The sequence below is a fragment of the Pogoniulus pusillus genome, chromosome 31 (assembly GCF_015220805.1).
Source record: "Pogoniulus pusillus isolate bPogPus1 chromosome 31, bPogPus1.pri, whole genome shotgun sequence".
NCBI lineage: Eukaryota > Metazoa > Chordata > Aves > Piciformes > Lybiidae > Pogoniulus > Pogoniulus pusillus.
In genome coordinates, this window is record NC_087294.1 from 15,971,557 (window position 1) to 16,042,295 (window position 70,739).

Consider the following 70,739-nt stretch of genomic DNA (forward strand, 5'->3'; position numbering starts at 1 on the left):
CAGCGCTATCTAAGGCGTCCAGTGAGGGAAGTAATGGGCTGGGAAAACCTTCAGCTTTCCCATTTCTTGCTCTTCTTGTGCTCAGCTTTCTCATGCTGTCTCCTAAGCTGATGTTGAGAGTCAGTGCTGGACATAACTCACATATGTTGATGTGTGAGAACAAGCAACATTTACAGAGCACATGGCTTTAATTAGCAAACTTATCTGGGTCCTAAGAAGCAAACTGAAACAAACAAAGAAAGGCTCCAAAGACAGCAGAAGGTCTGGGGTGGGGTAGAGAAGGTGGGAGGAGGAGGAAGGGCCACAAGTATTGCTTGGCTGATGTGCCCACATTGACACTTTGTTTTCCATCAGATGTGCCCAGCTACTCCTTCAAGCTCTGGATGCTCAAATGGGCTTTGTGCAATGCTGTGGCTTGCCAGAACATGAACCTAGGGCCAGGGAAGGGATCCTGCCCCTCTGCTCCACACTGCTGAGACTCCACCTGCAGCACTGCATCCAGTGATGGAGCCCCTGGGGCAAGGGGGATGTGGAGGTGCTGGAAGGTGTCCAGAGAACAGCCACGAGGAGGAGCAGAGGGCTGGAGCTGCTCTGCTGTGAGGAGAGACTGAGGCAGTTGGGGCTGTGCAGTCTGCAGAGGAGAAGGCTCCCAGGTGACCTTCTTGTGACCTTGCAGGATCTGAAGGGGGCTACAAGAAAGTTGTGGAGGGACTTTTTAGGCTCTCAGGGAGTGATAGGACTGGGGGGGATGGAATAAAGCTGGAAATGGGGAGATTCAGCCTGGATGCTAGGAAGAAGTTTTTCAGCATGAGGGTGGTGAGAGCCTGGCAGGGGTTGCACAGGGAGGTGTTGGAAGCCTCATCCCTGGAGGTGTTTAAGGCCAGGCTGGCTGAGGCTGTGGGCAGCCTGTTGTAGTGTGAGGTGTCCCTGGGCATGGCAGGGGGGTTGGAACTGGCTGATCCTTGTGGTCCCTTCCAGCCCTGACTGGTTCTATGATTCTGGAGAGGCTCCAGTGGAGAGCTACGAGGATGATGAGGGGACTGAAGCAGTGCCTGGTGAGGAGAGGCTGAGGGCCCTGGGGCTGCTTAGTCTGGAGAAGAGGAGACTGAGAGGGGATTGAATCAATGTTTATAACTATCTGAGGGCTGGGGGTCAGGAGGGGGGGACAGGCTCTGCTCACTGCTCCCTGGCATAGGACAAGCAGCAGTGGATGGAAGCTGCAGCACAGCAGGTTCCAGCTCAGCACAAGGGGGAACTTCTTGCCTGGAAGGGTCCCAGAGCCCTGGCACAGGCTGCCCAGAGAGGTTGTGGAGTCTCCTTCTGTGGAGCCTTTCCAGGCCTGTCTGGATGTGTTCCTGTGTGCCCTGAGCTGGATTGTCTGGTCCTGCTCTGGCAGGGGTTGAACTGGGTGAGCTCTTTGGGTCCCTTCCAACCCCTGACTTCCTGTGGGCCTGGGATCCTGTGATCCTATGACCACATTTGTGATTTCTCAGATCGAATACAGATGATCTAACTCTGAAAACTTTCATTGTCTCACAAACCACAGAACAGAACTGGTGGGAAGAGACCTCTGAGATCCTCCAGTCCAACCTTCGTAGTCAGAAGAGTCCAGAACTCAGCATGTGATGAAAAAGACACAGAGAGGTGAGGAAAGTGCTGCTCTTCAGGCAGGGCTCTGAAGGGTACCAGTTGTTAGCAGATGTTTTGATGTCAGTTACCAAAACAGCCCAATGGGACCCCCTGCCTGGCCCGCAGGTGTCTGCTGCTGGAGATCAGAAAGGGGCTGTCTGCACGGGCAGTGCTGCCGCCTCTGCGACAGAACAAAGACCTACCAGCTGCCCTGGGAAGGAATGTGGATTTACAGCCCTCATCTCCTGCTCATTTGCTCTGGGGCTGGCTTGCTTGCTTTCTTTCTTCCTTCCTTTCTTTCTTCCTTCCTTCCTTTCCCTAAGCAAATCAAAATTCCCTCCCACTTCTAGCAGTGACTCTGGGACAAAGTCTTCCCCGGGAAGCTGTCTGACAGCAGCTCTGGCTGGAGCCACTCTCTGTGGCTTTGCTGTCAGGTCGCTGCCTCTGCTGGCTGCTCCTGCGCCGAGAGCTGCTCCTATGTGTTTAAGTGCTCTTCTCTGCAGCCTCCCTCTCAGGGACTGCAGCCTGCATGCAGAGTATGGAAACTATTTCCCCAGATGGAGCCAATGAATGTTCTTAGGCCTAATAATATATGGATCCTGCTGCAACTCCCAGCAGATTCCAGTAAGCACTGGCTTGCATCTGAGCGTTTGAGTGCACCACTTTCCAGACCTCTTGGCAAGAGCCAGATGGGTGTGAGGGGACCATCTCCATATCTTGCCATTTAGCCATACAGGAGGCATCTCTGCCGATTTACTGAACCTTCCTTGCAACAGGCAGGTTTGCACTGAGCCCTGCCAGAGAGCTACAGAGATTAAATCTTCTTTCCTACCTTTTCCACATCTCTTTCTTTTCTTCCTTTCTTTTTTTTTTCCTTTCTCTTCACAAGCAGGATCCAAAATCAGGCTGAGGACCTGAGACTTTTGCTGCTGGAAAAGTACACAATTTCTGCTCTTAGTCAAGAGCCTTTGATTTATGCCTAAATGCTTGGTTGTGGCTGACCCTGCAGATCAGTGATCAATGATCATCATAGAATAAAGCAGGTTGGAAAAGAGCTCCAAGCTCACCTAGCCCAACGTAACACCCAGCCCTGGACAATCACCCAAACCATGGCACTAAGTGCCCCAGCCAGGCTTGGCTTCAACACCTCCACAGATGGCGACTCCACCATGTCCCTGGGCAGCCCATTCCAGTGCCAATCACTCTCTGCCAACAACTTCCTCCTAAGGAACTTGGTCTCCTCCTTTCCTGAGCAGCTTGCTGCTGGCAGAAAGCCATCCAGGCAATGTCTGCTCCCTGCCTGCAGCCTCCTGCACACCTCGGTGACAGCTCTCACTGCTTGTCTTACTCCCAGGTGCAGTGACTTTGAGTGTAAGTGCTGGCAGAGCGGGCGGTGCGAGTCACCTCGCACTGTGACATGGGAAAGTGCCTCGTGGTTTAAGATGCTATACATTAGCAAAACAACCCAGTGGGAATTAACTACCTCCAATGTGTGGCTGGTAGGTTGAGAGAGGTTCACCTGCCCCTCTACTCTGCCCTAGTGAGGCCACATCTGGGGTGCTGTGTCCAGTTGTGGGCCCCCCAGTTCAAGAGGGACATAGAACTGCTTGAGAGAGTCCAGCACAGCCACAGAGATGATGCTGAAGGGAATGGAACAGCTCTGTTAGGAGGAGAGCCTGAGGAAGCTGGGGCTGGGAGCTTGGACAGGAGGAGACTTGAGAGGTGACCTCAGCAATGGTTCTAAAGATGCAAAGGTGAGTGCAGGAGGCTGGAGCCAGGCTCTGCTGGGTGATGCCAGTGCCAGCACAAGGGACAGTGATGGAAGCTGAGACATAGGAAGTTCCATGGAAACATGAGGAGGAATTTTTTCCCTGTGAGGGTGACAGAGCCCTGGAACAGGCTGCCCAGGGGGGCTGTGGAGTCTTCTTCTCTCGAGATATTCCGAAGCTGCCTGTTCCTGTGTGATCTGCTCCAGGTGATGCTGCTCTGGCAGGGTTGGACTGGATGAGCTTTGGAGGTCCCTTCCAGCCCCTGACACTCTGTGAGCCTGTGATTCTTTTGCATCAGAGAGGAAAGTGAAAGCAGCAGGTGAAAGTTTTCCATGAGAAGACTTTCCCTTGTTACCACATGCTTGTTTCCTGGTGTGCCCTTTTTGCCATGGCTCTTTGTCACCATCTTAACATTAAATAGTTGAGTGCAGTACAAAAGAATCAGTAGCCTCAGTGTCACCAGCAGAAATGTCTCTTCAGTTCAGTTTAGGTAGACCTGGGTTGCCTTTACCTGTGCTATCATGAGGGCAGTGTTAGCTCCTTGTTTGTCTTGCTCTGGGCTCCAGTGGAAGGAGTTCCTGTGCTTAATGGCTTTGCAGGCTTGTGCTATTTGTTCAGCCTGTTTGCTAAGCACTGAGCACTTAGCGTTTGTCATCTGGCATCTTCCATTTGCTTTCCCCAGAGCACTTCAAAAAGGCTGCACTTTGTTTGGGGAAAAAAAACCAAAATAATAAACTAAACTGACCTGTACCTTGTTGTGTGCTTCCAGAGGGGCTTTGCATTCAGCCAGACACGTCTGTGGGAAGCTCTTCTAAATCCAGCCTCTGCTTTCTGCAGCCACCACCCTGAGGAGCAACGTTGCTGAATCAGATCAGAGTCAAAGGTGAAAGAAGCAAAAGCACCAATCCTGCTGTCCCCCACCCTTCAGAGCAGCGCAGAGCTGCTTTTAAAGCAGTTCCTGGTGCCTGCACTGGGAAAGCTAAGTGGATTCGGAAGGGACATCTGTTCCTCTGTATCAATTAGCCATGATAATTAGCTGTGCTTAGTGGTCCAAAGTCCAACCTGCCACTGACATCTCATTTAGGCTGCCACATGTGGCTCTTAGCAACACTGCTCATTAATTGACTTGTGTGGAACAGAAGAGGGGACACAGCCTCAAGCTGTGGCAGGGCAGTTCTAGGCTGGATGTTAGGAGGAGAGTGATTGTCATTGGAATGGGCTGCCCAGGGAGGTGGTGGAGTGGCTGTGCCTGGAGGTGTTGAAGCCAAGCCTGGCTGGGGCACTTAGTGCCATGGTCTGGGAGATTGGCCAGGGCTGGATGCTAGATTGGGCTGGATGAGCCTGGAGGTCTCTTTCAAGCTCTTATCTTTCCTGTTTCCTGTCTCTAAACACTTCTTTGAACTCTGTTTCATTCTTCTGGAGCTCTCCAAGACAATGTCAGAGTTTTGACCTCCTGGTAAATCTTCTGTAATCTTAGTGGTTACAATCAAGAGTGCTACTTTTTGGCACTGACCTTAGCAATGATCTTCAAAACCACTGCATAGCCTTCTCTTCTCTCTTCTCTCTTCTCTCCTCTCTTCTCTTCTCTCCTCTCCTCTCCTCTCCCCAGGAGCAGTCTGGCTTCTGGGATTATTGTGTTTCAGCTGCACTTTGGCAGTGGGGAACCAGCACTAGTGCACAGGTGCCCAGCTGATGAGGCAAGCTCAGCACGGAAACAGAGAGAGTTGTTTTCAAATAGGTGGCTGCAGCGCAGCCCAAGTGCAACTCTGGCCTCCATGGGGTGCAGAGTGGGATAGCTGCAGGACTGCAGACACCCAGCACCTTGTCTGCAACAGCCTCCTCTGGCCCTGGCACTGTGCTTCACTGCTCTACCTCTGCAGGTCTCAAGAACAGCCTCCAAAATCCTGGAGAAATGTGGGTTAAAGGGATTAGGATTTTGAAGCAGCTGCAATAGAATCCTGACTGCCCAAAGTCAGCAACTCCTTTGACTGCCTGCACAGAGGCAGAGATTTTCCTGTGCTGCTAACCAAACCCCTGACTGAGCTCTGGATCTTCACCTACACCTTCTCTTCTCAAAGATGTGCTGAGAGTATCTGTTGCTAACAAATTGTAGCACACCTCTGCACAGGCTGCACCTGGGGACAGCCTCACATTAAAAAGCAAACAAGTCTTTGAAGCACCTTCTCAGGGCACTCAGTTGATGCTGGAGTTAACAGAAACACAGAAACAACCAGGTTGCAAAAGACCTCTAGGATCATGGAGTCCAACCTATCACCTAACCCTTCTAATCAGCTAACCCATGGGTTATTGTGGCCAAAGTGCAGAACCCTGCACTTGGCTTTGTTCAGTCTCATCCCATTGGCCTCTGCCCACCCATCCAGCCTGGCCAGGTCCCTCTGCAGGGCTCTGCTACCCTCCCACAGATCCACAGCTGCTCCTAGCTTGGTGTCATCTGCATTGTGCTGTGCCCAGAGGTGCAAGGGAGTGTGGAAGCCATGGGCAAACAAATAGCAAACTGCTTACAGAGGGCACGAGCCATAGCATTAGGCAAACCTTCTGGTGGGTTGCTCTGCCCCGAACAGCTCTGGGGCAGTGAAAGGACTCATTTTGCAGGAGCAAGTGGGATTTGTTGGACTCCTTGGCAGAGTGCAGCCTGGCTGCCAGGCACCCTGGGCCTCCCTGCTGCTCTGGGGGCTCCCCAGCTCCTAGGAGCAGCTGAGTCCACAGTCTGCTGTGATTTCTGCCTGGGCCATCTGGGCCAGCTGGCTCTGTGGATCAGAAATGTTTTAATATCCCATTTAATTTTCCCAAAACAAATTAGTTTAAAGATGTCCATTCCATGGAAATGCTCAGATTGTTCCAGATTGGGGTGAACAGCTTCATGCTGATTACTGAAAGGCTATCTCTGTTCTCCCAGAGCCCCAAAAAGCAAAGGGCTTTGGATGCAAGTGCCATCAGCTGGTGTGCATTTGTCACCACTCTGCAACTCTGTGTTTAATTTACACCTCTAGCTTGAAATGAAATTCACCAAGAGGAAATTCTGATGCAGAGCTGGGAATTAACTGTCCTCTTTGTAAGGAAGAGAGCAGAGAGAGCTCTTCTCTGATTGTCCATGTTGGGAACTGTGCTGAGACCATTGCTGCTGTATCTCTTTTCACTATTGAGTGTAATGCTCCAGCTCTGGTTGTGGAGTGAGCAGTGCCAGCCAGGAGTGGCAAAGCTTTTGCAGACCTTCATCCCCTGCAAGCCATGACAAATAGCAGTGGCAGTCAGTGCTTCATAGGATCAACCAGGTTGGAAGAGATCTCCAAGCTCACCCAGCCCAACCTAGCACCCAGCCCTGGCCAACCAACCAGACCATGGCACTAAGTGACCCAGCCAGGCTTGGCTTCAACACCTCCAGCCACGGCCACCCCACCACCTTTAGAAGGCAGGGACTGAGGAGTGCACCATAAAGGGTAGATGCTGAACGAACCACACCTCCTGAAAGCACAGAGCTCAGAGAGCTGTCAGAGCAAGACAGGAAACAGTTGACTTCACATTCACTTGGGAAGTTGGGTGCTTATTATGGTCTCAAGTTCCCTCCAACTAGAAGCTTAGCACTCCAAGGGGTGATTCAGTTGCCAGTGAACGGCAGAGCTTTGCCAGGGTCCCTGTCATGCTCCCCTGGCAGGTTTGGCACTCACCTCTCTTGGTCTGATCTCTAAATGGGACTCGTGGAGCAGGGTGTTGGCTTCTCTCGTGGTGTGGTGTGTCCCTGCAAAAAAATGAAATCTAAACTCACTGATGGAAACTGTCTGATGAATTTAAACTACATATGGAATCAGAGAATGCCAGAGGCTGGAAGGGACCTCGAAGGATCATCTGGATCAGCCCCCCCCTGCCAGAGCAGCGTCCCCTAGAGCAGGTCACACTGCAACGCATAGAGAAAGGTAGTGAAGAATCCAAAGACCAGATTTAGGACACCAGTTGCTGTGGTTTTCTAGCCTCAGCAGAATGCAAGTTTGAAGCTTTTCTGGTGGTTTGCAACTATCAGATTTATCTGATGCAGACATAAAGGCTCTAGGTCTTGGTGGGAAACAAAATGAGTACTTCAACTCTGACTTCAAAAAAGAAACCACTCCTGAGAATACTCTGTGAGCACAGAATCATAACAAGAGGAGAATGTTACTTGGAAAGCAGCAACAGAACATTTCTATTACTTGCCAAATTCTGTTTTCCCCCTCCCCAGTTTATCATAAAGCTATCAAGATACCAAGCCAGATGTTCTGAGCAGCTTGATACATTTCCTGGTATTGTTCTCCACAACCATAAAAAGCAAGAGGCAGTTGGGTTCCTGAGCGAGATGTTGTGATGCTCTGGCTGGCAGAGATCTGAACATCTCCACCCTGTCCGTGCCTGTGGCTGCTCAGCTCCTACAAGAGCTTCAGCCAGATGCAACCCATCCTGTGCTTGCCTCTGGAGCCTGAACTCAAATAGACTTGAGAAATAATGCTCACAGCCTGTCCTCAGTGCCATGCTCTGGTTGATTGGGCAGGGCCGGGTGAGAGGTTGGACTGGGTGAGCTTGGAGGACTCTTCCAACCTGCTTGATTCTATGATTCTATAAATGAGTCTCAAGCTGTGCCAGGGCAGGTCTAGGCTGGATGTTAGGAGGAAGTTGTTGTCAGAGAGAGTGATTGGCATTGGAATGGGCTGCCCAGGGAGGTGGTGGAGTGGCTGTGCCTGGAGGTGTTGAAGCCAAGCCTGGCTGGGGCACTTAGTGCCATGGTCTGGTTGGTTGGCCAGGGCTGGGTGCTAGGTTGGGCTGGGTGAGCTTGGAGATCTCTTCCAACCTGGCTGATTCTGTGGTTCTGTGCACTTTGCCCCTTTTTGTGCTTGCTTGGTTGGTGTCTTTTCTGGTTGTTTGCTGTGGTTGGGTTTTTTTGTAGGGGCTGTTTCTTTCAGTTTAGGTATTTATCAATGTTGAAGCCCTTTGGCTTCCAAGAGAGCAGTAAGAGTACTTGTGGATGGAGGATGTGGGCACACCCACTGAGCAAACCTCTGCTGTCTGATGTTAGACTATTGCCTGCCCGAGTTAGCTCAGAGGTCAGACTTCACCTGCAGCTTGCAGTGCTTGTGCAGACTGCTGGGGAGCAACTACTTGTAGCTGTATCTGAATTGACCAGTGATGTTTTTCCTGCCTTTGCTGATGCCAGTGCCAGGAATACTTCCAGTCTGAGCTCAGCTGAAAACTGTTCATCTCTCAAATGATCCCTGGTTGTACTTCTTGTCCTTCCCCTGCACTGAATTTGGTGCTGGCCTCAGTTCCTGTTTCCCCTCTGAGCAAGCACCCAGCTGGGCTGCTGGTGTTCTGCCGTTTCCATTTTCACATGGATCTGTGAAGATCTGGTGTCTGTGGGGGTCCAGGCTGAAAGTGTTCTCACAGCTAGGAGAAATATCCTCAGCTCACAATGATCTGAGCTTCTGCACAAGTGTCTGAAGGCCAAGTGCAGTGCAGCCCCCAAGCCCTGCACCCTGCTCCAGGTTGGCCCTTTCTGTGTTTGAACTTGCAAAAGCACTACCAAAAAGGGCAATATAGGATACTGGAATGAACAAGAGCTGCCACAGTTTGAGAAGGAAACATGTGCTAGAGGTGGGGAGACTGGATGGAGACCATGTAACTGTGTAGAGTCAGGTTTGCTTGCTCATGTAGTCTTCCTCTATAGCCGTGGAAGAGAGAAGACTATCTCCAGAAGTGATCCTTCTCACCCTGAGAGGGAGGTCCTGGACACCTCTCCTTGCAAACTGAGGAGAGAGGGTTGGAATCTGGGCTCAGCAAATGGGTTGGTAAGTCGGGTGAGATGTGGAGTCTCGGCTCACAAGCATCAGTCACTTCCTTTTGCATGTCCTCGGATCGATTCATTCTGAGGCATGAGCTGGAATGTGATTTTCCTCGGCTCAGGCAGAGCTCTGGAGTGAGCAAAGGCAGTCTCTCCCGCTGGGCCTCGAGCTTTCAGCAGACACACCTCTTCTGAAATGCCTCACATTCAGATTTCACTTGATGAAAGTATTTACTTAGTCTGCAGGTCTGCTCTGGTTGCTTATCTGCTGGTGAAAACTCCTTGGCTGCTGCCACAAACAAGCACAGCGCAATTGGGACAGCTTGCTAAGGACAAGGGGTACCATTTCTGCCAGCTGTCAAGGCTTTGTATCAGGAATCGATCCCCAGGAGGAACGTTTGCTTTCCCTGGTTGCTGCTGGGTGCCTCAGTTCTCTGCCTGAGAAGAGCTTCTGTTCCCTGGCCAGTCGTGCAGTCACGTCAGCGCCATACCTACCGGTGAACCGAGAGCCCGGGCACAATGAATCATTCAGCCTCTCTACAAGGAAGGAAATATTTGGATGGCTAAAGGCAGGGTAGAGTTTCACTTAGGGCTGCATGAATTTCCCTGAAGCTTTCTTAGACAAACAGTGTAATACTGTTTTTAGTGTGCTCTGTTTGTCATTCAGAAACACAACACATTAGCAGCTTTGAACTCCCAGGCACTAAAAATAAACATACGTTAGCTAAGCTGATGGGAGAGGACTGAATGATGCTTTCAGACTGAAAACACTCCTCAGCATCTTGCCACTGCTCCAGCTGAATAGTGCAGCTCTTGTCAAACTGCAGGCACTGACACAGCCATTCTGTGCTGGAGAGCCCAAAGAGGCAATCGAACCCCCACAACTGTCCAGACACAGCTGCAAGTTCCAGGAACAATTGCAGTGGATTTGATTAGCTACATCTTGACACTGAACTAAGACATTTGTCTTCTTCTTCAAACCTGCAGGTGTCTGCATGGGCTGGAATATAGAATCATGGAATGGTTTAGGCTGGAAGGGTCCTCAAAGCTCAGCCACGTCCAATCTCCCTCAGGGCTGCTCTCAGCCATTCCCCATCCAGCCTGGAGCTGTGCCTGGGATTGCACCCACCCAGCTGCAGGACCTCACACTTTAGCCTCTCTTCATTTTTCATCAGCAGTAGCTATTTTCAGCTAGAGCCTTCCTAGTTGAGTTTTCACCAGCAAATGGCATCACACCTCACTAGCAAGAGTTTTCACTACCATTACACTCCCACTGGCACAGCACACCAGGGGGTTTATTTTGACAAGGTTTTTCCCCAGTATTCTGTGCACAGCGTTAGCAGAAGGCATGCTCTGAAAGGGAAGCTGCAGCTGAAGCAAAGCTCTGAGCAGCAGCTGTAGGCCAGCCCAGTGAGTGTCTGTTACCTCGCTCTAAATTTAAACCATCCTTCCTTCATAGCTCCAGTCAGGGAAAAACCCACACCTCTGCTAGCAAGGAGAGAAACAGCCAAACCCCAAAGATCTGCAGCCAAATTAACCTCAAGAACTATCAAACCAGTCATCTTCCACCAGAAGGCTCTTGGAGAAAAGAGACCCGTGAAGGTTAAATGCAGAACCTCCAGATGCAGATGAAGGCCAGGGAGGGGAAAGATGGTCCTCATTAGCAGCAGGCAGACATGGAATCAAGTGCAGAGGGGCACAGGATATAGGAAACTATGTCAAGTATGTTAGCACTCGAAAATGTCAGACAGCTTGAGACAGTCGTGGAGAATGTGTTCCTGGCGTGGAAGGCCTCACAGACATGCAGTAAAACTCACAGCAGCACTACTGCCACGGAGCAGAGGAGCAGGAAGGGGCAAGTGTGTCCTGGAGGCCAAGGGGCCTATTGGGGGTCCTGCTTGCCCCAGCCTTCTGCTGGTGCGGGATGCACGGGCAGGGGACGACAAAGGCTTGTCCCCTCCCTAAGTGATAAGCAGGTGCCCACAGGGGTTGAGGTGCTGGTCGGTGTCTTGCCCAAACAAGGGTCAGCAAGCCCTGGGATCACCTGGCATGGTCAGTTTGGCAAATGCCATCTGAGTGGTGAATCTCTGTGGCCATTTTTAAACCTAAGCAGCCCCAGGTCCCTCAGCCTCTCCTCTGGCCAGCCTGATCTAGGGTAGGGTGTCCCTGCTCATGGCAGGGGGCTTGGACCTAGGTGATCCTTGTGGTCCCTTCCAACCCTGACTGATGCCATGGCTCTGATTCTTCCTCAGGCAGTGCTCCACTCCCCTCACCATCCCCGCAGCCCTCTGCTGGGCTCTCTGCAGCTGCACCAACTCCTTTTTGCCTCTGGTGTTCTCTTTTTTCTTTCCTAGGATAAACTGAAAGTGCTTCCCTCTGCTTCCTTGGAATTCCAGTACCTCACAGAAGTAAACCACTTCACTTAATGGCCCCAACTACTTCAGCCCCGTGTGAAGAGCACAATTCCCTGCAGCTGCCCTTTCAGTTTAGAAGCAAACCCTGCATACCTGTGTGCGAGCAGAGCGAACAAGGGATGGAATTTTGCTTGGCAAGTGTGGGCAGCCATAAAACACAGTAGGAACTCCTCCATCTTTGAAGCAAGAGGGTCCTTGGAATGCTTCCATTTGTAGTGGAATGTGGTGAAACAGTTCCTGCAGACTGTGGATCCACTGCTGAGATTTCCTATTGCCTGGCTGCTGTGGGAACAGCCAAGGCAGCAGCACTACCTGCTCCTCCCTCGGGACAAGCCTTCGTCCAGCCCCCTCTTGCTCTCTGTAGGGCTGCCAGATGATGGCAGATCCTTCTAACCAACTCAGATGGGGGGTTCCAGACCATCTGAATGGTCTAGGAGCATGGATTCCTGCTGCCTTGGGAAGGCTGGTATGAAGCAGGCATCAGATGTGTGCCTACAAAAGTCTTCCCCATCATTTCTGTGCCAGTAAGCAGATTTAGCATCTTCTAGATGTATCTTTACTGCAAGGTGTTTCAGGGTAACTAGAGGTCAGCACATTGACATGGACTTCTAACCCCTCTGAGTCAGGCTGCAGAAATCTCCTGCCTTACTTCAGTCACAGAGCAAAGTGTGTTGGTGTAGCTCTAGGAAGCTGCAGAAGCAGTCTGAGAACTCCAGAGAACTTGTGGAGCATCTGCATGGCCTGACAAATGAGGATCAGGCCATGGCAAAGTAACAAGCAGGAAAAAGGGCAGAGCAGATGTACCTCTGAGCTTGCTGCTTTAGCAGTTCTCAGCTCTACTCTAGGGCAAAACCAGTTTCCAAAAGGAAGGTTTATGAAAGCTCTTTTCACTGTGGCAGCTGATAAAGCACAGGAAAGGCAGAAAGTGTTCATGCCCTGTGCTCAGGGCAGCAAGACTGGAGCCTGCCTGGGTGAAAGCCTCAGCCTAGAATCATACAATCATTTGGAGTTGTAAGAGACCACAAGGATCAGCCAGCTCCAACCCCCTGCCATGCCCAGGGACACCTTATGCTAGAGCAGGCTGCCCACAGCCTCAGCCAGCCTGGCCTCAAAAACCTCCAGGGATGAGGCTTCCACCAACTCCCTGGGCAACCCCTGCCAGGCTCTCAGCACTCTCATGCTGAACAACTTCTTCTTAATGTCTAATCTAAATCTCCCCCCCTCTAGCCTGGATCTATTCCCCCCAGTCCTATCACTCCCTGACAGCCGAAAAAGTCCCTCCCCAGCTTTCTTGTAGCCCCCTTCAGATCCTGCAAGGTCACAATGATGTCACCTGGGAGCCTTCTCCTCTGCAGACTGCACAGCCCCAACTCCCTCAGTCTCTCCTGACAGCAGAGCAGCTCCAATCCTCTGCTCATCCTCGTGGTCCTTCTCTGGACCCCTTCCAGCACCTCCACATCCCACTTGTCCCAGGGGCTCCAGCACTGGATGCAGTGCTCCAGGTGGGGTCTCAGCAGTGCAGAGCAGAGGGGCAGGATCCCTTCCCTGCCCTGCTGCCCACACTGCTCTTGCTGCAGCCCAGGCTCTGCTTGCTCTCTGGGCTGCCAGAGCTCACTGACAGCTCAGACTGAGCTTCTCCTCCACCAGCACCCCCAGGTCCCACTATTCAGGGCTGCTCTCAAGCCAGTCCCTGCCCAGCCTGTATTGGTGCTTGGGATTGCCTCGACCCAGCTGCAGGACCTTGCCCTTGGTCTTGTTGGACTTCATGAGGCTGGCTTGGGCCCAGCTCTGCAGCCTGCCCAGGTCCCTCTGGATGGATCCTTCTCTGCAGCTGTCAGCAGCACCACACAGCTTCGATGGTGAATTTCTCAGGGGCTCACCCTAGCTGGTTCTCAGCCCAGGTGCTCTCTGAGCACTCCCTGAGCAGTGATGCACAGCAGTGCTTGTTTGTTCCTCTTTGCTCTCATGCTGTTTATCGAGGGAATACCCTGGGTCCACTGCTCCTCCTGTGGCTTTGCTGCTGTTTGGCTTTCATGGGATGCAGAGGGACACGGAAATGGCAAATAATTGCTGAGGCAAAGCTGCCAGGGAGTCAGGGATTTGGCTTCCTCCAGTGTCTTGTCTATTTAGAGCATTGTGTCTTTGGGCATGAAGCCCTCCTGCAGGCTCTAAACTGCTCTGTTCCCAAAGAGAGCAAGAAAGGGGAGGTTTAGTGCCGAGGAGAGTCCTTTTGGTGCTGACAGAGTTAGTAGCAGGTGGTTCTTGGACCCTGCTGACAGACAGTGTGGCCCTGGTCAAGAGACAGGAGTGTTGCTAAGGGAAAAGAAAGCCAAAGAGAAGGTAAATAAAGCACAAATGAGGAAGAGAAGAGGAAAAGGAAGACCATTAGTGTTTACTAATTGCAGATTTCTCCTCTGCTCCTGCCAGTTGTCTCTTCTGCATTTGTCTCCTCAGATCTGCCAGGCGAGACTAATTGGAATCTGATCCTGTGTTAGCAATACCTCTGTCTAAGGGCAAGGTAATGAGGTGGAAATGAGTTACCTCGAGCAGACATTTCCCCAGGTTTCCATTTTCACCAGCAAAAATGCTGCAGAGCAGGATTAATTAGCAGGGGGGAAGCTCTGCTGCTGCAGCTCTGCAGGGCCCTGACCCTGTCTGGGGCCTCCACACAAAGCTCCTTCAAGGTGAGGGAGCAAAACTCTTGTCCAGCTCCATCTCGGTCACCTTCAGCAGTGTCCCTGCACAGGACTGTGCACACCTTTGTCCCAGCAATGCACACAGTGCACACAGCCCCCAGCAGTGTGGCAGGAAAAGTGCCCTCAGATCCCACTAGATGCTGGGAAAGGGCTCTTTGCAGTGAGGGTGGTGAGACACTGGCACAGGCTGCCCAGGGAGGTGGTGAAGTCGATGTCCTTGGAGGTGCTGAAGCCAAGCCTGGCTGGGGCACTTAGTGCCATGGTCTGGTTGACTGAATAGGGCTGGGTGCTAGGTTGGGCTGGATGAGCCTGGAGCTCTCTTCCAGCCTGCTTGATTCTATGGTTCTAACTAAAGGAGAAACTTCTTTCCTTTGAGGTTGAGTGACTCAACCATCCGTTGAGGCTGATGGTTGAGGTTGATGGACAGGCTGCCCACAGAGGTCATGGAGGTTCTCCAGAGGCTTTTGAAATGCATCTGGACACATTCTTGCACAACCTGCTCTAGGCAAATCTGCTTTATGGCAGGGCTTGGGCTAGAAGATCTGGAGAGGTTCCTTCCAGCCCCCACCATCCTGTGCTGCTGTGAGCTCTGCACTACAGAGGTGCAAAGAACTCTCTGTTTTCTTCCTTGCAGACACATGTCTCTGCAGGGTTAGCCTCAAATAGTTGTAGGATTTCACAGCTCTGATCTGAGCCCGAGAGAGCAAACATCACACACACAGATCTCTTTGGAAACCCCCTGAGGAGCCATTGGCTGAGCCAGTTTCCACTTGGAGGCTTGTGTGAGCGTGGGGCAGGTGTGAATGCAGGCCTTGTACCCCAGAGCGAGGAGCAGCAGTGCTGCTCATCAAAAAGCAATGCCTGGCACACAGCACTTGCAGGCTCTGTCATGTATTGAACCAGATTGGAACAACAAAACAGAGCAAACAAGCAAGGAAGGAGGAATAACAGAAAAACTACTGTAGGGCTCAGCAACCTGTAAGATGAAAGGGATGCCCTCCCCTTTCATCACACTGCCCACTGCAACCTGCTTGCTCAGTGGCTGCCAGGAAACTGTGGCTTGAGAGCTGGCCAAGCCTTTGCAGAGAAGGAGAGTTTTATCTGACCAGCCAGACTCTGAGACTGTCAATCCTTGGTGCTGACTAACAAATAAATCAGCAAATGTGCACACTGACACACAGGGCAGCTTGCAGGGCAGCCTCGTGCTGGACTTCAGTCCTAAGCACATCAAATCCTCCTCTGTTCAAAAAAACAAAAGCTTCTTCTCAGAGGTGGTTGTTTCTCAGGGTCTGTCAAGCCAAGGTCTGCTACAAATGGTTGTCATCCTACAGAAGGATTGAAGGGTTGGCTGGAATGTTTGTTCTTCACAGAGAGAGTGACTGGCATTGGAATGGGCTGCCCAGGGAGGTGCTGGAGTGGCCTCCATCTCTGGAGGTGCTGAAGCCAAGCCTGGCTGGGGCACTTAGTGCCATGGTCTGGTTGACTGGCCAGGGCTGGGTGCTAGGTTGGGCTGGGTGAGCTTAGTATCATAGAATTAACCAGGTTGGAAGAGACCTCTAAGCTCATCCAGGGAGAGTTGGACTGGGTGATCTCTTTGGGTCCCTCCCAAACCCTAACATGCTGTGAGCCTGTGACTTGGTGATCCTGAGGGTCTTCTCCAACCTGTATGTTTCTGTGATGACTCTGTGACAAGGACAGTGCCGTGGCTGCTTCTCTGGAAAGCATAAGCACCTCAAGCAGAATCCCTCTCCTTTTATTAACATCAGCTACATCTGGGCAGCTCTAAAGCTCGTGTCAGCATTCCCTATCCTCTGAACACATTTAATACATTGAGTGGGAATACCTCAAAATATAAAGACAAAAAAGTCCAGCCCTCCAGAGCAATGATATTCTCCTACCACTCAGTGCTGAGGGCAGGCAGATTCGTTTTTCACTTGCTCCTGCCTGGCAGTTCAATCTTTTCAGGCAGCAAGTCTCCCTTAAACGAGAAGCTGAAGCGCGGCACAAAGCAGTGCTGGCTGGCAGGCTGCTGGGGCTCTGCAGCACACTTAATCTACACCAGCAGAGACAACTTGGAGTCCAGTGAATGCTGCTCTTATCCAAATCTCTTCCCCAGCACACAGCTACAGCAGTGCAATGTGAAAAGCAGAGTTGTCTGAAGAGATCAATTGCAACATTCTGCAGGGTTCCCGTAGGAGCCAATGGCTTTGGCTGCTCTTTCATGTTTGCCTCTCCCAGATGCGACTGCACATGACTGCAGCTCTCTCTCAGAAGCTCCACTTCTCAGCTGGTTTTTCTATGTCTGGCTTACCTTTGCATCCTGCACTTCTCTAACTTTAACTCCTTGTTGCCTGGTTGTTGGTTTGTTTGGGTTTTTTTTGTGAGTTTGCCCTGGCTTTGTTTGTTTGCTTGGTTTTGTTGGGTTGGGTTTTTGGGGGGGGAGGGGATAGAGGTTGATTTTTGCTGGTTGCTTTTGGGTTTGGTTTGGGGTTTCTGTTTGTTTTGAGGGTTTCACAGAAACACAGAAGTATTGAGGCTGGCATAGACCTCTGAGATCCACAAGTCCAGCCTACGAGCTAACACCACCACATCAACCAGGGCACACCACTAAGTGCCACATCCAATCCTTCAAACATGTCCAGGGATGGGGACTCCACCACCTCCTCCCTGGGCAGTTCATTCCATTCTGTTTGTTTGTTTTGTTGGGTTTTGCTTGGTTTTTCATGTTTGGTTGTTGTTTTTTTCTCCATTAGACAGCTGCTCTGAATTAATCTAAAGGGAAAAAACTTTCTTTTCTCTGCTTTAATTAAGCTCCACTGATGTTCTTGATTTGTCTTCTGTCTCAAAACACTGTCACTGTTGTTTTTGATCTCTGTAATTCTCCCAAATACTTATCACAGAACCATAGAATCAACAGGTTGGAAGAGAGCTCCAAGCTCACCCAGCCCAACCTAGCACCCAGCCCTGCCCAACCAACCAGACCATGGCACTAAGTGCCCCAGCCAGGCTTGGCTTCAACACCTCCAGGCACAGCAACTCCACCACCTCCCTGGGCAGCCCATTCCAGTGCCAATCACTCTCTCTGCCAACAGCTTCCTCCTAACATCCAGCCTAGACCTGCCCTGGCACAGCTTGAGGCTGTGTCCCCTTGTTCTGGTGCTGGGTGCCTGGCAGCAGAGCCCAACCCCACCTGGCTACAGCCTCCCTGCAGAGAGCTGTAGAGAGCAATGAGGTCACTGCAGGCTGCACAGCCCCAGCCCCCAGCCTCCCTCACAGGGCTCATCTCTTGTATCATCTCTTTTGCACTCACCTGGCAGCTGCAGAGGATGCACACTTTCGCAGAAGCAGCATTTGCATTTCTGAGGCACTTAGGATGGGATCTGAACAGTCAGCAGCTAATAAAACGGCCTGCTTTGGCTGCTGATCAGTGCAGAGAGGCCACCTGGGGACACGAGGGGCACTGGGGAATTTTCAGTCCTTATGGATTTGGGAAAGCAATGGAAGAAGAGGGCAAGCACTTCTGCGCAGCAGGCAGCGGTGGGTGAGGTGACGCTGGGCGGAGCTGACAGGGCTCTGCCGTTTCCATTGTGACAGTTCCGAAGGGAGGACCGAACGAAGGGAGCAGCCCAGGAGAGGAGTCTCAGATGTGTTTGGTGCTCCTCTGCAGAGGATTAGCTCAGCCTGCTCTGAAGGGGGTGAGGCTGCTCCAGAGAAAGTCCTGCGTGGTTTACGCCCTGGCCAGCACCGCGGCGATGCGGCGCCAGCTCCGCTCCCTTTGCTGCTTCAGGAGCTCTCACCTTGCCGAGTTTTTCCATGCCACTCCCAAAGGAATTAGCCCACAACGCAAAGATCCTTCTTTCTTCATTTAGGGCCTGATTCAAATCCCATTTAAGTAAATGGAAGGACTGCCAGTGACTTTAGTGGGCTTCAGACCAGTCCTCACATTCCTCCTGGATAGACTTTTCCTTCCACGGTGCACACAGGAATAATGTCAGTGTGGCAGAGCCCAGAGAAGCAGGAGGGCAGCAGGCACATGGAGAAGCTGCCTGGCCACAGATACAGGACAGTTACTACTCCTCCATAGCTCTGTGTAGATACCTTCTAGTTGGGAAAGAATGCAATGGCATCCCAGGCTGGCTCAGCAGCAGTGTGCCCAGGTGGGCAGGAGAGCCAACAGCAGCCTGGGCTGGCTCAGGAGCAGTGTGGGCAGCAGGACAAGGGAGGTTCTTCTGCCCCTGTGCTCAGCACTGCTTAGGCCACCCCTTGAGTGCTGTGTCCAGTTCTGGGCTCCTCCATTGCAGAGAGATGTTGAGGTGCTGGAAGGTGTTGAGAGCAGGGCAGCAAGGCTGGGGAGGGGCCTGGAGCACAGCCCTGTGAGAAGAGGCTGAGGGAGCTGGGGGGGTGCAGCCTGCAGCAGAGGAGGCTCAGGGCAGACCTCACTGCTGTCTGCAGCTGCCTGCAGGGAGGCTGTAGCCAGGTGGGGTTGGGCTCTGCTGCCAGGCACCCAGCAACAGAACAAGGGGACACAGCCTCAAGCTGTGCCAGGGCAGGTCTAGGCTGGATGTTAGGAGGAAGTTGTTGGCAGAGAGAGTGATTGGCATTGGAATGGGCTGCCCAGGGAGGTGGTGGAGTGGCTGTGCCTGGAGGTGTTGAAGCCAATCCTGGCTGGGGCATTTAGTGCCATGGTCTGGTTGGTTGAGCAGGGCTGGGTGCTAGGTTGGGCTGGGTGAGCCTGGAGCTCTCTTCCAACCTGCTGATCCTCTGATTTCTCTTGCACCTCTCAAGTGTCAGCCAGCTACAGCTACCCTGGTTGCCAGTCTAAGCAGGAGAGACTCCAGATGGGTCTTAGTGGATTCTTGCAGATGTTTTTGCTGGTTTTTGCTGGTTTGTCTCTCATCCACCATGGGCTCATTGTCTTTTGAACACCTTAATGGTGAAATAGCAAATGTGGGAGAAGCCTGCACCTGAAGGGAAAATTTGCTCAACAGCCACCAGGCACTGTCTTCTGCAGTGCTTACTGGGGCTTGAGAGTACCTGCACCTCTATGGCTTGCTCCAGCAAATGCCTGTGTGTGCATCAGTCCATCCTTTCTCCATAGCAGGAGGTCCAGGCCATTACCTCTGCTCCTGCTGCAATCACCAGGGATTTGGGACTATGAAGATGTGTGGAGCACTGTGTCCAAGCACAGGCAATTCCACCTCTAGTCAAAGAGGACAGAAACACATCAAAGCAACCCGGGGAGGCACTAATGGGCAGGTGACAGTAGTCTGCTAGCAAGAATCGTTATGCACAAGCAGGCAGGAAGACTCTGAGTGCAGCCCTAGGAAGCAGAAGAACCAAACCCTCTTGGGCTTTGGTCTTTATTTCTGGAGAAGTTTTGTAGGCTTTAGTTGGGATCAGCCTTTACTATTGTGCAGCCCTCATGACTTGGACTCCAGAAGTGGAAACTTGAGGCACCATCCAACATGACCAGGAGTGCTACGTTTTGAGCAGGAGGAGGGAGCTGAACTCTGCACTTACTTCCTAAGCAACTTCCTTACTATAGAACTCCTTTGAGATTCAGTAACACTGCAAACACATTGATTTATTAGAAACAACCAATTCACTGTAAAGCACACCCATCTCCTGCTAGAATTCTTGATCAAGCCTCTACCAATTCACACTTTATCCTTTTGGCTTTTCACACTGGTCCATAGTTACACACAATGAATGTTCCTGATGTATTGTTTCTTCCTCTTGGGAGAGCAATGTGGTTGGTGTTGCTCTCAGCTCAGTTTGCACACTGCTCCACTCACTCCTGCTTCAAAAACTGCTCAGTAGGTGATGAAGACATTAGAAGAAATTGTGAACTCCTCAAAGACAGCCCCACAAACATCATCACTCTCTATGTTTGGTGCTGAAGGGGAGGCAGTTGTCTTGCAACAGAGCTGTAACAGGTAGATATAAGTAGCTATGACATAGGCCATCTGTGGTGACTGCCAGGTCACTGATGCTGAACACCCTTTGCTAACAAATACCAAGTCAGCAGTGCTGATGTCGAGGTGGAGCCTGCAATGAACCTGTACAAGAGCTGATTTAATTTCATCTCATGGCAGGGACTCGCTTTTCTCCCACTCACCAGAGTGGCTTCTGATTCTCCTGCTGCTTTATGCTTGTACAGTGTGCAACAGAAGAAATTTACTGCTCAAATGTTTGTGCTTTATGGTTATAGAAAACAAATCAACAAGGAAATTGTTCCTGAACCAATTTCCGAGGGCAAGGAGCCAAGGGAAAATAAGTCAGTTCAAAAGACATTTTGAGGGCACTGCTGGCTTAATTTGAAATGATTTGTCTTCTCCTTCCATGCCAGAGTCACACTTCACGAAGCTCCTTTCTCACTCTTTACCTGCGAGGAAATTCTTGGAATATAGACTCACAGAATCAGTCAGGACTGGAAGGGACCACAAGGAGCAGCCAGTTCCAAGCCCCCTGCCATGCCCGGGGACAGTTCACACTAGAGCAGCCTGCCCACAGCCTCATCCAGCCTGGCCTGAAACACCTCCCTTCAGGTAGCTGCTGACACAGTGAGGTCGAATGTTTCACGTTGAATTAAATGCTCTCATGCATTTCAGTTGCAACACTGTTTGCTCCCCTCTGGGGAAACGTAGCACACAGCAGCCTGGCTGAGATCTGAGAGCAAGGTCTGGGCAGGCTGAAGTGAGTTGCTTGGTTGCACGGTCCGGCCCTTGGCTAGCAGCTCAGGGGTAAGGGTTATACTCCAGCTTATTTCCTGGAGTGAACTGCTGCTCTCAAAAGGAGGAGGCTATTGAACAGACATACTTTGTGCCATCTCCTGGGAGGAATCTTCTGCTGCCCATCTGTGTGTTGCTAGATGCTCACCCAGGCAATGCATTGGCACTGCTCCTGTGTATCAGACTGGTAGCACTAGGTACAAATGCTGCCTGTGTTCTGCAGCGAGCCCAAAGCACTTCCAAAAGGACTGAATCCCTGTGGTTGCTCCAGTTTAATGCTGTCTTCTCTTCCTTCAGGTCTGAGCTAATGCCTCTGCGTGGCTGCTGCTCCCAGACCCCGCGGCTCTGAGTGAGCTGGGGTCTCTTGCCCCAGGCAAGGAGGCAAAGGCACACACCTTAGTGTAGCTTATTAGTTTCAGAAGGTTTGGGAACTTTTTTGCCACGGCTTTTGTCAATCCTCTTCCTGTGTCCTAATATCCTCACTGTTGGTGGGGTCAGCCAGCTCCTCCTCACACCTCTATCCCTTTGGCAAATGGACCTTTTTTGCCACTGTGATAAGAAGACTTTAGACATTTTGCTGTCTCTGCCAGTTCCTAAACCAAGGCTTTCTGCTGCTTTGCTGTATCTTTCCTAGAGCAAAAAGCAGAGTGAAGAAAATCCTTCTGAGTTTCTGAAGCACTCCCATTCTTAGCTCTCCTGTGCAAACGCTGCCACCTCCTCCTTAATTCCACAGCTTCTGCCTCAGGGAATTTATTTTGGACTGTCCTTCCCTTCTTGCCAAACAGTTCACTCGTTCCAAACAAAACAATCTCCCTCCATGACCTCTCCAGTCAGGACATCAGCCTTCTCCGAGCAGCGGTGCTCTCTGCTCACTAACTGTGCTCCTGCTCTGCTCCGTGCCGAGTCTGCCTTGCTTCCCAGGCAGCTGCCAGCACCCTTCCAAGAGCAATTAGAGAGTCAGAAAGAGTTAGCAGCATTTAACATGCTAGGAAGACCTTCACGGATCAGAACTGCTCTGAGCCATGCTACCCGCACAGTTTGAGCCAGAAAAGCTTTCAAGTGTGTGTGAGTAGTGCAGTTCTCTGTCAGTCACAAGCACATGCTTCAGTATTTGCATCTCCTGTTAACAGCCTAACACCCAACCCCTGGCTTGTTAACAACTTCCTTGGGATAATAAGCCGTGAGTCACTCCCTGTGTTCAGGTAATCATGCCACTAACCTTGACAAGAAGAAGAAAACAGGAGGCAGAGCAAGAGGGACAGGAAGCCCCCAAAGGCTTTGCTGCTGAAGAAGGAGACACCATTAGTGCTATGGGTGTGAGATGCTGCAGTGAAATGAAAGCACTGCAGAGAGCTGCAGCCTTTCCCACACCTTGTTTCACAGATTAAGCTGAGCCCAGCTGAAGCCAGTCCTGTTCTCAGGTAAGAGAACAGACACAGACCACTGTACAAATGTAAAGGGAGACTGAGTTGCGTTGCTCCAGACTTTGCTCATAGGTGAGCACTTAGTGAAGGCAGATGAGCAGAGGTACATGTGATGGCAGAGCTGAATTAGTTACTCTTTCATGGACCTGTTCCTCCCCTGGTTTTGGTTGGTTGGTTGTGTTTTGTTGCTAGCAAAGCAGAAAAGACCAAAGTGGAAAAAAGTAGCATCTAGCTAAGTGATAACTAACAGGGACCGTGCAGGGAGAGCACAGAGGAGAGCACTTCACTGCTTCGGCCTGAGCAGATGCTTTTTCCCTCGAGATGTATCCCTCGATCTGAATGCAGAGCTGTGGGTCCCCCACCAAGGCCATCAGGAGCTCCTGGTAAGGCCTTGGTGTTCATTCCCGGGTTTCTTCAGTGATGGGATTGGGTAGGAGAGCACCCAGGTAATCTGCCTGGGCAGCTGGAGCTCTCATTGCCCAGTCTGCTGTCACCACAGCTGTTGGCATCCACAGTCTGTTTGTTCCAGATGTGTCCTGGCCACTTCTGGACTCCTTGAAGGTCAACATTATTTTTTGCATAGTTTCACCTCCCATTCCCACAAGCACACCAAAGGCTTCTCTGTTGTTTGGTGCAGGTTGCTGATCATATTTCACCTACTACAGCACAAGTTCAGTTCACACTCGTGGGCTTACAGTAAGAACTAAGCTAAGTAGATCTAATCCATGCTAGCAGATAGAGGTGTTTGCTGCTGGGTAGCCACAGGCTCTCGTGGCTATTTAATGAGCATAGCCTCTGGGGAGAGGCTGTAAGCCTGTCCAGACATATGGATAAGAGCTGTGCATCTGGAGGGAGGATTTGTTGGGATCCTCAGCTGCCTTTTCCTACAGCTCTCCTGATGCCTGCAAGGATCAGTTCCTGACTTCTCTTGAGAGGAAGTTTGGCTGGCTCAGGAGCAGTGTGGGCAGCAGGACAAGGGAGGTTCTTCTGCCCCTGTGCTCAGCACTGCTCAGGCCACCCCTTCAGTGCTGTGTCCAGTTCTGGGCTCCTCCATTGCAGAGAGATGTTGAAGTGCTGGAAGGTGTTGAGAGCAGGGCAGCAAGGCTGGGGAGGGGCCTGGAGCACAGCCCTGTGAGGAGAGGCTGAGGGAGCTGGGGGTGTGCAGCCTGAAGCAGAGGAGGCTCAGGGCAGAGCTCATTGCTCTCTACAAGTCCACGATTTCTTTAGAGCTCATGTTCCCTCCAGTCTTTTTGATGTAGAGGGTGAGGGGAAATTACTGAAGAACTGGTTTAAAGCCACTTTGTGTTTAGACCAGGTAATGAAATTCAGATCTGCTGCAGTGCTGTGCTATGGCCAAGTGCAGTCCTTAGAGATGGAAGTGATAAGGCAAATAAAATCTTTGCCTTGCCTCAGCCCTGTTGCATGTAAACATTTGCATTCCAGTCTGTGCTTCCCAGCTCTGCTGTGTGCTAATGCCTCTGCTCAGAAGTGATTTCCCATCTTTGTACACCACCATGAAGCTTCTCTGCACGCAGCCCTTTGCTCAGCCTGCCAGTCCCACGCTCAGCAGAAGCCAGAGCAGGCTGGTGTGCATATCAGGCAGAGCTTTGCTTGGCTGGGGATGCTGGCTTCTTGGTCTTAATTGTATTTCAGAGACAACTGTTGTGTATGTCACTTGTGGAGATCTTGTTGTGCTTCATTTAATTAAAAAGGAAGTTAATTAAAAACTCCAGTGCCTGTGAACCAACCCTACCGGGTATAAGCTGGCACACAGGGGTTTGCCACAAGGAGAGAGCCAGCAGACCCAGCTGTACCCACGTGCTCTTCAGGGAGCCAGGCTCCGCTGAGAGCTGTCCCATGGTAGGACAAGGGGCATCAGGACAAACTTTGTCACTGTGAGGGTGACAGAACCCTGGAGCAGGCTGCCCAGAGAGGTTGTGGAGTCTCCTCCTCCTCCGGCGACATTCCAAACCCACCCTGAGGCTTTCTTGTGTGACCTGCCTTAGGTGATCCTGCTCTAGCAGGGGGGTTGGGGGACTACCTGATCTTTGGAGTTCCTCCCCAGCCCCTAACGTTCTGTGATTCTGTGGAGTTGGTCCTTTGATGAACGGCTACAAGGAGGCTCTTCCCACACAGGAGAGCAGTGTCTGGCACAGCTCACCTGCAAGCATGAGCAGAGTTACGACGTCTTAGGGACCCCAGAACCGTCCCTGCTGTCCCTAGGTGTAGCAGATCTATGTCTTGTCTCTGTTAAGAGTGCTGCTGGAAGTTAACACGCGTGGTCTGTCAAGCAGTCTGCATGCCGGTGCCCCTGTGATCTCCGTGGGACGCCTGCGTTGTGACTCCAGCAGTGTGTTTTGTCTGCCTGGGGGCCATCCAGTGAGATCTGCTCCAGGTGACCCTGCTCTGGCAAGGAGGGCTGGGCTGGGTGACCAGAGTTTAGACTGGACACTGGGAGAAAGTTTTTCCTGGGGACAGTGATCAGGGACTGGAATGAGCTGCCCAGGGAGGTGGTGGAGTCACCCACCCTGGATGTATTTAAGGGTGGTTTGGATGTTGTGCTTAGGGCTATGGTTTAAGGTGAGTAGGGTTCTAGGTTGGACTTGGTACTCCTGAGGGGCTGTGCCAGCCTGTATGGAATAGAAACATCTTTTAAGGTCCCTGCCAGCCTCTAACGTTCTATGATTCTGCCAGCAGGGACCCCAGTGACAAGAAGATGCTTGGGGACTTGGTATCTGAAGATGCCAGTGTGGTACTGCCACTCTCTGATACTTGAACAAGCAAGTGTGGTACTGCAGTCTCTGGTACCTGAAGGTGCCAGTGTGGCACTGCAGTCTCTGGTACTTGGAGATGCCAGTGTGGCACTGCAGACTCTGGCACTTGGAGATACCAGTGTGGCACTGCAGTCTCTGGTACTTGGAGATGCCAGTGTGGCACTGCAGACTCTGGCACTTGGAGATGCCAGTGTGGCACTGCAGACTCTGGTACTTGGAGGTGCCAGCGTGGCACTGCAGACTCTGGTACTTGGAGATGCCACTGTGTTGCCAGCAGGTGCAGGAGAGAGCACCTGCAGGCTGCCATCATTTGAGTGGCTGCAGCTCTGCACAGGCACATGGCCACAGTCACCGAAGGGCAGAGGCTGGAAAAGACCTTTCAGATGAATGATGCTTGGCAGTTCCCAGAGGCTGCAGCAGGCCTGGGCAGCAACATCTGATCCTATGGCAGGCAGCTGCAGGCTATGGCTGAACTCTGACCTGTTCCTTTCCTATTCAGCATTCTCTGTGCACAAGTGATTAAACCCAGGAGGCTGTGCACACACCTGAATGCCCAGGGGCCATGCAGATGAGACCCAAATCCCCTCAACTTAGTCACCACATTCCATCAATGCTATGAATTCTGTTTCCTTCATGCCAGTGTGGGGTTTATGCATCTTGGATCTCTTAAAGCTGTGTTTGTCTGCTTTGAATAAAAACAGGAACAAATCTAAGCCTTCCAAGAAAGATCCTTCAGAGTCTCTGCTTTGGGTATAAGAGATGAGGTCATCCAAGCCGGGAGGTGGGGGTGGGGAGGGGTAATTAAAAAGATCAAATAAAACAAAAAGTAGAAAGTAGGTAGCCTCTTCCAGGTTATCCCAAGAAAAATCAGCCCAAGCCTGCAGACCTCATACCTCAGTTTAACTTTGGAGCCTCAAACATGAGGGCTTTGATGTGCTACAGATCAATGCTTCCTTGCTCATCCAGCCCAGACTTTCTGAAGAGACAGCCACAGCCTGAGACCAGTGAGAAACAGCTTCTGCTTTGGGGTTCTGAGGTTTGGTTGGGCTTTTTTGTTTGTTTTCTGTTTGCTTGTTTTTTTCATTTTCCAACCACAAAAATGCAGATTTCACTCAACTGAAGCATTGAACACAACTAAAAAAGAAAGTGTAAGGATCTCAATAATTTATTAAAAACCAATTACCAATTTCATATTCCATAGAACCACAGAATTGAGCAGGTTGGAAGAGAGCTCCAAGCTCACCCAGCCCAACCTAGCACCCAGCCCTGCCCAACCAACCAGACCATGGCACTGAGTGCCCCAGCCAGGCTTGGCTTCAACACCTCCAGGGATGGGGACTCCACCACCTCCCTGGGCAGCCCATTCCAATGCCAATCACTCTCTCTGACAACAATTTCCTCCTAACAGCCAGCCTAGACCTCCCCTGGCACAGCTTGAGGCTGTGTCCCCTTGTTCTGTTGCTGCTTGCTTGGCAGCAGAGCCCAACCCCACCTGGCTACAGCCTCCCTGCAGGCAGCTGCAGGCAGCAATGAGCTCTGCCCTGAGCCTCCTCTGCTGCAGGCTGCACACCCCCAGCTCCCTCAGCCTCTCCTCACAGGGCTGTGCTCCAGGCCCCTCCCCAGCCTTGCTGCCCTTCTCTCAACACCTTCCAGCACCTCAACATCTCTCTGGAATTGAGGAGCCCAGAACTGGCCACAGCACTCAAGGCAGAAGAACCTCCCTTGTCCTGCTGGCCACACTGCTCCTGAGCCAGCCCAGGATGCCATTGGCTCTCCTGCCCACCTGGGCACTGCTGCCTCCTCTTCAGCTCCCTTCTACCAGCACCCCCAGCTCCCTCTCTGCCTGGCTGCTCTCAGCCACTCTGGCCCCAGCCTGTAGTGCTGCTTGGGGTTGTTGTGGCCAAAGTGCAGAACCCTGCACTTGGTCTTGTTCAGTCTCATCCCCTTGGCCTCTGCCCACCCATCCAGCCTGGCTAGGTCCCTCTGCAGGGTTCTGCTACCCTCCAACAGATCCATACCTGCTCCTAGCTTGGTGCCATCTGCAAACTTAGTGATGCTGTATTCAATGCCCTGATCCAGACCATCAATAAAGACACAGAACATGCAGAGAGAACTCTTCCCTTTAAAATTTGCTCTATTTTCTGATGCCTTAACCACATCAATATTTTCAGTGGAGTAAAATATTTGATTCTATGTATAATTATTCTTCTGCTCTTTTGGTTATCTAAACATTCTCAGTGTATACACTCTCTGGAAGCAGCCATTCTGCAGCCATGCCCCTTCAGCCCATCACTGCTGCTGCTCCTGCCAGCATCAGCAGCTAGGAGAACCTGTGGACACTTGTAGCAGTGCAGGATTGGAGCTCTGGCTCCATCCCAAGGTCAGGAGGACTTGGCAGAGATGTTTGGATGCTTCCAGTGATCCTTTGCCTTTGCATCCCCACCTGAGGGGCAGCTGGGAGAAGGGGTAGGCTTGTGGGGGAAGAGATGTGGCATCACTGCACTGCCACTGTGATGAGCACTCACTCTGAGCCACTCTGTGTCTCTGGGGGCTTGCCATGGGAGCATGTGTGGTGCTGGTCCTTTCACACAGCTCTCCTGCCTCTGGTGAGTGAGACTGAGCCAGGGCCCAAGCAGTGCAGGAACACTTCCATGTAAGCACAGCTGCAGCAGCCTGCACTGCTTAGGCTGAGGAGGAGGAGAGGTGAAGTGGCAGGTGAAAGAAAGTTAGCAAATGCTCACTGGAGAAGAGGAGCCCCTGGGCAATCACAAAAATTGGGGCAAACCTTGAACCCCTTCCAGGTCTTATTAAGCTTTGATGATTCTTTTGCTTAATTGCCTCATATTAAAACAATCAATCAAACAAAGCCGTATTAATTTTCACTTAACCCTTTTGATCCCTTCCAGCTTCCTTGCAATTGGCACCAGGCTGAGCTCTATGCTTGAGTACATGGAGGATTTTTTTTCCTTCTTCCATTTAAAAACATCTAAAAGTTAATTTTCTGGAGAGGGACAATAATGATTTGATAAGTTCCTTGTCTCAAATCTCCTCAGGTGTTTGCAAAGGCGCTGCTGAATTGCTACCATGAATGCTATGTAGGCAGTTGGACTCTTTTATCCCCCCCCCACCTTGGCATCTATTTATCATTTATTCCTGCAAATGCATTGTGCAGGTTTGATTGTCACAATGTGCTGACTAACAGCAATGCCAGCAATGGCTGCACTCTGCCTGCCTGCCTGCCAGCAGCTCCAAGTCTGAAATGATTTCCATCTGTCTTTTCTGGAACCTGAACAGTACCTGCTTTGCTTTTCTAGATATTGTGTTTCAGAGCCTTTCCTGAGCAGCCCACGTTTGCTGCTCCTGAAGAAACTACCTGAGCAGTAAATCTTTCCATTCACTTTCTCATGACTGTTGAGTTGAAGCTTTACACAATTGCTCAAAAGCTGCTTTCTTAGCATGAATGCAAGTTTGAAATGGATAAGTCAGCCCAAATCATAGAATCGTGGATTCAAGCTGGTTGGGAGAGAGCTCCAAGCTCATCCAGCCCAACCTAGCACCAAGCCCTGGCCAATCAACCATGGCACTAAGTGCCCCATCCAGGCTTGGCTTCAACACCTCCAGGGACGGTTCCTTTAAAGCACCCTTAGCACCCTCTGTTGAGACACATGCATGCCCCAAATTGTAACTAAGAGCAGCCTCAGAGAGATGATAGTTTTTGCTCCATTGCCCTGAGAAAAGCCCAATATCTGCATTCCCTGTGGCTAGTTCGGGTCTCCTCCATAAGGAGGTATTAATTACCTTCACATCTGTGCCTCAGAGCAGGTCTCTCTGCTAAACACATGCTTAAATAAACGTTTCTTAAGGAGCCAAAGTGGCATGAAGTGAAGGAAAGGATGAAGGAGTGCTGGACACTTCTTGTCCTGAAGTGCCTGTGGCAAACTTTGTGCTTAACTAAAAAGAAATAAAGCACAAGAAATCAGCTGGAAGTCACTTAGACTGTAAACCACTTTGTCCTGTGGTTAAACACTTTTAGCGCATTCTACTGTTTTAGGGCTTGGAACTCAGGAGGGGAAGAGGCTCCTTGTGCTCTCCCTGCCAAGAGCTGCTCCTTTCTGCTACTGTATCTATGCTGATTTCAGAAAAGAAGTTGGGGGGGGGGGGATAGAGAGCATCGTTTCAGTGTTAGCAATACCCCTAACAAAGGAAATCTTCTCAATCAGAACACTTTGCACATTCCTCCAGCTCTCCTTTGCAGATAGCCCCCTGGTGAGTGAAGCTACACTAAGGCATTGCTGGAAAGACTGGCAGCTAATTAAAGGCGTCTGATCCCTGGGGGGCACACACAGGCTTTGCTTCCAGTGGGATTTGGTGTGCACACACAGGCTTTGCTTCCAGTGGGCTTTGGTGTGCACACACAGGCTTTGCTTCCAGTGGGATTTGGTGCACACACAGGCTTTGCTTCCAGTGGGATTTGGTGTGCACACACAGGCTTTGCTTCCAGTGGGATTTGGTGCACACACAGGCTTTGCTTCCAGTGGGATTTGGTGCACACACAGGCTTTGCTTCCAGTGGGTTTTGGTGTGCACACACAGGCGTTGCTTCCAGTGGGCTTTGGTGTGCACACACAGGCTTTGCTTCCAGTGGGCTTTGGTGTGCACACACAGGCTTTGCTTCCAGTGGGATTTGGTGTGCACACACAGGCTTTGCTTCCAGTGGGCTTTGGTGTGCACACACAAGCTTTGCTTCCAGTGGGATTTGGTGCACACACAGGCTTTGCTTCCAGTGGGATTTGGTGCACACACAGGCTTTGCTTCCAGTGGGCTTTGGTGCACACACAGGCTTTGCTTCCAGTGGGCTTTGGTGTGCACACAGGCTTTGCTTCCAGTGGGCTTTGGTGTGCACACACAGGCTTTGCTTCCAGTGGGCTTTGGTGCACACACAGGCTTTGCTTCCAGTGGGATTTGGTGCACACACAGGCTTTGCTTCCAGTGGGATTTGGTGTGCACACACAGGCTTTGCTTCCAGTGGGATTTGGTGTGCACACACAGGCTTTGCTTCCAGTGGGCTTTGGTGCACACACAGGCTTTGCTTCCAGTGGGATTTGGTGTGCACACACAGGCTTTGCTTCCAGTGGGATTTGGTGCACACACAGGCTTTGCTTCCAGTGGGCTTTGGTGTGCACACACAGGCTTTGCTTCCAGTGGGCTTTGGTGCACACACAGGCTTTGCTTCCAGTGGGATTTGGTGTGCACACACAGGCTTTGCTTCCAGTGGGATTTGGTGTGCACACACAGGCTTTGCTTCCAGTGGGCTTTGGTGCACACACAGGCTTTGCTTCCAGTGGGATTTGGTGTGCACACACAGGCTTTGCTTCCAGTGGGATTTGGTGCACACACAGGCTTTGCTTCCAGTGGGATTTGGTGTGCACACAGGCTTTGCTTCCTTCCCATCTGCACAAACTGCAGAATTCCTTCTGCAACAGAATCAAAGAGTCACAGAATAGTTTAGGTTGGAAAGAACCTCAAAGTTCAACCAGCTCCAACCTCCTGCCACAGGCAGACACCTCCCACTAGAACAGGTTGCTCAAGGCCTCATCCAACCTGGTCCTGCAGAGCAACCCCCAACTTATGCTGGTGCCTGCTGTTATTCCTCCCCAGAGGTAGGGCCCTGCACTTGTCCTTATTGACTCCATCTCACTCTGAGGTGGAATCAGGATGTGTCCAGTGGTGCAGGCTGAGTCCTGGAAGCTCCTGTTTGCTCTGGTGTGGGGGAGGGATTTTGCTACTTGAAGTTCTTTGGAGATCATCCGTTCAAGATGAAGCTTACTTAGTGGGGAAACCAGAAAGGGTTAAGTAAAATCTTGCCTCTCAATGGATTTTTGCTGCCTTTTCAATTGACCTACCCGAAATAGTATCAAAATAGAAAGGAAGACATAAGCAGGCATGCTGAGCTGTCAGACTCTGTGTTTTGGTGTTTGTGGGACAGACCTGCCCTCCTAGACACCTGCCAGCAGTGGCTAGCACCTCCTGGCTCATGTACAAAGCCTGCGTTATCACATCTGCACTCATCACAGCTAAAGAAACCCTCAGCGTTCCTGTGCCTCCGAGAGAACTCTGTCCCACTGCTCAAGCCAAAATGCTCTAAGGGAGGGACGGGGATGCCATATTAAGCCCCTCTGTGGTGGGTTTGCCAGCAGAGGGTTGGAAAGCTCAGACCTGGTGCAGCATGCCCAGTCCTGTGCCCTGTGGGCCATTTGTGGCTTCCTGGCTGCACAACTCTGCCATTCAGCCCCGGCTCCTGTTTGCCCTTTGGGCGAACCAGAGATCATCATTTACAGGTAGCCTTGATTAGCACTTGGCTGTCAGAAGGGGTTATCAGAAAGTGCACATCCTTAGGGTGCTGCCAGCCAGCTCAGCTGGAGACATTGCCAGGAGACTTCTGCAGGGGGCAGCACTTGCAGCATCTGCTGGCAGCTTTCTGCTGCCTCTGCTGCGCGCAGCAGGCAGCCAGGAGGTGTGTGAGGGAAGAAGAGGAGGAATAGGAAGGGGGGGAAAGGAAAGAACAAAAGACACGGAAAAGGAAAAGGAGAAAAGACAAGGAAAAGGGGGAGGAGAAAAAGGAAAGATCTGCCTGGCAGAGGCCAGAGAGGACAAAAGTAGTCTTAAGGCTCAGAGTTTGGCCATGCTTTGCAGGAAGTACATTTCTCATTCTCCGTTAGGAATAGCTGCCTTTAGGAGGAACATCCCAGAGTTAGTCAGCTACCACTGGAGTTCAGATCCATAGACACACGCTCTTCTTCCCTCCCCCTCAAAAGCAGATTCTGAGAAGGCACCGAGAGTTCACTTTGTCTCTGTGCCCAGTGGTTATCTGCTCAGCAGGAGCTGCTGCAGCCCCACAGGCAGGACACTGGTTTGCTCCAGTACCAGCACTGCAGCTTAGTCTGCCTGAGCTGCACTTCCAGCCTGCAGGCTGCATTCTTGCACAGCCCCACACAGGCTTACCTCTGCTCAGCTGCAGCCAGCAGTGCTGCTTGAGTTCTGTCAGGGAAAAAATCAATATAAACCAGGCTGAGACCTATCTGAAAACATCCCTGAGAAGAAAAGAAAAAGGCCAATAGAAGCTCCTCTAATGGACTTTAAGAATTGCTCTTTCAGTTAAAGTCACTGGGTAAATAATGCAACACATTAGGCAACCAAGTTCTGAAATCCTTATGGCTGAAACTGCAACAAGCAAACTTTCACGAGGTGGACATTAAAACCTGCACTCCTGGGACCTGCTATAAACGCACAGCAGACACAGGCAAAAGCCTTGGAGGGTCTGGGGAGGACGTGTGCCTCTGACAAGCAGTGTGGCTGCACAGCTGCATCTGTTTGGCAGTCACATGCACACAGCCCGCATAGGATGTGCCACGAGTGCAAACGGCAGGCAGCTTCTGGCAGCAGATGTGGGTGGCAAGGAAAGGCCCTGCTGTCCTGCTTGCACTGCTGCCTCCCAGCCCAGTCAAACACAATGATAGCATTGCCCTGGCAATGAGGTCCTCTCCTTGTCAGCTTGCTTCCCTCTGGGGCTCTCAAAGCTAAGGAAGGTGGTTGTGCTGACGCAGAAAAGAAGCCAACTCTCAGCTTGCCAGCAGGCAGGGACAGTGGCTAGCAGTCTGGCAAATCCCAAGAGGGATGTGGCTGCCAATTTCCTCTGAGGGAGACCTCGGAGGAAGGGCAAAGCCAGACCCTTTCTGTTCGTTTGTCACCGCCCATGGCAGTAAGGTGTATGTGAGATGAAAACTGCACACTACGAAACAGCCTTCTGCTTCTCCTTCAGGTTGCATTTTGGCTCACAGCGACCAGTTCCTTCCTGACTTGTAATCTGCAGGGCAAATAGAGGAGCTGGAGCAGTCTGCATTGCCTGAGCAGCCCTCTCAATGCACACTTATCAGCAGAGAGCTTTATTTCGGTGCTAAGTGGAAATTAAAAAGTAAAAAGCTAACTCAAGCCAGGTACAAGCAAAGCTCTGATTGCAAAACGGAGACTGGCAACAAAACGTGTCACAGATCTCTGCCTCTCTCTCTCTTTCTCCTCCAGGGTCAGCTGCAGGAAGCCTCTTTGCAAAACCACCGTCACAAATCACAAATGCTCTTTCAAAGAGCATTGCTTAAAGTTTGCTGAACATTCACAACTTGTGAGCATCAAAATCATTTTGATACCAGCCTGTTCCTCAGCAGCAGCTCTCCCAGGCACCGGTGCTGCTGTGAGCTGCCCTGCTCTCAGAGGCCCCTGGTAGGCGATGCCATCAGCACATTCGCTAGCCCTGGGCAGAGGCCGGTGACTGCCGATTGTTCGCTAATCTCTTGGCTGAGTTGGCGTTTGTTGAGCACAGCAATTTCAGGAAGCAGCCCAAGATGACCACACTTTTCTGTTGTCTTTAGCTAGCCCCTCAGGCTGCTCTGAGCTTCTGAAATGCTTTGCCACTCGCAGAGCTGTGTTGGTTTAGCTTAGCTGGGAGGGCCACCGCCGCTTCACAGGTGCTTGGCCAAAGACTTCATAAGGGGTTACTGTTTGGCTTTACCAGCGATAGAGATGTAGGATAGATACAGGTTAGATAGAGATATCAATAGAGATTAGAGAGATGGGATAGAGTAGGTGAGATAGAAGGCAGATACAGGTTAGATAGAGAGAGATACAGACATCAGTAGAGATTAGAGATAAAGATATAAGATAGATATAGGTGAGACAGAGGCAGAGATTGAGATACAGGACAGATATAGTTTAGATGGATATAGACATAGATACACATACAAGTATGTTACCATCTGGTGGCAAAAGCCATAACTGACCGTAGTTGTTCTGGGTATCACCTGCCCCCCCCCCCCCCCCCCCCCCCCCCCGCCCCCAACACACACACAATGAATTCACCCAGACTAGGCTCAGCTGCTGGAAGTTAAGGAGTGAAGCTTTCTACACACAGCTCAGCACAGAATGCAAGCAAATATTTACAACACATTGCAGACATTTACAGCTATATACAGAAATACACAAGTTCAAAGCAGTGTGACTATCTGCTTGTCCCACCTCTGTAAGCACTCTCAGAAGCAAACTCCTGCAGGTGAGTTCATGTGTGTGTATATGTTAATAGGAGTGACAGAATTCAACAGGGGCAGCACAGGGTCCTGCTCCTGGGTAGGAATAATAAACTGCAGCAGCACAGGCTGGGGGTGATCTGTTGGAGAGCAGCCCTGTGGAGAGGGACCATGCAGTGCTGGTGGGCACCAAGCCCTGCATGGACAGTAATGTGCCCTGGTGGCCAAGAAGGCCAATGGTGTCCTTGGGGGCATCAAGAAGATTGTGTCCAGCAGATCCAGGGAGATTCTTCTCCCCCCCTGCTCTGTCCTAGTAAGGCTCCACCTGGAATATTGGATTCAGTTCTGGGCTCCCCAGATCAAGAGGAACAAGGATCTACTGGAGAGAAACCAACACAGGGCTGCAAGGATGCTGCAAGGGACTTCAACATTGCCTGAGAAGAGGCTGAGAGCCCTGGGGCTGCTTAGGCTGCAGAGAAAGCTGAGAGGGGATCTGAGCAATGTCTGTCAATAGCTGAGGGCTGGAGGGCAGGAAGGGAGGGACAGGGACAGCCTTTGCTCACTTGTGCCCTGCCACAGGACAAGGGGCAAGGGATGGAAACTGCAGCACAGGAAGCTCCAGCTCAACATGAGCAAGAACTTCTTGCCTGGAAGGGTCCCAGAGCCCTGGCACAGGCTGCCCAGAGAGGCTGTGCAGTCTCCTTCTGTGGAGCCTTTCCAGCCCTGTCTGGATGTGTTCCTGTGTGACCTGTGCTGGGTTCTCTGCTCCTGCTCTGGCAGGGGGTTGGACTGGAAGATCTCCAGAGGTGTATTCCAATCTCTAACATCCTGGGATCCTGTGGTCTTGTAATTAATTGTATGTGTGTGTGTGAAGAACTGCTCTGAAGGAAAACAAACCAAGGAAACCAAAGAAAGAACAGAAGTAATTTCAGATTGCCAGAGAGAAGGAGGCTGAGCAGGGCCAGCGTGGGGCTGTGAGCTGTGCCAGCACTCTCCTGCTGTGGCAGACAAGCTGATTCTGACTGGCACCCATGTTAGCATATGAGCAGCACATGTGAACTGCTTTGTCAAAGGGAAATGCAGTCAAGTGCAGCAGCCGTTGCTGCAGTCTATCATTCTGACTGAATGCAAGCTCTGGAATCTGCTCTATGGTATTTTTGGCCCAAGTGAAGAATGTACTCTTTTATTTTTACAAGCACCATGGGGAGGGAGGTGAGGAGCTAAAAACACACAGTTAAGGCTCTTAAAATGACTATGAAATGATATAGCTAAGTTTCTTTTTTCACTTTCATGTACTGCCCAACTATTGCATCTTTAAACTCTGCCAGCTGAAAGGCTCAGTCAAGAACCTGAGAGCCAAGCTGCCTCACCTGCAGCACTTTGGACTCCATTGAGCCCTCCATCGCTGAGTTCTGGCTCAAACAATGACCAGAGAGTGCCAGAAAGCAGTGTCTGCTCCCTCCAGCCCTTGCACAGTTGTTGGTCAGGGACAAGTGAACAGTAGACAGATCACTTGGGATGCTTGCATGGAGTTTTTGAAGATGTAAATTGAAATGAGTTTCTTCCCCCTCCCCCTGATGCTCTGCTTCTGACTCACTGGCTGGGGCTCATCTGGTTTAGATCAGGCTTCCTCCCGTTGTGAGCATCTGCTTACCCACCATTGACTCTGCTGACCTTTCCACACTCCTGCTGTCTATGAAGGCATCTAAAACTAGATGCTGGAGGTCTCTAGGTGCACAGACCACATCTCCTGCACATCCAGAGTGTAGTGCCTATACTTTTTGTAGCTTTTGAAAGACCTGCTTCTTAGACATCTGAATGCTACAGGTAGTGCCTTTAAAATCCCCACATCCAGCTCTCCTGAAGCAATGTTCTTTGTTAGTGAGAAGCTAATCATCAACCCCATCTCTGTCCTCCTGGCACATGGCAGCTAGAGCAGGTTTGCCATAACACCCAGTGTCCAGTGTAAGGTGGCTGGTAGGGCAGGTAGAGATTGGTGGGAGAGAGTAGAACAGTCCAGGTAGTATGCAGGACCAGAACAGACCAAAGGCTCATGATGCTCTCAGAGGCTGGAGGAGGTGAATATTCAGGCTTGCCTGGGGCAGAACCTGAAATAGGGAGACAGAACCTTGCAAAACCCCAAAATCTTTATCCCAAGGCATGTGATCACGAGAGCAGGCATAGGCAAGACATAGCTTAGGAGGGGATTACACTTCCAGACTCTCCTCCACTTTAGCTTCTTAGGCTTCATGGACAAGGCTCTTCAGAGTGATCAGGGACAGTGTAAATGACTCTGAACAGATAGTGGACATCTCCCCTCCCTGTCATAGCATGCAACAGCTTTGTCTTTTTCAATGTCTGCTTAGTGTATAAGAAGGACATTCACTGGCAAGCAGTTCACAACATTGACAAGATCATAGTGGAGTGTACAGCTGGCAGGAAGCCTTTCATTAGCTTCCATGCAGCTCAAATCAGCTGCTTGCCCCACAGTGTGAAATAGTAAATGATCTGCACCTCCATATGCCCAGCTTTGCTTCCATGGGCACCTCCATACCCAGCTTTGCTTTTATCTGCACCTCCATATGCCCAGCTTTGCTTCCATGGGCACCTCCATACCCAGCTTTGCTTTTATCTGCACCTCCATATTCCCAGCTTTGCTTCCATGGGCACCTCCATACACAGCTTTGCTTCCTGAAGCATTACAAAGTATGTGGTTTGAATATGCTTGCCAGGACACCAACATGCTTCACCATATCTACTCATCTTGGGCTCTGCTCCCAAGCTACACCAGGAATGCAGTGGCCATTCGGGCAGCTATGGCCTCGTATCAAGGGGTTTCCTCATGCTTGTTCCTATTCTGCTTCCATGGCTTGGGCATGCTGCCCTACTCTGCTCTGCTGAGGCCACATCTGGAGTCCTGTGTCCAGTTCTGGGCCCAGCAGTTCAAGAGGGACACAGAACTGCTGGAGAGAGTCCAGCACAGAGCCACAGAGATGCTGAAGAGAATGGAACAGCTCTGTTAGGAGCAGAGCCTGAGGGAGCTGGGGCTGTGCTGCTGGGAGAGGAGGAGACAGAAAGGGGACCTCATGGATGGTTCTAAAGATGTGCAGGTGAGTGGCAGGAGGCTGGAGCCAGGCTCTGCTGGGTGATGCCAGGGCCAGCACAAGGGGCACTGGGTGCAAGCTGAGGCAGAGGAAGTTTCATTTAAACATGAGGAGGATTTTTTTTCCCTGTGAGGGTGACAGAAGCCTGGAAGAGGCTGCCCAGGGGAGCTGTGGAGTCTCCCTCTCTGGAGCTATTCCAGAGCTGCCTGGATGTGTTCCTGTGTGATCTGCTCTGGGTGCTGCTGCTCTGGCAGGGGGGTGGACTGGATGAGCTTTGGAGGTCCCTTCCAGCCCCTGACACTCTGTGAGTCTGTGATTCCAAGGGCAGCTGGAGAGCAGTTTGCATCGTGGCTGAAGAGATGCTGCTGTCCAGAGGCTTATTCTGCCCGGTGATGTGTAGGTGTCTCGCTGGGCTCCAGTGAGCTGCAGGTGCCTGCTCTCTGGTGGGTGGGTCCTAGCTTTGGAGTCCTGCTTAAAGCTGCAGCTGAAAGGCCTGTTTTGAGCTTGCCATTCAGACTGAATTAGGTGGTGCCACTGTCTGAGAGCGAGGCTGCCCAGAGGCTGCCCAGCAGTTGGTTCCAGTTGTGGTCTCTGTACTGCATTAGCTATGTTTGGCTATGAGGACCACATTGTTCAACCCCCAAAAGTCTTTCCTACTGTTTCTTAGACAATTGATGGTGCTTGCAATGTCTTGATTTCTGAGAGGAAAGTGTCAAACAAACAGAGCTGCTTACAGGAGCCACTGCAGCTGACGCTGCCAGCAAGGATTCACTCTCTGGGACCTCTCAGAGAGGCAGGATGCAGATTTAGTTTGCAGAGCTCATGATTTATATGTGGTGCCATGGGCAGCATTGCATTCCTCTACAGGTTTCTAAATCTCTCCAAAAGAGAACTGCAGCTGTAAACAGATTCTATTCCCTGATCCTAGTGGAGGATTTTTCTTTAACAGCAGTGTCCTACAGAGAGGTTTGACAAAGCAGACTGATAAAATCAGTCCTGCAGGTGACATCCTCTGACTTAGCTTTAGGCTCTTCTAAAATCTCTTCCAGGACATTGGAGGGCTTTTTTTTTTATATAGGGCTGAGCTTCAACTAACTTTCTGAAAGTTCTGCTCATTAACTGCGAGAGAAAGAGGTCCCTTGAACAGCAACTTAATCTTTCAGAGATCTCAGCTGCCCTCTGAAATGCCTCTCCACTTCCTAGCGCTGCAGTGCCTGCAGCCAATGGCATCCTGGGCTGGCTCAGCAGCAGTGTGGGCAGCAGGACAAGGGAGGTTCTGCTGCCCCTGTGCTCAGCACTGCTCAGGCCACCCCTTCAGTGCTGTGTCCAGTTCTGGGCCCCTCCATTCAAGAGAAATGTTGAGGTGCTGGAAGGTGTTGAGAGAAGGGCAGCAAGGCTGGGGAGGGGCCTGGAGCACAGCCCTGGGAGGAGAGGCTGAGGGAGCTGGGGGTGTGCAGCCTGCAGCAGAGGAGGCTCAGGGCAGAGCTCATTGCTGTCTGCAGCTCCCTACAGGGAGGCTGTAGCCAGGTGGGGTTGGGCTCTGCTGCCAGGCAGCCAGCAACAGAAGAAGGGGACACAGCCTCAAGCTGTGCCAGGGGAGGTCTAGGCTGGATGTTAGGAGGAAGCTGTTGTCAGAGAGAGTGATTGGCATTGGAATGGGCTGCCCAGGGCGGTGGTGGAGTGGCCGTGGCTGGAGGTGTTGAAGCCAAGCCTGGCTGGGGCACTCAGTGCCATGGTCTGGTTGGTTGGGCAGGGCTGGGTGCTAGGTTGGGCTGGGTGAGACTGGACCTCTCTTCTAACCTGCTTGGTTTCATGATTCTAAGTAAGGCCTTGAGTCTTTGGAGTAAATTGGAAGTACTTTAAGCTATTTACAGAGCAGGAGGTTCCTCTCCTTGTTTATCTGTGGTGTGCCTCCCTGGTGTGCTCTTGTCTAGGCATTGCTCACTTCGTTTCGAGCACACATCCACAGTGGTCCCAGGGGAGCAGCTGCAAAAACTATTATGAGCAGCCAAGTCTGGAACTGTTTGGATTTATTGTCTTTTCTGGGCAATATGGAAGTTGGTGTCCAAGAGATGGGTTCCAGCTGATTTCTTTTATTTACTCTGGGTTGTGCAGCCTCTGCAGGGACTCAGCTGGAGCCACCACTTGCTTGCCTGCTCTCTTCAGTAGTCTCTTGGTTGCTAAGCCCTTCATTATACAGTCTGTTCAGCTCAGCTGAGTGCAGGACCTGGTGTGGGTAGCTGAGATGACCTAAGAGGGAAAGGAAGCAGCATGGCTGTGGAGGAATGCCCTGAGCACCTCACCTCCTTCCAGCTGGTGATTTCAGGGTGCCCAGGAGCCTACTGCAGCATATGGTGCTCGCCTGTGGGCACAGCTGGACCTGAGCAGACCTCAGCAGCTCGCCAGAGCCAGCTCTTTCTCTGTGCCATTTGCCACTTTACGGAACTGCTGTAAGAGCATGGCATGAGAAACCATTCCAAAGGACTCCTGGCAAAGAGGGATCCATGATTTGAGTCTGGACTGGAGGCAGGGACTGCAGTGTGCATGTCAGGTGTACACAGCTGCGAGCAAAGCACAGCACACCCAGGCTTGAGGAACCACACATCGAGCCCAGGCTCTCCTGGCGTCAGCTTTGTTGTCTCAAGGCTTGCTAAAGCTAAAACCTGACTGCTTTCTTTTGTGCCTGGCCACATTGGCCATTAATATTCTAGACAACAAGAGCTTAAAGGACCAGAGAATTGTAAACTACAGGAATTAGGTACAGCCCCCTTGCCAGAGCAGATCACACAGGAACACATCCAGGCAGCTTGAATATCTCCAGAGGGGGAGACTCCACAACCCCCCTGGGCAGCCTTCTGCAGTGCTCAAAATCTCTATTTGATTTTGCATCCCAGCATTACTGGAAGGACTGGCTGGATTTGCTTTGAGGAACAGGAAAGTATGGTTGCATTCAGTAGAAGCCTGCAGGAATACATTCACAGGTGTCCCTTCCAATCATCAGAGGCGGCTCCCCCCCCTCCTCCTTTATTTTCTGTGTTTTCTTGTTCAGTCTCATCCCCTTGGCCTCTGCCCACCCATCCAACCTGGCAAGGTCCCTCCACAGGGCTCTCCTACTCTCCAACAGATCCACAGCTGCTCCTAGCTTGCTGTCATCTGCAAACTTACTGCTGATGGACTCAATCTCAATTCAAGTGTAATTGTGATGCCAGTGGAGCCTGTAACCCATCTTTGTGTGTTACTCTCAGATGGAGTTGAGGTCAAGGGCCAGGAGCTCTCCAGAGCTGCTCCTGGGCATGTGTGCAGAGCACGTGGAGCAGGGCGCGCACGGCGCGGCAGCAGAGGAGCACTGTGGTGGCAGCAGCAGCAGTAAGTTGGCACTCCACAGCTAGCAGAAAAGTAAACTAAGGCAGGAATCAGGCCCAGAATGCAAACAGAGAAAGAATCTCACATGCTGTGCCATCGGCGTGCAAGTTTCCAGGAGCAATTCCAAGCCCATCCCGTCCTTCCTCTCTGCTTTCACGCAGCCCCCACCCCTCTTGCTGTGCTCCCGTTCAGAGGGAGCTTTGCCATCATTAAAAATGTAAAAAAACAGAAGAGTGAAGAAAAAGAGATGCATTAAAGCTCAGCAGGGACAGACCCTAGCACAGTACAAACTGTGCTCCTGTATGTGCAGCACCACACTGCATTAAACCCTAAGGGGAACTCGCTCCAACACAACTATCTGTTTGCTAAAAACAAGCCCTTATTTATCAGGACCCCCAAATCCCAACACCCATTTAAGAACTGGGCCTCTTTCAACGCCCAAGAGTCGCCATGAAGAGGATGATTCATTCAGCAAGCCCAGCTCACCGCTGCCCTCTGAGGAGTAGCAACAGATTGAGTCCTAATCTTCCTCTGGCAACTCGAAAAGCAGTGTCTGGCTACCAGCCTCTGTTTGTGATCTGAAAAAGAATTGCATCCTACTGCTAGCTCTGCATTCTTGCCCTAAAAGTGAGCCTCAGTTTTCCTTCTGAGTAATTTGGAGAGTAATCTGCCTGAATGCCTTTTAAGGAGCCGTGGAATTCTCTTTTCCACGTCAGACACAGCTATTTTGAGGACTTGCCTTGCCAGAAGAGGGAATTTCACTGATATTAGTCCTTTCACAGAGCTAGGGACTGATGATGTCCAACTGTGATCTCCTGGCCCAGGCCTGAACACACTGTCACATGAAACCTCTGCTAACCACAGGCTGAGCAGATGCCTGCGTCATGGAACGTTTGTTCCAGGAGCCCTCACCAGGCACAAGCCCCTGGTGAATTCCTCTTTGCTAGCATTGGGGCCACTCTCGATTAATCTCTTGTGTCTGTGCAGAAGGAGCAAACAAAGCAGAGGTGCTGGGGGCAGCATCCCCCTGTGTGCCTGAGCGCAGGTGTGGCAGCTGGCACTGCAGCGAGGACCTGTGCCTTTGGAAGCTGCAGCAGCCTCTGCTGATGTCTGCTGGCTGAGGACACCTGGCATCACCCCGCTGTGCCCACGCCTGTATTTCAGTAGTGGTGACAGCATTCAGGTACACAGAGTGGGATTCTCACCACCTTTTCTTTTGCTTCCCACCTTATGATGCAGTATAAGAAGAAATGCCTCAAGTCCCTGATTTAGTTGTGGCAATTAATGAGGCAGGAATTATATAGTCTGCAGATATTTTATTTCCACAGACTCTACACCAAGCAGCTAAATTTGGGTTCTACCTCGGTCAGGAAAGTCTTCACCAGGGTGCTTGTAGGCAATTCATTCATTTAGGAGAATCAGAGCATTGGGAAAGTTTAGCCACAAAATGGCTCTGCCCCACTTGCAAACAAAAGGCAGCCTGGAGCCCCAGGGAACGTCTGTGCTACTCATGGCGCTGGAGCAGGAATTTCAGAGTCCCTGGCTCCTGTGCAGCAGTGCTGGAGCTGCTCAGCATCTTGAGAGCCCTTGAGAGGCTTCCAGATCTTCCCAGGCTCTAGCAGAGTGCTGAGAAAGAGGCAGAGGATCTGACCTGCTGCTGCTTCTCTTGGCACAGAGGTTTGCAGAGGTGCAGGCAGAGCTCTTGCAGCTGTGCAGAGAGCACCGTGGCAGTGGCACTTCTCACCACGGTGTGAGGCACTTAATGCCCTCTGGGGAACTTGAGCCACTTCAGTTTGCAGGCAGTTCAAGACCAAACCAGCAGGGCCAAGCTGGTCTGAAGCATGAGGCAGAGCAGAACAGGTTGTCCAAGAGCAGTGAGGCAGAGCAGGTTGTCAGAGGAGAGCAGAACACAGAGCAGAGCAGCACAGATTGAGAGAGCAGTGAGGCAGAGGCAGCTCCATGAGGCAGAGCAGCACAACTGCTTGCAACTTAGCTCCACGTCCATTATTTGCCAGAGGGCAAAGGCTCCTTTGGCCACAGAGATTCACCAATCAGAATGGCATTTGCCACACTGACCATACCATGTGGAACCAGGCCTTGCTTACTCTTGCTTGGGCAAAACACTGGCAAGTGCATAAACGCCTATGGGTCCCTGTTTACCACTTTGGGAGGGGGCACAATGGCCCAAGCCTTTATTTTCCTCCTGCCCTTGTTTCCCCCATCAGCAGAAGGTTGGGGCAAGCCAAGACATCTAGTAGGTCTGTTGGCCTTCCAGGACAGTCCCTTTGATATGCACCCAAAGCAAGCAGGAGACTTCTTTCCCAAACCATCACCTGAGGTCTTCTGCTTCCAGTATCCAAGACTCCAACCTCTTTCCCTTCCTTTTTCTTTCTTTTTTTTTTAGGGGTGGGGGGACACTTTCAAACAGTTTGTCCTTCTGAAAATGAGATCGAATGGCAAATGGTGCAGGCACTTCCCTGAGACCCCTCACTTCACTCGGGCCATTAAATAATGCCTACAGACTCTACAATAAAAAGAAGGTGAATTTGTTGAGGTTTCTCCTCAGGGCTGACAGTTTAATTCACAACTCATCTGTTTGCTTTTCTCTGCATGTAATTTTGTGGGGTGGTTTTTTTAGGTCTGTGCTCTGTGCTCAGTTTATTTGATTCCTGAGGCACTCCCACGTGATGCTGAATTATTTAGTACCTGGTATTGCTTCGTTTATGAGAATGAATTCCTGACATGTTATGCACACATCTGATATTTGATTTTTTTCTAGTCAACCCCAGCAGCAGTTTACAGTCTGTGGTCTGAAAGCCTTGGGAATGCCTGCACTGGTTTTAGGTGGTCTGCAGAAGCATAACCAGGCCTGTGTTTGGGAGGCTTAAATCTTCTCAGCAGGAGTTTGTCCCTTGATTAAAAAAATGTAAGGCCCAAATCTGTTTTAAAAAGGGATTGCAGGCAGTGCTGTACAATCAATTGCATTAATTAGTGTACATGCTTTCACTGCACAGAGCAGTAAGTAGTGAGTAGTGATGGAGCTGCTTACAGCAATCACCATGCAGCCTGCAGTCGTGTCTTGAGAGAGGCAGCCACAGAGTCACAGAAGAGCCTGGCTTGGAAGGGACCTCCAAAGCTCACCCACTCCAACCTCCTCTGCACTCAGCAGGAACATCCTCCACTAGAGCAGGTTGCCCACAGGCCTGTCCAGCCCCATCTTCAATATCTCCAGGGATGGAGGTATAAACACCTCCCTGGGCAACCAGCACTCTTCTGCTGCATAACCTGTTCCTAACATCCAATCCCAATCTGCTCTGCTCGAGTTTGCAGCCATTGCCCTCGTCCTATCCCTGCAGCCCTTTGCAAACAGTCTCTCTGCAGCCTTCTTGTAGCCCCCTTCAGACACTGGCAGGCTGCTGTTAGCTCTGCCCAGAGCCTCCTCTTCTGCAGGCTGCACACCCCCAGCTCCCTCAGGCATTCCCTCCTCACTCCAGTAAACAACGGCAAAAGAGAGGCTGCAGATCACGTCCAGGCTGCACTGCTTCTAGGAAGCGTTTGGCTGCCTGTCTCACTTTGTTTCTTTATTTGCCTCTTTTTAAAGCTAACATAATTTCTTCTTTGTCTCCACAATGTAGCTGTGAAGGTGAAACCAAACAACCTTAGAACCTGCTGTCTGCCTTCTGTCTGACAGCTGCTCTTAGATACAAGCAGGCATTCATCCTTCTCTGCCGGGGAGCCAGCTTCTTCTAAATGCTCTTTCAGCAGCAGCTCTGAGTAACAACCTTCCCAGCCTGTTTGTGCAGTGCTAACCATCCTCACTGCCCACCGGTTCAGGGCCCCTGCCTGCTTCTGTCTCTCTCCCACGGGCTCAGAAAAAGACCCACTTTAAAGCAGTGAAGAAAAGGTGCAGGCGGACGCTGCCTGCTGCCTCCTTTCAAAAGCCGCTGATGAGTATGCCTAGCTCTAGGTCTTGCCTTCACACCCAGCCTGCCCCCCGCTGCTAGGGCCCGGCGGAGTGAGGTGGGTACTGCTGCCCTGGGGTCTGCTGGGGTACCAGGAGCCCTCGCCGGGGGCGGCTGAGCAGGGTCTGTAGAAGAAATGCTACAGAAGCTCGTGGAGCTCCGTTTCCCCCGGTGAGAACAGCCTGATCTTCCCGAGCTCATGCCGTTGTCTTCCCCCAGCCCGCGGTGCTGATGGCCCGCTGGCTGTGCCCGCTGGCTCTAGCAGGCACATCGCTTGCCTCTTACAAGCACCAAAGGTTGGAGCTCGTCAGCGCAGCAGCAACAGAAGTGCAGGAAACAGAGCACCGCTGTGGCAACAGCTCTCCTGGCTGTGAAGGAGCACTAATTAGAGAGGATTTTCAGCCCTTAGGCTGGGAAATGTTTGCTTTGTGAAGCAAAGGTCCTCAGGATCAAAGCTGAGTCACAGCATCTCTGTGGCCCTGAAATTTGCTTTTCCTAATGGAAGCAGTGTAATAGGGTGCAGAGAAGGCATCTCATCCACCTCCCCACGCTTGAGGCTGACAGGCAGCAAACAGGCAGAATGAGACAAGCCACAGGAAAGCTTCAAAGGATGCCATGGCCATGGAGTTTGAGAGCCTTCTAATTTCCAGTTCAAAATCTCCTCTTTGGGAGAGGAAACCTTACAGCAGAAAACAAAGTCACATTTAATCATAAATATACACAGGAGCCTTAGCAAGGACATGCTGAAACTTGAAGGAGCTGGAATAAAATCAGCTAAAGGCATTTACAGAGCACCTTGTGAGCATGGCACCAACCCTGTGAGAGGCCACATCCTGGTGCCACCATGATGAGCATCTCCCCATGCCACTGCTACCTTCTTGGCCAGATGGATGGATCTGTCCACTGAGCAAAAATCTGGTTGGCATAAGACAGCCAGGGAGGGGACTAAAATTTCATAACAACAGGCCTGAGAGCTCTGCTTTTGTGAGGCCCTTGTGCTGTCCATTAGGAGTGCATTTGGCTCCCTCCTGGCTGAAGAGTAAATCCAAGGTACTCATGACTCACTGCAGGCAAGAGTGAAAGAGGAAACGGACTTGCAGCTGGGGCTGACGGTTACGAGTCAGCGACTGGCTTCCGAGACAAGAGAATGGTCAGCTTGGGTACTTGGCCTGAGACAGACAGGGAGAAACCAAAGCTGGTTATGATTATCTTGAAGGAGAGTGAAACACCACCTTCTTCCCTCCTAACCAAAGTATTCATGTGAAACCTCGGCTTCAGCAGGTCCAGGTTCTAACAATAGCAGCAGCAATTTAAACAGATTATGGAAGACATTCAGGAGGTTACTGCAAGAGGGAGGCTGTGGTACAAGGTTTAGGTGTGTGCTGAATAAATTCTTCTTCTTCCTCTCCATAAACCTGTGGTGTCCCACAACATGCTTGCAAATGACACCAAGTAAGAGTCTGTGCTAAATGAGGCTGTTCTGCCTCTGAGAGGACACCAAACACTCAGCTGTGACTCAGCTAACATTTCCTGGGTAGCCAATCACTCAGCAACCAGAGAGCAGAGCTGTCCTCTGCAGAGCTGCTAGCACCTCTGCTGGGTGTAGTCTTGCAACCTCGTGGCAAAGCTTTCTGTCCCCTACTGAGCATTTCACAGCTACAGCACACTTCTCCTGGTCTCTTTTTGACTGATGTCTCTCACAGTTTGCTGTCTTCGTGCTCTGTGAAGTCCTTGACCTAAGTGCTGTCCAAACCAGGGCGCCCCATCGCGTGTCACGTATCCATGCTGACTGATCTTGACAGTGCTGAGTCTGCAGCACTTGCTGCAGAGCTGAGCCCATGTTGCACACTACATACTGCATGGGCTTTATTTCTAGAGAATGGCAAAGAGCAGAGCTAAAAACTTCATCACCACCATTGCCAGCTCTGAAGCTGACTCACTTCATCATCTGAGCACTGAGCAACCCTCGGCTGACACAGAGACCCTCTGAAGCTAACCACATTGTATAATGGCACCCCATCAGTTTTGGGGCTTTTTTCTCCCTTCTTTATCTCTGACTCTTTAAGTTAATTCAAATGATGCCTTGACATGCTCAAACACTGACAGACTGTTTCCCTCAGTGGTACACTGCAGCTGTAAAGGATGTTTCCTGGCTCAGGTAATACTAATACAGTAAAGAAATCCAAGGCTTGTAGCCAGGAATAATATCTGTTTGCTACAAAGCTGAGGGATAATATCTGCACCTGAACAAAGGAGAGCTCTTGCAAAGCTCTTTCCATCTACCTGCTTGAGTCTATGCTGCTGTCTGCACCACTGAATGAAGCAGCCACAGAATAAATGGCTGTACCTGCTAACACAGGCCCTGATTAAAGTCACTGCAGTCTGTGGTGTCACTTCTGCCACAGTGTTTGCACCTGTCCATTCTGAAACAAACACCCACAGATTGCTGCATCCAGTCCTGTGTTTTGCCTTAACAACAGTGACGGCAGAGTTTCACCTGTGGACAGGTGTTTGTTGATTTCATCCCTTGCCTGTCTTCCCTTCAAAGCAGAAAGCAAGCTGGATTTCAAATACAGCTCACACGGCTCACTCACTGTCTGGCTGGATGAATTGCTTTGCACATTCAGCACTGAGAACAGAGCTTTAAGGGCTGCCTTTGTCAACTTGCCTGAGGTTGCTGAGCAGGACAATCAATTCCACAATTAAATTTCTCATTCACATGCTGCTCTTTAACCTCAGCTTCTCATTACTCTGACCCTGCAAGAAGCTCTTGCACACTCTTCTGTTGTTCAGTTTGAGCACTAAAAGCAGGACAGGCTCTCTAAAACTACCTGAAGGGAGGCTGTAGCCAGGTAGGGTTGGGTTCCTCTCCCAAGCAACTAGCAACAGAACAAGGGGACACAGTCTCAAGCTGTGCCAGGCAGGAAGGGAGGAGTGTGAAAAGCAGTATCAGTAAAAGAACAACAGAAGTCTTCATTTCATCTTCCCTTCCGCCTCTCTTCTCTTCTTTCCTCTCCTGTTATTCTGTGTCTGGGAGCAAGCAGAACAAAAAGCAAGACTGTAATCCTAGATGTCAGCAGAGAAGAGAGGCCTGCTGAAGGATCTCCTTGGAGGAATCCTGAGGGATACGGCCCTGAAGAGAGGAGTGCTCCAGGGCTGTCAGTCCATTTTCAAAGCTCATCCCTCCTAAACTGCTGAGCCATGTTCCAACAAGCAGAAAATCACAACCAGCTGGGAGAAGCCCTTTGTACATGAACAAGGTGCTCTTGGAGAGGGTCAAAGGTGTGAAGAAAGCATTCCAAAGGCAGGAGCAACTCAGGAGAGTTCTAGAAACAAGGTCTGATCACACAGCAGTGGGCATCAGAAATCCCATCCCACCTGCAATGGTACCTGGCAAAGGATGTCCTCGAAGGAGATCCTTCAGCAGGCCTCTCTTCTCTGCCTCCTCTCTCTGTTCCAGCCCACAGGCATGTCCACAGCCTTTCTTGTCTCTTAGCAGTCTGCAGGGCTGCCAAGTCAAGTGACAGAGCAGTACCTGACAGTTTGCACCCAGAGCCCTTGGCTGTCTGCATGTCCTCGCTTCACCAGTTCAGCACCACCAGCTTTTGGCACAGACCTTTTAGAGCTGGTGTCAACCTAAACAGGATTGCCAGTAAAGGCACTGGCTTTAAATGGGTGGCTTGAAATATTGCTTTAAATCCTGAAGGTGAAGGCAGTGAGGGAGAGGAAGATAAAACCTGTGCTTTAGAGCTAGTGCTATAAAAGTCAGTTTATAGAGTGTTTAGCTTTTTAGTGCTTGCCCTCGCTCTGGCTACAGGCTAGAACAGCCTCGGGCTCTGGACCATTGCAGACTCCCCCAGTAAAGCTCTTTCAGCTCTCAATGGCCCTGGGAGCTTCACTGAGTGTGCCCTGCAGTTTCCACGACTATCATGGCCACCAGGAGCTACAGATCTGGCCTGTCTGTAGATTTAACTGAGGTGTAACAGGTTTCCAGCTGATTGGAGTTGTAAGAAAGAAGAGCTTTATCAAACGTTCGTGGTGGGTAGATTCATCAGACAAAAACCTTCTTTCACAAGGGGCATCTTCAGCCTAGGAACAGAAGCTCACAGGGCACCCCAGCACATCACAACGATTCCAGTTTCAGTTGTAGTTTCATTTGCAGTCCCGTTGGTTCCCTTCTCCCCTGCCTGAGCTGAGGTAGTGCCTGCTGTCACTCACTGAGCCTGGTTTCGCCATCACCCTGGCTGAGAGGCTGGAGAAGCCTCAGCTGTCAGACTTCACTTTTCTACGTGTGTCGAAGTCTTCCGGGCTCAGCTCGGAGGCTGGCAGCTGTGCAGGCAAGCACTGGGTCTGCTGGCATGGCAGGCACCTGCCTTCACTCAGCAGGCAGCTGAGGGGGGTCTCTGCAAGCTTTCCAGCCGGCAGCAGCTGACTGCCTCTCAGCAGCTGTAACTGGCAGTGGCAGCGATGCAGCCTGCTCGGGGACACTTGGCCCTCCCTGCCTCAGCCCTTCTGCACAGTCTGGCTACAAAGATGGAAAGCTGAGTGCCAGCAGGCTGGAGCCAGGCTCTGCTGAGTGATGCCCACTGCCAGCACAAGGGGCACTGGGTGCAAGCTGAGGCAGAGGAAGTTGCATTTAAACATGAGGAGGAATTTTCCCCTGTGAGGGTGGCAGAGCACTGGAAGAGGCTGCCCTGGGGGGCTGTGGAGTCTCCTTCTCTGGAGCTATTCCAGAGCTGCCTGGATGTGTTTCTGTGTGACCTGCTCTGGCAGGGGGGGTGGACTGGCTGAGCTTTGGAGGTCCCTTCCAGCCCCTGACACTCTGTGAGATTCTGTGAGATATGCAAGAGGCTTTCTTTACCCAAATCTGGGGAAACATAGGCCTTGCACAAGGCACGCCCCAGCCAAGGGTGCAAACAGGAGCAAAACCAGGACACTGACAGGGCAGAGGCAGGGAGAGATAGGCAGGAAAGGGTCTCACCTGTTGTGCAGGCAAGGTTATGGTTTTGCTTCCATGTCAGAGACTACAAGAGCGTGTTGAGAAATCCAAAGCCACTTCTGGCAGGGGCCATGAAAGCAGTGCAGTGGCACTCACCCATGGCTGCCAGTGCAGGGGAGGAAGAGCAGCTTGCAGCAGCAAGAGAACTCACCAGGTGGGCCAAACTGGATGTGCTCCTGCTGGGCTAACACAAAGTACTGCACTGTCCTCTGCTGCCCGTGGGGCTGTTGGTGGCCACACTCCCTGCAGACAGGGCAGCAGCCCTGTCACTTTCAGCTCGGGAAAGGTTAGGGTTGCATAACAGTTTTACCAGCACTTAACAACCAGGTTACAAGACGGTATCAGCTTTCAGCACATGGTGTTTTGATCTCACTGGCTTGGAAAAACGAGCACAGCTTGGAATACTGTTGTCTGAGTGACCTTCCAGAGGAGGATATCCATGTGCAGAGAACATCTTGTCATTGTTTTTTGCTTTCAAGGGTGCTTTACTTTCCATTCATTTGCAATGGCTTTTTCAGCATCATGCAAACAGAGCAGAGTAATTGTGCCCCAGCAGCTACAGGGAGCCTGGCTGCACTGAGCTCTGGTGCTGCTCACAGGATGGGCCCTTGCAGCACTCCATGGGAGGAAGAGACCCTGCCTGAGTCACTGTTCTTAGTAGGCATCATATCCATCTTAAAGGAGACACCAACCCATCTGCTGCTCTGGGTAGATGTGTTGTGAATAATGCTTTGGGAGAGGGGAGAACCTCTGCAGGTGAGAGAGTCTCCAGGAACACACACAGCTTCTTCCCACTGTCTTTGGAGAACAGCAGCAAGACATGCCATGGAGCAGGCTCTGAGACTCCTCTTCCTGAGTCCTGTCTGGCTTAGAATCATAGGATCAAGCAGGTTGGAAGAGAGCTCCAGGCTCACCCAGCCCAACCTAGCACCCAGCCCTGCCCAATCAACCAGACCATGGCACTAAGTGCCCTCAGCCTCTCCTCACAGGGCTGTGCTCCAGGCCCCTCCCCAGCCTTGCTGCCCTTCTCTCAACACCTTCCAGCACTTCAACATCTCTCTGCAATGGAGGAGCCCAGAACTGGACACAGCACTCAAAGGGTGGCCTGAGCAGTGCTGAGTAATGATTAGTTGGGTTACACAGATCCAGCTGGAAACCAGGCAGAGACACAGACAGAGACTCCAACAGACAGGCTCCCCCATTCATGTTTGTGCCCTTGCTTGTATACATCTCAGCAAGCCTGTGAGTGCAGCAGACATCACCATTGTTTCCTTTTCACAGCCTATCACCTAATTTCTCCCATTAAAACATTCCAATTAGCTTCAGACCAGCACACTGCCCCACAATTTGTGCTCCACAAAGGAGTCCTTCATACAGCTGTTCAGATGCACTCAGTGCACCAGAAGAGGAAATGCTGTGCTGTATACTTTCCATCAGGACACTCCTGGTGCCGTGTGGAAGAGCAAGATGGTGCAGTGCCTAGAGACAAAACATGGGGGATGGAAGGCTTGAATTACTTTCCTGGCCATGCCTCCGAGGTCTCACTCCTCCGTGCCTCAGCTTGGTCATCTGGAAGAAGGGACCAGTGCTCCAGACATCTTCTGCAAAACAAACAAGCAAACAAAGAGCCTCTTTGAGCTCTTCTGGTGAGAACAAGGCTCTGCAGAAGCAGTTCTGTTGCTATCAGCATTATCAGCTGGGCTGCACAGTTGTACAAATCCTGCAGTAATCACTTCCTTCCTTGTTTTGCTTTCAGCAGGGAGAAGCTGAGGCTGCTCAAGACGCCAGCGCTCTGCAGAGGCTGTGCCTGCATTCCTGTTCGTCTAAGGGCCACGGCTCTCACGTTAGAATGGATGAAACCGGGTCCCAGACAGCCGTGCCCAGGGAGCGGAGTGCACAGACCTCTGCTCTCCTCTGACTTGCATTCCTCTGCCCTTCTGGGCTGCAGGGAAGACACTTCCTCGCACTTGGCTCTCTGCAGAAGTTACAGCTGATACAACCACTGAGAAAGAGCTGCCTTTGGCTCACCAGGGGACGTCATGGCCAGCTGAATGCGTGTTTCACCATGTACCTTACACGTAGCAGGTCGGGGGTGGTGTTATTTGCCACTCTGGTTTGCTTCTTACTAAAACCTCTCCCTTCTCTGGGCCAGATCTAAGGAAACTGATAGAGAACAGCTGCTCCTCTGTCTGCTGGAGTTTTATAACATGTTATCAAACCCTCTGAGCACAGCTGGGCAGCAGATGCAGAGCCTCCATGCCACCAGCTCTTTGGTTTGCAAGGGGAAGGTGACCAGCTGAGGGAAACTGCTCCAGTGGCACAGACTGCAGGGACAGACTTCGATGCAGGGTTTCTATGTTCAGCACATCTAAGGTTCAAACAGAGGTTGGTGCTCACATTTCAGATGGGAAATGTGAAGTAGGAGTGAAGTCAGCTTACATGAAGGAGTTTCCCTGGGCTTGCTTACCTTTAGCAGTAAAGCTCTGACAGCTTTCCTCAGTGAAGTCTCTTCTTAAGACGCAGGCTGAGGACAGAGAGATGGAGAGCAGCCAGGCAGAGAGAGACTTGGGGTTGCTGGGAGAGAGCAGACGAAGATGAGGCAGCAGTGTGCCCAGGTGGGCAGCAGAGCCAATGGCATCCTGGGCTGGCTCAGGAGCAGTGTGGGCAGCAGGACAAGGGAGGTTCTTCTGCCCCTGTGCTCAGCACTGCTCAGGCCACAGCTTGAGTGCTGTGTCCAGTTCTGAGCTCCTCCATTCCAGAGAGATGTTGAGGTGCATTGGTATTGGAATGGGCTGCCCAGGGAGGTGGTGGAGTCGCCGTGCCTGGAGGTGTTGAAACCAAGCCTGGCTGGGGCACTTGGTGCCATGGTCTGGTTGGTTGGGCAGGGCTGGGTGCTAGGCTGGTCTGGATGAGCTTGGAGGTCCCTTCCAACCTGCTTGGTTCTATGATTCTGTGACTCTAGTCCAGGGAGTCCTGCCAGGACATCACTGGATGAACATGGAGGTATTGTGTGGTGACCCCAAATCTCTGAGCACTCTGCCAGTTGGCAGAGCTGTTAATCTTGGTTTATGTGACTGCCTGCACCCTGTGGCTTTCTGCTACACTCAAGTGCACCTCCAAAGTGGCTAAGAGGAACGCCTCAAGCTGGCTGCTGGCAATGTGGCAGCTGTTTGCTAAGTGCAGCAGAGAGAGTGCTCAGTACTCTGCTGAAGCAGGGTGTCAGCTTTACTTTGCCTAAGGGCTCCCCTTTGCTGGCAGCTACTGAAGCTGATGCCAAGAGAAACAGTGCAGCTTGCCCAGAGGTGACAAGCTCCTGGAGCCAGCTGTGCTTTCTTGTGGGCACCACCCAAAGGCACAGGACACAGCCTTGTGAGTGTTGACAACCTGCTGAACCTGGAGCTGTGCAGCCTCTTTAGCTGGGAAATAAATACACCCGAGAGGTCTATTGCACTGGCAAATGCACTTAGCAACTGTGAACAAAAAAGCACTAAAACCACCCTCATGCTGTGCTGATGTGCTGCAAGTGTTATGTGACAAGGCTGCTGAGTGACTTCAGCAGTGATGTGATGCCTCTGCCACATTTTCCAAGGTGGCAAACAGGAGAGGAAAGCTCGCCTGTTGCAGGCGTGCTGCTGGGACATCTGGCTTGCACAGAGATCAAAGCAGCTGCTATCAGCTGGCTGTGCAGCAAGCTACATGATACTGCTCTGTTCCCAGCTCCTCAGCAGCCCTATCTAAAGTGTCTGCAGTCATCCACAGGGCACGGGTGGGACCAGCAGCTGCAGCATGTGAAGCTCATGCCAGGTGCCAGCAGGGCATAGCCTGTTAAGGCTACACCCCTAGGTGTTTGAGGCCTGTAACCAGTGGGGTCCCACAGGGGTCAGTGCTGGGACCAGTTCTGTTTCATACATTCGTCAATGACCTGGCTGAGGGCACAGAGGGCACTGGCAGCAAGTTTGCTGATGGCATCAAACTAGGTGGAGTGGCAGCCACAGCAAGACAGAACTCCAACTGTTATCAGGTAGTACCTCAGGGAAACACCTCAGGGCCTAAGTGTCTTTTTTAAGAGGTGCACAGATAAATGGTTTGAGTTTAAGTTACTTTGATTGACAAATTCCCTTGTGGTTTTTTTTCTGTCACTTTTCAGGAATCGAAAATACTATTTCCAGTTCCTGCCAAATAAGCACTGCCAGGGAGCCTGCAGCATGCAAGGAAGGTGCAGGGAAAGATAAAGCAGCATGCAATGCAAAATCAGTCTTTTGGGTCATATTTGAGTCGTATTGGCTTGAGTGGTCTCACTTGTGATCAAAATATAAAACCTGGTGAGTGATCCAGTTCACAGAATCACAGAATCAGTCAGGGCTGGAAGGGACCACAAGGAGCAGCCAGCTCCAAGCCCCCTGCCATGCCCAGGGACACCTCACACTAGAGCAGGCTGCCCACAGCCTCATCCAGCCTGGCCTGAAACATCTCCAGGGATGAGGCTTCCACCACCTCCCTTTCACCTTACAATGCAGCTAAGCACTAACAATGTGTTGCACTTGTGCATGGCAAAGGCTTAGATGTGTTCCAGGGCTCTGCATGGTGCAATCCTACCTCTGGGCAAACCAAGTGTAAGCATCCTGCAAGCAACCTGCAGACCTTTGCTTCTTTATTTGCTGACATACCTCATCTGTTTTTTCCTTTTAAACTTATACTTGATCTGATTTTCCTGCACTTCTTTCATCACCAAATAAAGAGAATGATTTGTGTCTGCTGCCCAAAGCCTTTCAGCTAGCAAAGCAATCACCAACCCTGCTGTTGCCTGCCATGGCTGTTGATGCACTGTGTAGGAAGGGGCAGCTGCTGCCAAGAGTGGCAGGGGTCAGAGAAAGTGCAGAGAATCATAGAGCCATAGAATGGTTTAGGTTGGAAGGGACCTCACAGCTCATCTAGTTCCAACTCCCTACCATAGGCAAGGACACCTCCCACTAGAACAGGCTGCTCAAGGCCTCACCCAGCCTGGTCCTGAACACCTCCAGGGACTGCAGGTGAGGTCTGAGAAGAGCAGAGCCAGGGGTCAGAATTCCCTCCCTTGCCCTGCTGCCCACACTGCTCTTGCTGCAGCCCAGCACACAGCCACACTGCTCCTCAGCCAGGCCAGGATGCCATTGGCTCTCCTGCCCACCTGGGCACACTGCTGCCTCATCTTCAGCTGCCAGCACCCCCAGGTCCCTCTCTGCCTGGCTGCTCTCCATGCCCCCAGCCAGGTGAATTAATTTGTTATGTCACTGTGTGCCCTGCAGGCAGAGCTGGTACCATGAAGAGGAGTGGATGTCTAATGGGCAAAGCAGATCCTAATCGTGGTTATTGCCAGGGCATCTGGAGAGCTTTCGCTTGCCTGGGGCTCAGTTTCAGGGAGAATCGATACCAGGAAGGGTTTGCCAAGGAACTCTGATCTCAGGAATGTATTTTGACTGTGAGGCTTTCGGTAGCTTATGCAGAGGCAAATAATGAAGGAAACAGGTTCTAAAGACAGTTGTCCATCGTGGAGATGAGTTTTGTACTTTATGGGCCCAGCAAATAGAAATAATTGTCAAAGGCATTTTAGGTCATTTTGGGAGGCATCTTGCCACCAAGGACTGCCTCCACCAGAGGAAAAGCAGGAGCCAGGCACAGTACTGTAATCTGAACACTCTACTGGTTGGTGGAAAAAAGCTCTCAGTGTTTTTACATCAAAAATCCACAGCACTTAGCCCAATGGGCAGCAGTAATTTTTACCTAAGCACCTGCAGTTTTGTCTCTTGCCTTACTCCACAAAGAAAAGGGTTTTGGCACAGCCTGGCTCAGTCTGCAGTGCAGCCTGTCAGAGGAGGGCATCTCCTCAGATTAATGAGACACTAAAGCTGTGTGTCTGTATGTGCCTGGGTGTTTTACTTTCTCCTCTGAGACACTGAACAAGCAAATAACAGCAGCATTCTAGTCCTTTGGTCCTGCCCCAGCATCAGATCTGTCACCAGCACGTTAGAGAGCGCAGGTTAGGGGAGCACAGGTCAGGGTTAAGGTTTTGTGGCTGATAAAGCCAATGTAGAGCCTTGTCATATAAATGTCAGTTCTATTCCAGAGAAAGGAGGTGGTAGTGGGAACACAGGATGAGGCAGGGCTGGTGAGGGGCCTGGAGCACAGCCCTGTGAGGAGAGGCTGAGGGAGCTGTGGGTGTGCAGCCTGCAGAAGAGGAGGCTCAGGGCAGAGCTCATTGCTGCCTGCAGCTCCCTGAAGGGAGGCTGTAGCCAGGTGGGGTTGGGCTCTGCTGCCAGGCAGACAGTGACAGAAGGAGGGGACATAGCCTCATGCTGTGCCAGGGCAGGTTGAGGCTGGATGTTAGGAGGAAGTTGTTGGCAGAGAGAGTGATTGGCACTGGAATGGGCTGCCCAGGGAGGTGGTGGAGTCGCTGTCCCTGGAGGAACACCTCCAGGGACAAGCCTGGCTGGGGCACTTAGTGCCATGGTCTGGTTGGTTGGCCAGGGCTGGGTGCTAGGTTGGGCTGGGTGAGCCTGGAGCTCTCTTCCAACCTTGCTGATTCTATGATTCTGTGGTTTTACTGCTACTCATCTCCTGATTGCTCGGAGGGTTCCCTGGTTGCTGTGCACACAGTTGTGTCAGCTGTGTTGTGTCACACATCAGTGAAAGCATGACCAAACCCTGTTTCCAAGGCATGTAGAGGTTTTATTGCAGGCTAGGGTATTAGTCCTTAAAACCATATTGTTCAGAGGGTACATCACCGTGCCCAGCGTCTGCCCAGCGTGGTAGCCTGGCACAGAAATGATGACATCCGTCCCCTGCCCCAAGCTGTGGATGAATGGCACAATGAGGGTCAGCTTAAGCAAGCAGCCAGAGGGATTCACCAACTGGATTAGTGAAACAGAAAAAGTCCATGAGGCTCTCTGTGACCTGCCAGAGGCTTTTGTTCCCCGTGGAGCTGAGAGTGCATTCTTCCCTAAAGACACAGGAAACAATGCACGCTGCCCCCCACCACTGCCCGCACTCAGCAGCCACCATCCCTCAGTCACAGCCTGCTTGCAGTATTTGCTTCTCCTTGGAGGCTGGAGGAAGCCCAGCTGGGGGACTGGGGGCTTCAGGAAGAAGAAGTCTGTGTTGTGTGCAGTTGCAGGTGAAGCACCCTGCCAGCGGCGAGCAGTTTCACCTTCTAACCTCACTTGGAGGTTGCACCTCTGCTTCTCCTCCCTTCAAACCTTGAGTCTGCTGGGCCGAGCTCAGTCAAGCCTGGAAGAAAAGCAGTCTTGATAGCAACTTGATAGCATGGGTTTCATGAAGAAGGTTTCCTGGGCAGGGAGGGGAAACACTTATTGATGCCTTTGCTAATCAAAATGTTCCAGCATGAGGCAAACTTCTCTGGACATCAGCTGAGATAAAATTTAATCCATGGATCCTGCTCTCCAAGGGAGTGAAGAGGCTCTGCACCCTGTGTGCTCATCCCTCACCTCCACTCACTGGAAGGGTGCTCAGCAAAGTGAGCCCCACAGCAGGTTAGGGAGCAGGGGAAGTAGAAGAAAAGGGAAAAGAACATACAAAGGCCATCCAGGGGCAATGGGAGAGTTCTAGAAACACTTTGCACAATAGAGGAAACAATGGGAGCAAGAGCTTTGGAGCTCCCAGACTCTAGCTGCTAGAGATTAACACGGGAGACAAAGGCTGCATTCACTACCTCCTGAGCTAGGTGAGTGCTGAGAAGTGGATGGGGCATGACTGCCACTGCCAGAAACAACACCAAAGGCACTGGAGCACCTGATAAGGTCATTTCATATAGACTGCGACCCAAGGCAAACCAAGACTTCAGATGAGACTGTTTAGCTTCACCCGGGGCCCAAAACCAGAGGGGAAACCAGAGCACATTGCAGAACAAGGCCTCTGAGACTTCCCTGCAGCTGTGGAAGGGTTTTGCACTCCCTAGCTGCAAACAGGAGCGTTTGCTGTGCCTGTGCAGCGCTTGCTGTGCTTCCGAGTTCAGCACCCAAGAGCTACTCTTGAGAAAAGCAGACCTGGCCTCCAGAGATGCCTTTGACAAGAGGGCACAGAGGAACGATCTGGGGAAAGGGTTAGATTCATGGCAGACACTTGAGCAGAGAAGGTAATGAGCACTGCAAGAAATCCAGGAACCAGGCCAGGGGCAGCCTTACTCTTCCACTGCAGGAACCACTGCGCAGGGAAAACTGGAGGGGACAGCAGCATATAAAGTGCAAGGAGTCTGGAAGGGAGAGGCATCTCATCTGCTTTCTTCTGGCAGAAAGCAAAGGGGGGAAGTCCAACGAGAAAAGATGCAGGATGTGGAGGAGTCTGACAAATGCAAAGGAGTATAAAGCCTGGATGGGGCACTTAGTGCCCTGGTCTGGTTGATTGGGTAGGGCTGAGTGCTGGGTTGGACTGGATGAGCTTGGAGGTCTCTTCCAGCCTGGCTGATTCTATGATTGCATGCTAATGTCTGACCCCACAGATCAGCCCTGTATGAGCTGGTCCACAGAAACCCTCTCCAGCTGGAGATACTCCCAAATCAGCTACTTCTGTACTCTCTGTGGAAGCTCTGAGCAGAGCAGCAGGCAGGACATCAAGCTCCTTAATGGCCTGGACATGCACAGAGCCATGGCAATTGACAAGCCAGGGCCAGATCTTCAGCTGAGAGCACGAATCTGTGTGGATCACAACGGAGTAAGTAGCCATGGTGTGGCATCACCACCCAGCAAAGCATATGCTGAGCCTGGCTGCAAAACTGCATCGAGGGCTGACTGCTGCCAGCGCATTCGCCCTTGTGCAGCGGTGGCACTTGGCTGAGAGCCCCCAGCACCAGCTGAGTTGTTCAGGGGGCTTGAGGGAGGCTATGGCTGAGCTTTCAGTAATGGAAACCAAAGCACGTGTGTGAAACAAGATGTTTCTGCTGAGTGCTGGAGAAGGGAGTGGGTGTTTGTCAGCTCAGAAAACACATCAGCTTGCCATGAGCCAACGAAAAGTAATCTCTGCTGTCTTGAAAACAGTCTCCTGACTCCTGGCTGGCTGGGAGGCTTTTGCCAATGGCTTGAAGTCACCTTTCAGTTTATGCTTAAAGACAAAAGGAGCTTTAAATGACTATAAACAGACTGCTGAAATTATTATCTTTTTTTAAATTGAATTATTTTGGAATTGTTTCTAAACCTCCTCCAAACCATCACGGAATTGAAATAAGGATAAAAATGAGCTCAGTGGATTTCAGACCACTAAGCCCAGCACGCCTGAGGCTGCAGTGTTCTGGGCTCTCCTCACTTCTCCCCCCTTAGACACTCTCCAAAAATGGCTCCAAAGTCTTAGAATCAAAGAACTAAGAACTGTAAGCTGCAGCTACCCACACACCAAAACCTATTAGATGTGTGCTGTTGCTCACTTGACTCGCAGTGGAGTCAAGAAACTGCCGCTTGCAAAGGACATGTTTGCTGCTGTTGGAAAAGCTTGATGCAACTGGTCACACAAGAGGCAGCCTCTTAAAGCCATTGTGCCCAATGCCAGTGGTGGAGGAAGGAACCTTTGGGCATGGAAGTGTACCCAGGGGGCATCTCCAAACACTATTTGCCTGCTTCTACATCTCTGCTGAATGCATTCCCTGAGGCACAGGAGTCTAAAGAGGCAGCTCAGAAGAAAATTTCCAAAGCACTCTGGCAAATTGTGATATTTGGTTGCTCCTCTTGTATGTAAAGAAACATAGAGTCAGTCAGGGTTGGATGCCCAGGGACACCTCACACTAGAGCAGCCTGCCCACAGCCTCATCCAGCCTGGCCTGAAACACCTCCAGGGATGAGGCTTCCACCACCCCCCTGGGCAGCCCCTGCCAGGCTCTCACCACCCTCATGCTGAACATCTTCCTAACATTCAGGCTGAATCTCCTCATTTCCAGCTTTGTTCTATTCCCCTATCACTACCTGGCAGCATAACAGGAGTCACTTCCTCCACAAAACTCTTTCTGTCCTTACTTCTTGAACAAACCTAACTTAAAGAATTTAGAGAGGTAAAGCTGTTGAGATTAAATCCACTCACAGCCTCTTTGTGTGGCTGTTTTGCAGTGAAGGACCCTTGAAGCAGAAAGAAGTGTTGGCAGCCTAAAGCCAACAGATATTTTTACCTTCAAATTCTCTTTTTCACTTTTAAATAGTTTGAGCTTAAATATCTTTTCCCTGCACTCATGAGTGTTTGGGAACAGTTCACGCTTTGCACACACATGATCAAGTCCTTCAGCTTCACAGGGCCTTTGCCCTAGCAAAGGGATGCCTTCATAGAGTGATTGGCATTGGAATGGGCTGCCCAGGGAGGTGGTGGAGTCGCTGTCCCTGGAGTGAAGCCAAGCCTGGCTGGGGCACTTAGTGCCATGGTCTGGTTGATTGGCCAGGGCTGGGTGCTAGGTTGGGCTGTCTGAGCCTGGAGCTCTCTTCCAACCTGCCTGATTCTAGGATATGATTCTGTGATGCTTCCTCGTGAGCGTCTCCTGGCCCAGAGGCTGTGCAGGGCTCTGACCGCTCCCTCAGCAAGAGCTGAGTGGGGGCTGAGCACGCAGGCTCCGGCTGCAGGGGTGGGAACAGGGAGAAGTGGATCCCACATCTGTTTCAGGCAGTTATAAATATTACAGCAGTCTAATTTTCCTAGGAATCCTGCCTCGAGCAGAGCCTGTGGCACACAAGAAGAGGAGAAGCAGCCCAGCACAATCCCTCCAGCTCTCTGATTTCCTATCTCCCTCCTTTAAGTTTCTACCACATGTTCCTTGATCAAAGCGAGGCCAAGTTGCCTTGCCCTGGTGGGTGACTTTTTTATGCTGTCCTGGCTGGATGTTTGGACAATCCTTCACAGTGTATTTTTGAATGTCTCTCCATGAATAATTGGCCTGGGTGGCAGAGGCAAGAGATTGTGAGGGGGAGTAGGGGGGAATTGGTGCTTTGGGTCTCCAGTGGGATAAAAAGAGCTGTCGTGATGTGCATTTGAAGCAAATGACTCATTGTCTGGTAGCATGTTGTTATCCAGGCTGTATCTCTTTTGCACAGTGCTTGGAAGACAAAAACTGTGAAGATGGTTCCAGAATCCAGTTTCCTACCTCAGTGAGCAAATTTCACCCCTGGTGAAGCCCTCCAGCACGTTCCTTGCAGCACTTCCCAACAGCTACTGCTGCTCTTCACCTCACTGAGGATAAAAAAAGATTTTATGAGTAAGACTGAAAAACTTCAGTGCAGGAGAGCTGTGGAGGTGCTGGAGCCAGTGCAGAGGAGGGCAAGGGGGGTGTGAAGGGCCTGGAGAGTAAATCTGATGAGGCGAGTGAGGGAGCTGGGGCTGGGCAGTGTGGAACAGAGGAGGCTGAGGGCAGAGCTCATTGCTGGCTGCAGCTACCTGAAGGGACACTGTGCAGAGGCTGCTGCTGGGCTCTGCTCACAGGGAACTGGAGCCAGAACAAGGGGGAATGGCCTCAAGCTGAGCCTGGGGAGGGTTAGATTGGACATTAGGGTAAGGTTTTTGATGGGGAGAGTGGTCAGAGAGTGGAATGAGCTGCCCAGGGAGGTGGTGGAGTCCTCCAGCCTGGCTGTGTTTCAGGGTGGTTTGGATGTGGTTGCTTGGGGCTGTGGTTGAAGGTGAATCCTGCAGAGCAGGGTTCTGGGCTGGACTTGGTGCTCCTGAGGGACTGTGCCAGCCTGGCTGTGGCTGTGACTCTGTGAATCTGTGACATTGTGCTGCCCACAGTACCAGCAGCATGATGGATGGTGTGGGGGGTAACTGGAATTAATCAGCATGGCAGAACTCCTTTCCTTTCTTGCCTTTCTTTCACTGACCTTTCAGGCAGACAATGCAGTAGCACTAACGGAGCCTCCTCTGCTGCAGGCTGCACACCCCCAGCTCCCTCAGCCTCTCCTCACAGGGCTGTGCTCCAGGCCCCTCCCCAGCCTTGCTGCCCTTCTCTCAACACCTTCCAGCACCTCAACATCTCTCTGCAATGGAGGAGCCCAGAACTGGACACAGCACTCAAGGTGTGGCCTGAGCAGTGCTGAGCACAGGGGCAGCAGAACCTCCCTTGTCCTGCTGCCCACACTGCTCCTGAGCCAGCCCAGGATGCCATTGGCTCTGCTGCCCACCTGGGCACTGCTGCCTCCTCTGCAGCTCCTCTCTCCCAGCACCCCCAGCTCCCTCTCTGCCTGGCTGCTCTCTGCCACTCTGTCCCCAACCTGTGGCACTGCCTGGGGTTGTTGTGGCCAAAGTACAGAACTTGGGCCTTGGACTTGTTCAGACTCCTGGCACTGGACTGTGTCCATCTGTCCAGCCTGCCCAGGTCCCTTTCTTCCTTATACCTTATGCAGGGGAAGGGAAGGAGGACTGACAGTTTTGCTTGTATAATTCAGAGAGCTGGAAGCAAACATCAGATAAAATGAGGAGAGGCCTTTAATGTTAATGGTTTGCATGGAGACCACTGTTCCTTCCACATAAGCTTTAACAGATTTACTCTTTGCTAGGAGAGGCCATCAAAGAATTAATTTGTACTTGTTTAACATTTACATACGTGGAGAAAAGTACAGGACCAGGAAACTGGAAAATGTTTCAGAGCTTAAAATAATCTCTTCCCCTAGCAACTGCTTAGGAAAATGAGACCTTTGACTTTGACTCAGAAATTGTTTATCCTCCTAATGGTAATTACATTCACATTTGATGAGGGTTTGCCACAATGTGAAGGGTAACTGTAAAAGCATGGGAAGTATCAGAACAAGCACAGAGAAACAAGTTCGGTTCACAAATCAGACCTAGAGTGTTTGGGGCACACTCTGTGATTATGCCTAACTGAAAGAGAAGACAGAAATAATGTGCTGATGCATCACCTGCACCCAGCCACAGGCTGAGCTGAGCCCCCAGGAGGAACCACCTACCACACAGACCCCTCCTGCTTACCTCTTTGCAGGGTGCCCTGGCACATGCCCCTCTGGGAGTGACCTGTGCTACGGTTTCCTGAAGCTCTAGCAGCCTCCTTTCTCACTGGTGTACAGTGCAGGAGTGAGAGAATGGTTGGGCTCAGGGGTCCTAGGAGTCTTTTCCAGCCAATGGCAGCCTAGGCTGGCTCAGGAGCAGTGTGGGCAGCAGGACAAGGGAGGTTCTTCTGCTTCTGTGCTCAGCACTGCTCAGGCCACCCTTTGAGTGCTGTGTCCAGTTCTGGGCTCCTCCATTGCAGAGAGATGTTGAGGTGCTGGAAGGTGTTGAGAGAAGGGCAGCAAGGCTGGGGAGGGGCCTGGAGCACAGCCCTGTGAGGAGAGGCTGAGGGAGCTGGGGGTGTGCAGCCTGCAGCAGAGGAGGCTCAGGGCAGAGCTCATTGCTGCCTGCAGCTGCCTGCAGGGAGGCTGTAGCCAGGTGGGGTTGGGCTCTGCTACCAGACAGACAGGGACAGAAGAAGGGGACACTGACTCAAGCTGTGCCAGGGCAGGTTGTGGCTGGCTGTTAGGAGGAAGCTGTTGGCAGAGAGAGTGATTGGCATTGGAATGGGCTGCCCAGGGAGGTGGTGGAGACATGGTTCTAGCTTTTTTGGTGTGGTTCTGTTTGTCTGGGTTGGATTTTTTGGGCTGTTTTGTTGGTGCTGACAGTGGATGTGTTTGGTTGTTTTTAAATGAGCACAAACATGATGCTCATTTCCCAGGTCTGCAGATGCCAGCTGTCTGTGCTCAGCTTTCTCACAGGTAAAGCTTCTCTGCTTTACACGAAGCATCAACTATCCCATTAGCTACAGCACAGCAATGTGATCTTGGGGTGCATTCAGCAGAGTGTGTCCAGCAGATCAAGGGAGGTTCTCCTTCTCCACTACTCTGCCCTGCTGAGACCTCTTCTTGAGTACTGCCTTCAGTTTTGGGCTCTCCAGTTTCAGAGGGACAGGGATCTGCTGGAGAGTGTCCACAGAAGGGCTATGAGGATGCTGAGGGGACTGGAGCAGTGCCTGGTGAGGAGAGGCTGAGGGCCCTGGGGCTGCTTAGTCTGGAGAGGAGAGGGCTGAGAGGGGATTTAATGTTTATGACTATCTGAGGGCTGGGGGTCAGGAGGGGGGGACAGGCTCTGCTCACTGCTCCCTGGCATAGGACAAGCAGCAATGGATGGAAGCTGCAGCACAGCAGGTTCCAGCTCAGCACCAGGGGCAACTTCTTGCCTGGAAGGGTCCCAGAGCCCTGGCACAGGCTGCCCAGAGAGGCTGTGGAGTCTCCTTGTGTGGAGCCTTTCCAGGCCTGTCTGGATGTGTTCCTGTGTGCCCTGAGCTAGATTGTGTAGCCCTGCTCTGGCAGAGGGTTGGACTGGGTGAGCTCTTTGGGTCCCTTCCAACCCCTGACATCCTGTGAGCCTGGGATCAAAAGCAATGCTGCCAAGTTCTAACTTCTAGGAAGAGGCCAGATAAAGCCAGTCCTTAAAAATGGATCTTCCAGAAGGTTACCTGAGTTCATGGCAGCAGGATGCAAATTGCAGGCATTTGGTGAGCACTTCTCTGGTCTCCTGTTTGTTTGTTGGCTGCTTTCTTGTTTGTTTAGTTCTGAAGGAAATATGCAAAGCACAGATTCAGAGCAGTCTCTTCACAGGCGACTGGTGAAAAAGCCTCTTGAGCTGCTGTGTGAATGTGTACTGCTGCACGATTGAGGATCAGAGAAATGGTGCCAGGCTCCTCCGGGCTGCTCTTTCAGCGAGCCCTGCAGAAGAAGCCTTTGCCTTGGAACTGGGACTGTGCCAGAAGACCATGCAGGAATAGAAATATTTATTGAAGGTCAAATATTCCAGAACTTCAACAGTGGCAAGGAACAGCAAACTCCTGAACAGAAATTACTATTTGATCACATAATATTTGTTCTTTCCTCATCCTATTTTCCTTAACTCATAAACACTCTCTTTCACAAAGCAGAAGCCAGGTAGCTGCTTTGCTACTCATGGAAAGTTTATTTGAGGCATTTATTAATCAATTGATGAGCTTATGATAACTTTATCTGATTTTTTTGTCTACCATTCCGCATTGAAAGCCTGCACATCTCTTGCCCTGACAGTCATTTACTGCATGGGCACATGCCTGCATTCACAAGCCAACTGATGTTCTACTCCACTCTGCTGAGAGCCCACCTGGGGTCCTGCATCCAGTTTTGGAGCCCCTGGGACAAGAGGGATGTGGAGATGCTGGAGTGTGTCCAGAGCAGGGCCAGGAGGATGCTCAGAGGCTGCAGCAGCTCTGCTGTGAGCACAGACTGAAAGAGTTGGGGCTGTGCAGGCTGGAGCAGAGGAGGCTCCCAGGTAACCTTCTTGTGGTCCCAGGTAACCTTCTTGTGGCCTGCCAGCATCTGAAGAGGGCTACAAAAAAGCTGGGGAGGGACTTTTTAGGCTCTCAGGGAGTGCCAGGACTGGGGGGAATGGAGCAAAGCTGGAGGTGGGGAGGAAGTTGTTGTGCGTGAGAGTGGTGAGAGGCTGGAATGGGTTGCCCAGGGAGGTGCTTGAGGCCCCATGGCTGGAGGTGTTTGAGGCCAGGCTGGCTGAGGCTGTGTGCAGCCTGCTCTAGGGTAGGGTGTCCCTGTCCATGGCAGGGGGTTGGAACTGCCTGATCCTTGTGCTCCCTTCCAACCCTGCCTGATTCTATGATTCTGTGACTGACCTAACATTCAAACAGGTGTCCCAGTCCTGGTGCCTACCAGAGCTCATCCCAGTCCACAAGCTGACAGCAGACTTCCATTCATACACATCTGACAAAAACAGTTTGTCCAAGAACTCCTGACCAGCTACGACTTCAGCAGGACAAACAATTTCAAACAGCAGCTGTCTGAGAAGCAGCAATGATAAGAACAAATGAATTGCATTTTACCTTCTGTCATTCCTGCAGTCTCTAACTCATGACAATCAATAGGGAAGCAAAGTGCCACCTGCTCTAAGGAAGCCAGGACAGGCAAGGGCTGAGCATTAGCTCTCAAACTGGTCTACACAGGGGAAACCTCAGGGTCAGCACCCTGCAGGGGGTTTGCAGTGTGGGTAGAGCAGCAGCGAGTGAGCAATACCATGCTTCAGCAGCAGTGCTCTGATCTGAAGGTCCTCTGATATCACAAGCTTTTAGGAGCCATTAAATTACTTCTGTGGCTGCCAAGTTGGTTCCATGTGGACAGGTGACCGAGGTTGGAGAGGCTCTCAGCTTCTCCCTTAACCAGCACCCTCTACTGCTGCTGCTGCCACTGGGTGGACCTTTCCCCTGACCCACTGGGGCACTTGCCTTTTCTGACACAAGGACCCAAGCTGAACACACCAATGGTTATGGACTTGGCTCAGAAAGTTGAGCCTGTCCCACCTGCTCTCTCTCCCATGCCCAGCCCCTGTGCAAAATGTTATCTCTGCAGCCCTTGCAGCACTGCCTTTGAAGAGAAAACATCATCCTGGGGCTCTCGGAACTACCTGAACGGAGGTTGTAGCCAGATGGGGTTGGTCTCTTCCCCCAGGCAGTCAGCAGCAGAACGAGGGGACACAGCCTGAAGCTGAAGGTGTTGTGGGTCACCATGGGAAGGATGCACAGGGACAGGTGAGAACCTCGGAAAGCAAATGCCCTGAAATCTCTGGCTGTGCAATGAACAGCAACAGCCAGGAGTGGGGAAAGCCTCCTGCACATTTATTGTTGTTTGAAGATGCCACCAAAAAAGCAGTCCCTCAGCTGACAAATTTGCAGCAGTTAGCAGCTATCAGTCTCCCAGATAGTCAGGGACTATCTTCAGACTCAGCTCCCTGCCTCCTGCACGTGGAAGTGAGGATGCCTGCCAAGCCTGTGCACATCTCCCTCCCCGTGGAAGGGGGGCACCCTGGATTTTCTGTACAGCAGCTGGCAGGTCCTACCGAGCTGCTCTATCATTTCCATAGCCGAGTGCCTCAGGTCAGCCTCATGTCCCTCAAAGCCGCTGTGCGCTCTCCATTGCCTCTCAAACGCGGCGTGCCTGTGGCCAGGCAATGATGTGTGTGGCAGGGTGGCTGCCTCCGGGCTGTGGCTGACTGCCTGTGTGCTGCCATTGTCTCCCTCCAGCTGAAAAGCAAATGATGCTCTCTGCACCCTTACTGCCGGGTGGTGCTCAGGAGAATGACATTTGAAACTAGAGCAGGGCAGATTTGGGTCAGAGGTTCAGAAGTTCTTTGCTGTGAGGGTGGTGAGGCACTGGAACAGGTTTCTCAGGGAGGCTGTGGGTGCCTCTCCCTCAAGTATTGAAGACCAGTCTGGATGTGGCTTTGAGCAACCCAGTGTGCCTTCCCATGGTGGGGGCGCTGGAGCTCGCTGGTCTTTGGGGATTCACAAGCTCAAGCCATTCTGTGATTCCAGGAACTGAGCTGGGCTCAGTGTGGGATGTCCTCATTGTCCAGGGACAGCACAGACAGATAAAGGAAGCTATGGAGGTTTTATTGTGTTCTATCTGAAGTATGCTATCATGACAAGACCTCAGCCTTAGCTTAGATGAAGCAAAGATTTTCTGCATGCAGAGCAGGAGCTGCAGGAGCAAGAGCAGCAATACAAGCTCCCTGGTTTGTTGGAGCTCCTAAAAACCAAGAGTCTTGTCCTGCTCCAGCATGGGTAAAGGGAGGCAGCGGAACAGGGGCGAAAGAGAGAATCTGCTCCTGGAAATGTGTGCATCTGTTGAAGCCTCAGGAGCTCCTGCACCAGATCAGGCACCTCTGGCTGCCTCTTACTCTGCCCCTCAGCCCCCTTTCTGGCCTGGTATCTGAAGGCAAAGGAGAGTCCTGGTGCAAGCAGTAAGATGAGGAGGGAGCAGCAGATGTTGTTCCGGCACCGGGAAGGTTGCTCAGGTTGCCGACATGTGTTGAGGAGCCGGAGTTGCGCAGTGTGCAGACTGATCTGAGCAGGGCTCTGAGCCAAGCATCTACAGAGCTGATTGAAAACATCCCTGCTGTTTAAAATTCTCTGCTCTTCTGCTGCTCAGAACCCGACCCTGCAGTTATTTCTCCCTCTCGGGCAGAAGGAGGCGCATCCATACTTGGGGTGTCCTCTCACCTCGCAGGACAGACAGTTTAGCCTCCTCTTCCTGCTCCTCCTGCTTCACAAACAGCTCCTGCAGAGACACGCTCGGAGGCCCGGACAGAGCAGAAGAGGAGCTGTCTGTGGCGCTGGGCGGGGATCCCCGTGCGGAGCCAGCGGACGGGGAGGAGTGAGGTTTATGTGGGTCACTGGATGAGGGTGTCTGGGCTCCAGATACTGCCTGAAATCTCCCCTTGAAAAACAAATAAACGCTGCTGCTACTTCTCCTAATTGTCTGGGAAACAAAGCAAACTTTTTTTTAATTTACTCTCCTCTTTGCTCATTATTTTAACTCTCACTCTTGCTAAGCTGCTGCAGAGGTATTTTTGGAGAGATTGAGGCTTGGAATGCTGTTTTCAGGCTTGCTTGCATGATGTTCCTTTCCACAGTGCTGCTCTTTAGGCCAGCCAGAAATGAGGCTAGGACCGAGCACAAAAGCCTTGTGTATCTCCCACAGTAACTACGTTAAAGGCTGCAACGCATCTGCAGAGGGAGTTTAGCACACTTGGAAATGCCAAAGGGCATTTCAAGGCAGTGTCTGGTGACATGATGCATGACACCTCTTCCTGCAAAGGTAGGAGGTGAGAAGCAGAGCCCAGACAGGATTATTTGTTTGAGTTTACTCAGACTTGGCTCCACGCAAAGGGACACTGTAACCTCTAAGCCCCTGTAGGACTGCCCTCGGGCCACAGCAGCCCCAGGCAGTGCCACAGGCTGGGGACAGAGTGGCTGAGAGGAGCTGAAGAGGAGGCAGCAGGACAAGGGAGGTTCTGCTGCCCCTGTGCTCAGCACTGCTCAGGCCACCCCTTCAGTGCTGTGTCCAGTTCTGGGCCCCTCCATTCCAGAGAAATGTTGAGGTGCTGGAAGGTGTTGAGAGCAGGGCAGCAAGGCTGGGGAAGGGCCTGGAGCACAGCCCTGTGAGGAGAGGCTGAGGGAGCTGGGGGTGTGCAGCCTGCAGCAGAGGAGGCTCAGGGCAGAGCTCATTGCTGCCTGCAGCTCCCTGCAGGGAGGCTGTAGCCAGCTGGGGCTGGGCTCTGCTGCCAGGCACCCAGCAACAGAAGAAGGGGACACAGCCTCAAGTTGTGCCAGGGCAGGTCTAGACTGGATGTTAGGAGGAAGTTGTTGGCAGAGAGAGTGATTGGCATTGGAATGGGCTGCCCAAGGAGGTGGTGGAGTCTCTGTGCCTGGGGGTGTTTAAGAGGAGGCTGCATGAGGCACTTAGTGCCATGGTCTGGTTGATTGGCCAGGGCTGGGTGCTAGGTTGGGCTGGCTGAGCTTGGAGCTGTCTTCCAACCTGCTTGATTCTATGAATCTCTAATTCTGTGTCTGTACACACAGGAGAAAAAGAGGGGCCAGAGAGAACATTCCAGAGCAGACACAGAGCTGCTCCCATCCACAGAGCGCTGCCGTTCTGCTCTGACAGCGGAAGAGAAAAGCTGCTGCACAGGAGGAGAGGGCTTGTGAAGTTTCACAACTCCAGATCTGTGCTCTTTTCTGTCATAGTTTAATGGCAGATATATGTGCCTGTGCAGTGCCAAGCACTGCTTTATGGTGGCAGTGGTTTAATGCCCAGCGTTTGATTGCTGCAAAACACATCAGGCTTTCCGTGGAAGCGACTGGGAGAGTCAGGCTTTCAGACACTCACTTGCACAGAATGGCTGCTGGTGTACAGGAGCACAGGGGCTGTGTGTACACAGCACTGTACACAGTCCCCTGGCTGCCTGTTTTACTGACAGCTGTTTGGTGATGCTGAGAGCAGATCCACCCCACAGCCTTCATCTCATTTCTACTTAGCTTTAAAATTAGTACCACAACAACCATCCTATAGTTCAAACAAATGCAGCCCATGCTGTTCCCAGGAGTCTTCTGTGCTTTAAATACCTACTGCAGACTTCCTCTCAGCAAGCAGTTAGGAGACCACAGGTTTGCTATTTAAACAGAGCATAGCCATTATCCAGGGCATGCCAAACAGAAAGCTCTGCTCTCTGCCTTCCAAGTGCCTATGCAGAATCAGCTGCAACTCTGGCTTCAATAACTTTGAGGGAAAAATGACTTTATCCTGAATCTTTCCCCAGCCCACAACACTCTTGTGGCACACACTGGAATGTGCAGCTACTCATAGCATGGCAATTTCTGGGGTGTGGATTGCAAAGAATGATTTCCTTTCCCTAGCTGCTCTGTTGGTGGAAGGCATTCCCCTACTGCCTTCTGGGAGGAGTTTTAATCACAAAGAAAATAGCCCTGAACAAGTACTCTATGAAGGGTGTTTTCCACTGGTAGAGCACAGGCTCACAGAGTGTCAGGGGCTCGAAGGGAGCTCCAAAGCTCATCCAGTCCAACCCCCCTGCCACAGCAGCAGCACCCAGAGGAGATCACATAGAACACATCCAGGCAGCTCTGGAATAGCTTCAGAGAGGGAGACTCCACAACCCCCCTGGGCAGCCTCTTCCACTCTTCTGTCACCCTCACAGGGAAAAATTCCTCCTCATGTTTCCATTAAACTTCCTCTGCTTCAGCTTCCACCATTGCCCCTTGTGCTGGCACTGGCATCACCCAACAGAGCCTGGCTCCAGCCTCCTGCCACTCATCTGCACATCTTTAGAACCATTGCTGAGGTCCCCTCTCTACCTCTTCCACTCCCAGCAGCACAGCCTCAGCTCCCTCAGCCTCTCCTCCTAGCAGAGCTGTTCCATTCCCTTCAGCATCTCTGTGGCTCTGTGCTGGACTCTCTCAGGCAGTTCTGTGTCCCTCTTGAACTGGGGTCCCAGAACTGGACACAGGACTCCAGATGTGGCCTCAGCAGAGCAGAGCAGAGCAGAGCAGAGCAGAGGGGCAGCAGAACCTCTCTCGACCCACAGCTCTTCTAACCTGCACCAGAATGGCATTGCCCTCCTGGCCCCCAGAGCACACTGCTGGCTCATGCTCAACCTCCCA